Raw genomic sequence first — 67,576 nt, 5'->3', positions numbered from 1 at the left:
ACGTCCAAGCGGGAGATGGCCCCGGAGAAGACCCAGGAGGGGTCCGCTGGAGGGACTTTGTCTCCTGGCTTGACTGGGAACACCTTGGGATTCCCGCAGAAGAGCTAGAAGAAGTGGCCGGGGAGAGGGAAGTCTGGGCCTCTCTGTTTAAGCTGCTGCCCCCGCGACCCGACCTCGGATAAGCGGAAGAGGATGGATGGATGGATTGATATAGCAACTCTGAGCTATATCCTGTGTGTGAAACGTTGGTATGGAAATTAATTTTTTTCTGCAAGTAAGCCATTGTAATCCCCCAACCCCCTTCTCCGAGTTTTAGGAATGTGATGTGACGATGTGAGTCCTGCTCCCTTTTCCAATTTTGGGAGCAATTCGAACCCAATGCTGTCAGTAGTTTAACCAGGTGAGCTGTGCAAGTAGGACAAATCACACATGAAGCAAAAGGATGGTGTAAAGTGTGCAAGTGTTTTTATTAAAAACAATTTGAAATGTTCAAAGCCAAAACAGTGTCCAAAACGAAAGTGCAGTGTTAAAAGTTAATAAATAAATAATCCATAAAAACAAGTGCAATAAGTGGAGGTTAAAAATCAATACACAATCCTTTAAAACAAGGTTAATATCAACCAGCAGGAAGCTGCTCTTTTTTAAAAGCCCGGTGCCTTCTTTTAGCTGCCGGCTCCCCTGCTTCTCCCATATGGGCCTTGAGATAGGGGAGTCACTGACTATCCTCCTGCTAGGGTAACCTTCCGTCCCCTGGCTAAGTACAGCTCCTGCCGGACCCCAACAGCCAGGGTGCTCAAGCTGAAGCCTCCCTGACTCCTGCTTCCTTCCGCAGCAAGCCAACCACCTTCATGGTCACTCCAGCTCCTTGAAATCGCTCAGCTGGAGTGACCACTTCCAACTGCCTCCTCAAGTGTTGCCCACACACTCCTTCTTGGGCTCTACTCCCATTTGCCTGCATTCACCAGCATGCCTGCTCTCTCTCGCTAGCTCCTGCACCGGCTCTTTTCTCCTCCTGCCTTCCTCTTTCTCTAACCTCCATTCTCCTTCCATTTCTTCCGTCTCCCAGGAAGAAAGCAAGGACTGGAAGAAGGTTTCAGAAAGTTGTTCATCGCCTAATTATCTGGGTCTCCTTTTCTTTCATGTTTGTCTGAAATTGGAGATGATACTTACATGCAAGAACAAAGCCTGGGTTGGACAGGAGAACTGAGTTATGGGTAAATGAAATAAATCAGTAAATAAGGAGAGTCAACCTGCACCACAACGCGCCATTGGTCTATGACAGGAGAGGCTAAATCCGACTCTGGAGAGCTGCAGTGATTGCAGGTTTTTGTTCCAACCCAGATGACCAATTAGAAGCCAGTCCTCACCAATCACAGATCGTATTTCATTTTATGACTTGTTCGTGTTTTAACTCTACCATGTCAGTTCATTCTTAAATCATAGTTTTTTTCCTTTCTAATGATACATGTAATATCCAAGTGATCTGAAGCCTACCACGGAGGAGTAATTTTCAGTTCTCCACATTCTCTTCAGTTTCCTTCTGAGTACTTAATTAAACGGGTGGAAACGGAGACAAGCTAAATGTATAACTGCTGGTTCCTTTGTGATTTGCCATGTTATTGCTAATAAGAAGCAGTTAAAACAATAAATACAGCTGTTTAAGACTGAAATAAGCAATTAAGAGTTCAAAATCTTAACAAGTGAGATCAATTAAATGAAGTACAAAAATGTCACTTGAACCATATTAGCTTCTTCAGTAATGAATGAGTTTTCATGAAGCAATTGAGTTGGAAAAAAAACCTGAAGCCACTGCGGCCCTCCAGGACTAACATTGCTCAGCCCTGATTTAAAGGGTCTGAGTCTTAAATAGCATATGAATTAAATGAAGTTCATTAGTAGCAAAAACAGTGGTGGGCCGGCACCCTGACCAGGGATTTGTTCCTGCCTTGCACCCTGTGTTGGCTGGGATTGGCTCCAGCAGACCCCCCATGACCCTGTAGTTAGGATATGGAGGGTTAGATAATGGATGGATAGAAGGATAGTAGCAAAAACTAGTCACTAATTAAGAAAATGGTTAGAATGAAAACCAGTAGCCACTGCGGCCCTCCAGGACTAACATTGCTCAGAAATGATTTAAAGGGTCTGAGTCTTAAATAGCATATAAATGAAATGAAGTTCATTAGTAGCAAAAACTAGTCACTAATTAAGAAAATGGTTAGAATGAAAACCCGTAGCCACTGTGGCCCCCAAGGATCAGAGTTGGCCACCCCTGGTCTATGAAGTGTTGCAGGAAATCAAAAGACTGTCCACTTTATAGTAGTCAATCCTACTAGAAATAAATGCATGCAATAACACCGCAGTACCCATCCTATTAGGAAGCCAGAAAAAGCAAGTGTATTTGTCATGTGCATTTAAAGCACAGACTGATATGCAGGAGCGTCTGTAGATTTTGCAGGAATCAGGGTCTCAGCCCCCTCTTACTGTTGTACACTTTTAATAAATATCTAAAGAGTGGAGTTTTGCAAAACTTGTACAAGTTTATAAAATGGAGGCGCTGGTGAAGAGGGCTCCCCTTGCATTTTCATGTGAGTCATATTTGTATGTGAAATCAAAGACAGTGGGGGTTTCTCGTGCCTCGTACATGTTTGTTAAATAGACAGTTTATCACTACCTAGGGGTTATACTGTATACGATGGGTAAGGTGATCAGGGACTTGTCACTATTTATTGTGTATACAGTGGATCCTCGGTTTGTGAGCATAATTCATTCCAGAAACGTGCTTGTAATCCAAAGCACTCGTATATCAAAGCAAATTTCTCCATAAGAAATAATGGAAACTCAAATAATTCGTTTCACAACCCACAAACATTTATATAAAAATGATTAATACAAAATATAAGTCAAAAGTAAAAATTCGTAAAACAAATTAACGTGCACTTTACCTTTGAAAAGACTCGTGGCTGGTGTGAGGGAGACGAGAGGGAGGAGAGGAGGAAGAGAGTTATTGTGTAGGACGACTTTCACTCTAACTTAACGGAATCACGACTATCTGTTAGCTTACTGGAACATTTTTCTTTTTTTTTTGCGACTTTAACAAGGAAACCTATCCGATGACAGTTGCTTTTGCCTGAAGAGTCACTACATGTGGACACAAAATAATAACAATGCTTTACGCTCTGTAAGGTTTCTAAACTTTTTGGGATCCCCCCAACGTGACAACACGTGGAAGAGCGTCCCGAAGCAACCGCAGGCTCTTAGCGCAGTACAGTTTGCCATAAAAGTGAATCAGAAAAGATCGTAGACATGCTGTTATCGCCTGCCGTCAATGGGTGATGCAAGGAACATTATAAATGCAAGAGCACAGTATTACTTAGCCACTAACCTGGTCACGACCCTGCCTGATAGGAGAGCGGTATATCCTGCTACAATAAATAACCATGCTGGTCCTGTTTCAAGCAGAATAAAGCTGGTTTTGCTAAAGTACTGACACTCAGCCTCATGTCTTGGGGTGCATGGCAGGGACTCGCCCGTTTCAGCACACACACGTGGTCACCATGCTATAGTAAACAGTATACACTCATACGGATGTTGACTATATGAGTGAGGCACGCTGACTGAGAACGAGCATGGGAGACAATTACCCATAATCCCCACATGACACTTGGCAGGCATAGCATATACGTAGTTGCTCATTTATCAAGTTAAAATTTATTAATGATTTTAGCTCATCTTGCAAAACACTTGCAGACCAAGTTACTCGCAATCCAAGGTTTTACTGTATCTGGAACTGAAAAATCACAGGCTTAGTTAAACTCTTAAAGCCCCCAACACCACTGCTGATTTAAAAGATAATGCCTGACTTGTGTGATGATTCAGTAAAACTAATGGGTAAAATAAACAAGTGAAAAAATAACAGAGTATTGTTGTCAGTCCCCTCAAATAAATAACACGTTTTTTATGTATTCAGAAACATGTAGCTCTCATACATGTACTCTTTTATATCACTGACCCAAGCCTGGATAAATGGGGGGGGGTTACGTCAGGAAGGGCATCCGGTGTAAAATTTTGCCAAATCAATATGCAGACAAAAATACAAATTTCCATACCCGATCAGTAGAGGCCCGGGTTAACAACGACCGCCACCAGTACTGTTAGCCAGGGTGCTGGCGGAAATTGGGCTACTGTTGGCCAAAGAAGAAGAAGGAGAACAAGGGGGTAAAGATGTGTCCGGAGGCAGGAGGAGAGGAGGAAAGTAAAGAGGGTGGAGCTGAGGGTAGGAACTTTGAATGTTGACAGTATGGTAAGGGGAGAGAGTTAGCAGATATGATGGAGAGAAGGAAGGTTGATATATTGTGCATGCAAGAGACTAAATGGAAGGGGAGTAAGGCCAGGTGGATCGGAGGTGGATTCTATCATTGTGTGGATGGGAGGAGAAATGGGGTAGGAGTTATTTTGAAGGAACAGTATGTCAAGAGTGTCCTGGTGGTGAAAAGAGTGTCAGACAGGGTAATGATTATGAAGCTGGAAATTGGAGGTGTGATGATGAATGTTGTTAGTGCTTATGCCCCACAGGTTGGATGTGCAATGGATGAGAAAGAAGATTTTTGGAGTTAGTTGGATGAAGTGATGAACAGTGTACCCAAGGGACAGAAAGTGGTGATTGGAGCGGATTTCAATGGGCATGTTGGTGAAGGGAACAGTGGAGACGAGGAGGTGATGGGTAGGTATGGTGTCAAGGAGAGGAATGAAGAAGGTCAGATGATAGTGGATTTTGCCAAAAGGATGGACATGGCTGTGGTGAATACATATTTTAAGAAGAGGGAGGAACACAGGGTGACGTACAAGAGTGAAGGAAGATGCACACAGGTAGATTACATCCTTTGCAGAAGAGTTGATCTGAAGGAGATTGAAGATTGCAAAGTGGTGGCAGGGGAAAGTGTAGTTAAACAGCATAGGATGGTGGCCTGTAGGATGACGTTGGAGATTAAGAAGAGGAAAAGAGTGAGGGCAGAGCCAATGATCAAATGGTGGAAGTTGAAAAAGGAAGACTGCAAGGTTGAGTTTCGGGAGGAGGTGAGACAGGCAGTGGGTGGCAGTGAAGTTACCAGGCAGCTGGGAAACTACAGCAGATGTAGTAAGGGTGACAGCAAGAAGGGTGCTTGGCGTGACATCTGGAAAGAGGAAGGAGGAAAAGGAAACCTGGTGGTGGAATGAGGAAATACAGGAGAGTATACAGAGGAAGAGGATGGCAAAGAAGAAGTGGGATAGTCAGAGAGATGCAGAAAATAGACAAGAGTACATGGAGATAAGGCACAAGGTGAAGAGAGGGGTGGTGAAGGCTAAAGAAAAGGCTTATGATGAGTTGTATGAGAGGCTGGACACTAAGGAGGGAGAAAAGGACCTGTACCGATTGGCTAGACAGAGGGACCGAGCTGGGAAAGATGTGCAGCAGGTTAGGGTGATAAAGGATAAAGATGGAAACATACTCACAAGCGAGGAGAGTGTGTTGAGCAGATGGAAAGAGTACTTTGAGAGGCCGATGAATGAGGAGAATGAGAGAGAGAAGAGGTTGGATGATGTTGAGATAGTAAATCAGGAAGTGTAACGGATTAGCAAGGAGGAAGTAAGGACAGCTTTGAAGAGGATGAAAAATGGAAAAGCCGTTGGTCCAGATGACATGCCTATGGAAGCATGGAGGTGTTTAGGAGAGATGGCAGTCAAGTTTTTAACCAGATTGTTTAATGGAATCTTGGAAAGTGAGAGGATGCCTGAGGAGTGGAGAAGAAGTGTACTGGTGCCGATATTTAAGAATAAGGGGGATGTGCAGGACTGTAGTAACTACAGGGGGATAAAATTGATGAGCCACAGCACAAAGTTATGGGAAAGAGTAGTAGAAGTTCGGTTAAGAAGGGAGGTGATGATTAGTGAGCAGCGGTATGGGTTCATGCCAAGAAAGAGCACCACAGATGTAATGTTTGCTCTGAGGATGTTGATGGAGAGGTTTAGAGAAGGCCAGAAGGAGTTGCATTGCGTCTTTGTGGACCCGGAGAAAGCATATGACAGGGTGCGTGAGGAGTTGTGGTATTGTATGAGGAAGTCGGGAGTGGCAGAGAAGTACATAAGGGAAGTGTGACAGTGGTGAGGTCTGCGGTAGGAGTGACGGATGTATTCAAGTTGGAGGTGGGATTACATCAGGGATCAGCTCTGAGCCCTTTCTTATTTGCAATGGTGATGGACAGATTGACAGATGAGATTAGACAGGAGTCCCCATGGACTATGATGTTTGCTGATGACATTGTGATCTGTAGCGATAGTAGGGAGCAGGTTGAGGAGACCCTGGAGAGGTGGAGATATGCCCTAGAGAGGAGAGGAATGAAGGTCAGTAGAAACAAGACAGAATACATGTGTGTAAATGAGAGGGAAGTCAGTGGAATGGTGGGATGCAGGGAGTAGAGTTGGCGAAGGTGGATGAGTTTAAATACTTTGGATCAACAGTACAGAGTAATGGGGATTGTGGAAGAGAGGTGAAAAAGAGAGTGCAGGCAGGGTAGAATGGATGGAGAAGAGTGTCAGGAGTAATTTGTGACAGACGGATATCAGCAAGAGTAAAAGGGAAGGTCTACAGGACAGTAGTGAGACCAGCTATGTTATATGGGTTGGAGACGGTGGCACTGACCAGAAAGCAGGAGACAGAACTGGAGGTAGCAGAGTTAAAGATGCTAAGATTTGCACTGGGTGTGATGAGGATAGATAGGATTAGAAATGAGTACATTAGAGGGTCGGCTCAAGTTGGACGGTTGGGAAACAAAGTCAGAGAGGGGAGATTGTGTTGGCTTGGACATGTGCAGAGGAGAGATGCTAAGGATAGAGCTGCCAGGGAAGAGGAAAAGAGGAAGGCTTAAGAGAAGGTTTATGGATGTGGTGAGAGAGGACATGCAGGTGATGGGTGTAACAGAACATGAAGCAGAGGACAGAAAGATATGGAAGAAGATGATCCACTGTGGCAACCCCTAACGGGAGCAGCTGAAAGAAGAAGATTGGAGAAACATCACTTGATCAACAAGAAAACACAAAGACGAAAGTTAGTTTTCTAATATTTCCAAGCATATAAAGTGAAAACAGTAAAGGTCTAAGTACTGAGGACACCCTGCAGGACACCATATTTAACTTCTGAGTACAAAGACAAAGTTCTTGCAGCACATTCCTGTACATGAAATGATCAGATTTGTTAAACATGAACTAAAACACTCCAAACACTACCGAAAAGCTCAACAAACAGAATAGAGTGACCAGTGGAGTAGAAGGGTGCATTTAAATCTAACAACATAACTGCTGTTGAATTACCTTCTGGAGAACATACTGGAATATCGTTTGCAATACGTGTTAGTGCCATTTCTGTACTCTGACTATGTGAAAGTCAGACTGGAACTTCAAGTGAACTATGATATGTAAGGTTAGCCTGAAGTTGAGGTTGACTACTTTTTAAAGTAATTTGAAAACGTTTATAATTAAGTGTGTGTCTAGTTCTGATTTCCAACAACATTAGTCTTATTACTGGCATTTTTAATGCATTTGAAGTTGTGTCAGTCGGTAGTGCTCTATTGAGAATGACGTCAGACACTATAATATTTAGTTTGTGAGGTGACATGGAAATCTTGGATCTTATCAAATTTATCATTAAGGTTTTAAATATGTACTGCTAATATTTGCTGGAATTTTGTATGGGATTTTCACAGAGACTGTGGTGGGCTGGCACCCTGCCTGGGGTTTGTTTCCTGTCTTGCGTCCTGTGTTGGCTGGGATTTGTTCCAGCAGACCCCCGTGACCCTGTAGTTAGGATATAGTGGGTTGGATAATGGATGGATGGATGGATAATGAATGGATGGATTTTCACATAGAATGGACCCAAGTGAAAGAGCTTATAAATTGTGGAATCTTAAAACAAGATCTTCTCTATTTTACCAGCCACTATTCAAATGTATTATTGAGGGATGAGTGGCATTTGCCATGTTTGTTATTGGACGTGTCTACTTTTGCATCCCAAGCTTGACAAACATAGAAAGACGCACACAAAGACCAGATCCCTATCCACTTAACACTGGTTATAAGTGATGCCTACAATGCCTGGCACTCCACAGCACTCCTCATACAAACACAGTATCTTCAGTGTAAACAACAAATGAGTGTTCCTGGATAGATCTCAGACCAAAATGCTACTTTGTTTCAACAAGAATATCCTAAGTATATGAAGGCTGATACACCCTTTGGTTATATGTTACTTACTAATCAACAGTGGTTTGCTACTGCCGCACCATTCTCTGGTTAGAAACATCTGTCCTCAGCCTGCTAACTCTGTAGGAAAAGAAGAGCAGTGTCCTTCCCTTCTCCAGGTGCCCCATATTTGTCTTATATCTGGCGTGATTGAAGTAATTAAGTATAGATATTTAGTAATACCAGTACAAGAAATAGAAAATACAAATAGATAGCTAAGTCTAGATATATAAACTATATAATTTTAAAAAGCTTAAAGGAGATTAATGTCAAAAGAGGACGTTGTCCTGAGTGGCTTTTAGATCCAGCAGTTGGGCCGATGTGTGAATTGTATTTTCAGTTGTCCACATGAAAAGGTATCTTCTTTTGTCGACTCACCTCTGTCTCTGCTGTTGCTCTCTGGTCTCTCGGACAGACCCTTATTTTTGTTAAAAATTCATTGGGGTTTGCAGGCCTCATGATAGTACACTGATATGATTGGCTAGCTATCCTAAAGATGGCTGGCTCTGCCTAAAAGCTTTGATTCTTGTAATTTAGCTCTGCAATTTCTTTCTGTCTCCACGTCTTTAACTATTAAGTTGTAAATTGTGTTCATAAGAATTACCTAAGAATGCTTTGAAATGACTTAAGTTTTATTTTCTTGTTCAGCAACTTCGGACTAACCCGTACAAGAAAACCCCCACATATGATGAACTGTTCAACTCGTCTTGATGTCTAGTTATAATATACTGTACAAGGCTTTGAACTTTCTGGGGTTCTCTCCTATCTTTGGCACGCTAGACCCGAAAAACCATTATTTATAGGCCATTTTTGGACCATGTTTAGTGCAGGAAATTACGCCCTTATGATAAAGAGTAAATCAATAGGTGTCTTTAGCAAAAATGATTACAATGACTTGAAGTTGTGCATAGGGTTGCCAGATTACAAAATTAGAAATATGGGACACTCTTAAAATCTCTCTCTATTTTACTAAATAAACAGTATATACATATATACATGCCCCCTACACACCCAGACCAATACAGTGGAACCTTGGTTTGTGAGCATAATTCATTACGGAAACATGCTCGCAGTCCAAACACTTGTATATCAAAGTTAATTTCCTCATAAAAAATAATGGAAACTCAGATGATTCGTTCCACAACCCAAAACTATTCATATAAAAATGATTAATACAAAATATAAAGTAAAAATACATAAAACAAATTAACCTGCACTTTACCTTTGAAAAGAATCATGGCTGGTGTGAGTGAGTTTCTAAACTCTTGTGGGATTCCACCCAACAAGACGACACGTGGAAGAGCGTCCCAAAGCAATTGCAGTCTTCCAGCGCTGTAGCAGAGACACACACACACACACACACACACATGCACACGCACGAGCGAGACACACACACAGACACACGCGCGTGCGTGAGCGAGACACACACACAGACGTGCACATGAGAACCATCAGCTCAGTTGTGATCACATGATGCTCAGCAGACAAAGTGTATCCATACTACTCGTATTGCAAGACATCGCTCGTTTATCAAGTCATAATTTATTAAAAATTTTAGCTCGTCTTGCAAAACACTCGTAAACCAAGTTACTCGCAAACTGAGGTTCCACTGTATATTATATAAAAGTAGAGACATAAGTTAAAAACATAAAGCAAGGATTTTAATGGGTTATGAGGAAAACAAAAGTAAAATCATTTGAAAATGATTTAATACAAGCTAAAAAAAGATTCTGCAAAAGTGAAATCATTTGAAAATATTTATTTAATACAGACAACAGAGAAATATTATTATTATTTAATAAGGGCAGTTAGAAAAAAAGTGGGCAGTGGCAAGTAGTAACAATGCACTTTGTTGACGCTGTATGTTGCAATGCTGATACTGAACTGCACAGTAGTGTGGCTGGAGAGCAAAACAGTAACAGTGTCGCTGTCCTCAGCCAACCAGAGCAACTGAACAAGTGGCAAACAGGCAGCAAACGCGAGTTTCCTCATTACATTTGGGTTATTTTCATGAAGAGAATCTGAGAAAAGAAAGTATAATCTATACTAATAAAAGGCAAAGCCCTCACTGACTGACTCATCACTAATTCTCCAACTTCCCTTGTAGGTAGAAGGCTGAAATTTGGCAGGCTCATTCCTTACAGCTTACTTACAAAAGTTGGGCAGGTTTCATGTTCCATTTTATAATTTTTCCGCCACTAGCCATGATTAAATGAACGGTAAAAAAGTAAGAGCAAAGCGAGGGTGACTTATTTAGGCAGGCATATATATGACAGCAACACTCATGACAATGTCAATCATGTTACGTTATTATTAAAAGGTTTCCTTTTCTTTTTCATTACTTCTTTAACACACTACTTCTCCGCTGCGAGGCGCGGGTATTTTGCTATATATATATACTTTACATTTTTTTCCTCCTACCCCTGAACTATAGCTCAGACAAGTGCAAACACGGGACCCCTTTTCTACACCGCGGCAAACTAATATTAAGGCGATTCACACTTTCTTTTGCACGTATACGATTATGAGGTCCTCACCTCGGATTATGAAGACACGCATACGAGTGGAGGACTGACAGTGCCATCACAGCCGATTAATGGCGGGGACGTCTCACCAGTCTACACAAGACCCACGCGACTGTCCCTAAAAGGCGATCATAACGCCAGCGAACACATCTCTATACTATATAAAAGAAAAAGGCAACTTTCCTTTCTTTACACCTTTTATCCCAAACCAAAGCCTTTCTCTCTTAACACTGCAGAGGACACAAAACTAATTTTCTTTAAATGCCGGTAAGGCACATTACCAGAGGCACAAATTTGAACGTTCACATAGAAAATGTAATTTCTATACCACAGCCGTCGTGTAGCGCCTTTCAAAAGGGATCTACTACCGAGAGATGATCCATATACATTTTAGCTGCTGTTAGTTACTTACCTGTTGTGTTACACAGTCTTTAAAATGTAGTTTACCCAACCACTCCAGTAGTGCTCAATGTACCTGTACTTCTTAAAACGTTAATGTTTTACTGTTTAATAACTTATAGACTATATTTTATTATTTTTCCCTTGCACTCAGTGACCAAAGCTATACACACACATATGGACACATACAAACACACACACACACACACACACAAGTATATGTATATATATATATATATATATACACATATATACACATACATACATACATACATACACATATATATAATTTGTGTGTGTATGTATGTATATGTGTGTATATATGATGTAGATAGGTATGTATATATGTATATATATGTGTATATGTAGATATGTATATAGATATGTAGATATGAAGATATGTATGTGTATATTTATGTATATATATATGTATCTATGTATGTATGTATGTATGTATGTGTGTGTGTGTGTATATATATATATATATATCTATACTAATAAAAGGCAAAGCCCTCACTCACTCACTCACTCACTAATTCTCCAACTTCCCGTGTAGGTAGAAGGCTGAAATTTGGCAGGCTTATTCCTTACAGCTTACTTACAAAAGTTGGGCAGGTTTCATTTCGAAATTCTACGCATAAGGGTCATAACTGGAAGCTATTTTTCCCATATAATGTAATGGAGTCTTGAGTTGGAGATGGCCGTGGGGGGAGTTTCGTGTGACATCATCACGCCTCCTACGTAAGTACGTAGAGAACAAGGAAGAACTCCAAGCACAAAACGCCATTTCACAATTGAGAAGGCAGAAAAACATTATGAAGCAAATGATGCATATGCGGAAACAAAGCACGGCGTGAACCGTAAGTTTATATTAAATTAAGTTCATAGACAGGCTGCCACTAGCGTTTGTAATTTAGTGCCTGCCCATATAAGGCCGTCCATCAGCGGCAATCCAATACAAACACTGCCGGTAAATGTTCACGGGTGAAGGACTGTGCTTATGCAGAGGAAGATGAGATGGTCAGGGTGGTGTTTGGCACAAACTCATTGAAACTGCGAGAGAAACTTTTAAGTGCCGGGTCTTAGCTGACATTACACGAGATGGCACCAGTACAGCTGGGAACCTTCGATGCAAGAACACCAAGCGGCTCACGTGAACTGACGCAATGCGCAGACAAAAGCAACAGTTCCAAAGAGTGCTGAACAAAAACCGAATTACACAATTGAGAAGGCAGCAAAAAAATATGAAGCGTCTTATACATAGAATCATATTCATAAGTGCAGCTACTGCGGAAACAAAGCACACGGTGGAAAAAGTGAATGTCCTGCTAAAGGAAGACAGTGTAAAAAAACCCGTGCATGCAGTTTGTCACATCACAGATAAAAGGAAGACGAGCTGTTTATTGATGCAGTAAGGAACTAATCGATGAATGAAACCTCTTATCTTTACAACGATTGACAAACACGGAATGTAACTTGAACACATCCTACAAATACGAGCCTGATTGAAAGAAATAATGATAATCAAATCCTTGATGACAGCAACATTCAATAACACTCACAAAACAATTACTGTATATTGACAATCATGTTACGTTATTTTTAAAATGTTCCCTTTTCTTTTCATAACTTCTACTTCTCCACTGCGTACACGGGTATATATATAAATGTATATATATACCCGATCTACAATACATACTTTAGCATAGACAAGCCACACGCTGTGGCTAATTGTAGAGTCTTAAGCCTCTAACGCCGACATTGAGGTTCGATTCGAGAGGGTGTACTGACTATGTACGCGCTACCGATTCATTTTACCTTAGCATCTCCTTGGTTTGGGACGTATGAAAAATATTAGGTTAACGCAGAATCATGTTACGTTATTTTTAAAATTTTCCCTTTCTTAGCACAAGCACAGCTGAGAAGCTTCGATGCATGTACTCCATAACGCGTTAAAAATACGCATTTAATCACACTTTCAATTCCAAGCAAGCGGGAACTTTTGTCAATGCATGATTTCCTGATACATCCATTACACTGATGCACACATCACAGCTACAAAAATGTTAGAGTCGGAATAAAGCGCGTTCCTACGACTGATCATTTCGACTACCCGAAGCCTTGATAAAAGCATGGTTTTGTGCACACTGAAAAGCAAGCAAAATTAGATGCATTACAGAAAGCGGACTTTGTGGCTCTTACTGGGGATCATTGGACTTCCGTGACCGTTAGTAATTCTAAATACATCTAATTACAAAATGTTCAATGATCACACTGTTTTAGCCTAATGTACAAAATAATTTTGGCTAATGTTACTCAGAGTTTAAAGAGTAAGCTGGTCAAATTACCTTTTATGTTTCTGACTTATTTTTTAAGAAGAAAACTGCACTTTATGTTGAAATTTTGGTTATTATTATTTAAAGACAATACTATTCTGAAAATGTACTTAAAGTACTTAAACTACCACTTTATTTTTAAGTCTGCCCAATTTTAACCAGGGATGATATTTTTGTTTCTGTTTTGAATTCAAATGCAGTTTAAAGCTTTTTTTCAGAAATTAAAACAGCTTCAGTTTACAATATTCATGTCCATGTCTATTATTTGATTCTGTAAGCCCACTAAAACCGTTTTAAATTAAAAAAAAAATAAATTTGCGATTTGGGGCAAATTTACGTGTGCGATTACATACGATTAATCAAGATTAATTCTTACACAGCCTCTAATTAATTGGATTAATTTTTTAATCGAGTCCCACCTAATATATATATATGTAGATATATATGTAGATTTGTATATATATGTGTATATACAGTATATATGTAGATATGTATATGTTGTATATACAGTATGTATATATGTGTGTGTGTATATATACAGTATGTGTATATATATGTATATGTATATATATGTATGTGTGTATATGTATATATATATAACTGTATATATATATGTGTATAGATGTGTATATATATATATATATATATATATGTTTATATGTATATATATGTTTATATATGTGTCTGTGTGTGTATATATATATATATATATGCCAGCAACACTCATGACAATGACAAAACAATTACATTGTCAATCATGTTACGTTATTATTAAAATGTTTCCTTTTCTTTTTACTTCTCCGCTGCCAATCGAAGGTATTTTGCTATATATATATAATATAAATAGATAGATATGACAACAACACTCATATCAATGACAAAACAATTACATTAACAATCATCTTACGTTATTTTTAAAATGTTTGCTTTTCTTTTTCATAACTTCTTTAACACACTACTTCTCTGCTGCGAAGCGCGGGTATTCTGCTAGTATATATATATATGTAGACTCAAACCCATTATGACAGCAGCAATCCAAGCTTTGAGAAAACAGTAAAAAGGAGGCATGTCAGACGTCGTGGTACATTTTCTGATGCAGCTACCGAAAACAACTTCGTGACGCTGCCGCCAAATACACAAAACAATTACTTTGACAATCATCTTACATTATTTTTAAAATGTTTTCTTTTCTTTTTCATAACTTCTTTAACACACGACATCGCTGCGAAGAGCGGCTATTTTGCTATATATATATGACAGCGACACTCATAACAGTGACAAAACAATTACATTGACAATCATGTTACGTTATTTTCAAAATGTTTCCTTTTCTTTCTCTTTCCTTCTTTAACACACTACTTCTCTGCTGCCAAGCGTGGGTATTTTGCTATATATATATATATATAGATAGAGATATATATATATATAGATAGATATAGATAGATATATATATACATATATATAGATATGAGAACAACACTCATATCAATGACAAAACAATTACATTGACAATCATGTTACGTTATTTTCAAAATGTTTCCTTTTCTTTCTCTTTCCTTCTTTAACACACTACTTCTCCGCTGCCAAGCGCGGGTATAGATAGATAGATAGATAGATAGATATGACAACAACACTCATATCAATGACAAAACAATTACATTAACAACCATGTTACGTTATTTTTAAAATTTTTCCTTTTCTTTTCCGTACCTTCTTTAACACACTACTTCTCTGCTGCGAAGCGCGGGTATTCTGCTAGTCTTCTTATATAATACGCTACCGTGGCTGTTCGTTTGTCTGTCCAGGATTTTAAATCAGCTGTAGCTCACAAACCGTTTTAATTATTGACCTGAAATGTGGTACACATATGCTATGTGACATCTACTATCCACTTTCGGGGTGATGATTTGTATTCCTCTTTTTATTTTTATTTGATTTTATTGTTGAATCAACTCTCGGCACCGTGCAGCAGGGCGGCCGTGTGGCGCATGTGTATGGATGCCGTTCTCATTCCTTACCACCTTCGTTAATCATTCTTGAGGCAGATTGAAGACTTAAGTGCCAGCTTAAGTGAAAAATTAAAGAAAAAGTACAAAGTAATTGCAACACAAAAACTAACTTAACTTTAACGTGAAAAGATGCTGACGAAAGAAGAGAAGCAGCGGGCTGCTAGGGTGGAGAAAGTAGAGCTGCTCAGGAAGGAACAAGCGCAATAAACCTCTGAATATACAAATGCTAGGCAGATACAGAGAAAGAGTCTGAAAACTAGGAATGCTCAAGTCAAGTGTATTCACTGCATGATAACGTGCAGTATGCCGTTACTGGTTACTTACAAAGTTACAACTAAGTACCATAAGAAGGTAGTAAAAAAATATTTTTATTACGAAATTTGAAAATGAACTAAAATACAGGACATTTGGGTGTCCCTGAAAGGTCAGTACGGGACAGGGGACAAAATTATCAAATATGGGACATGTCTATAAGGGAAGTCTGGCAACCCTAGTTGTTCATGTCACATCAGCCGATCCAAGGGGTTCACCCCACTAACTGGGATACGAAGGGTCAAAGTTACTCCTATTCACAAACTTAGAAAAAATGGGGTCTGTAATATAGGCATGTGGAGTGTCACTTTACACTCTTTTGAAGTTGCTGATCACCATTATAATATTTTATTTTTTAGCAGTGGTTCTAGCCTTCTAAGATCTACTCCCAGAAGTTAAAAATGGCAAATTTCAAACATAAGGATGTGCAGTATTGTTTTAGACTGTTTCAAGGCCGGGGTACTGAATTTGATGTTATTTTTTTTAACCTTTACTAGGGATCTAGTCCTCTATGAACATCTGTCAGAGGGTGAAAAATTACAAATTTCTTTTACAATCAAGAATAGTCAGTCAGTCAGTCAGTCAGTCATTCTCCAACCCGCTATATTCTAACACAGGGTCACAAGGGTCTGCTTGGAGCCAATCCCAGCCAGCACTGGGCACAAGGCAGGAACAAATCCCAGGCAGGGAGCCAACCCACCGCACAATCAAGAATATTTAGACTTTATACATTTAAAATGAAGCATACATTTTAAATATTTCAAATATCTGACAGATCTATTCTTGTTCATTATGTACGTCTATCTCATGAAATAAGTCATTACATTTCTTATGAATACCTTCAATTAGTGTGGCTTATGCTAATTCATCCATTGTCCAACACTGGGTCACGGGGGTCTGCTGGAGCCAATCCCAGCCAACAGAGGGCACAAGGCAGGATCCAATCCTGGGCAGGGTGCCAACCCACCGCAGGACACACACGAACACACACCCAAACACCAAGCACACACTAGGGCCAATTTAGAATCGCCAATCCACCTAACCGGCATGTCTTTGGACTGTGGGAAGAAACCGGAGTGCCCGGAGGAATCCCACGCAGTCATGGGGAGAACATGAAAACGAACCAGGTCTCCTAACTGCGAGGCAGCAGCGCTACAACTGCGCCACCCTATGCTAATTCAGACTTCAATTTTACCATAAATTACTTATGTAACAATAAAGAAAGAACACATAGATGTACTTAAAACAAGAAAGGATAAAATGCGCAAAAGCATTTAAGTCATATAATTATTGGTCATAAAGAAAGAAAATGCAGATGTCGTTGGTTAAATTGCCTTCAATAGTCCTTTAAAGATCCTCACAATCCATTTAAACAACAGGCAGCATATTTTTAATTTAGTATTGGTGTAATAAAGAGGTGGCTGGAAATGGAGTTTGATGGAAGACAGAGAATGATGAAAATGATGAAATGCAGAGTATCATATAGACATTGTTAGGTACATCTAAAGCAGAATACTGTATTAATAAGGCTAGTATTTTGTTTAAGTATAAGATTCACAGAACATGGTACACTGCTGCCTTTTCCGTCCTAATGTATGGATTCTACACATTTATAGCAATCATACCTTATGGAGGCTGATGCTGAATGAGAATTAATTTCACAGTATTTATGGCTGTGTAACTTTAAATATGTTGGTTATGATAATTTTATACTGCTACTTTAAAGGGCATGCAGACTTTCAAGTTCCTAATCTAGTGAGAAGTTAAGCAAAATGACGCCTTTTATTGGCTAACTAGAAAGATTACAATATTCAGCTTTTGAGGCAGCTCAGGCCCTTTCTTCAGACAAGATGTAAAGTGACTTATCTGATACTCTGTCAGTTGTATGAATCCTTTACAAAGCACGGGTGTAAGATTGAGTTGGGTCACATTTCTACCATTTACTTGCAGGGTGTCATTAGTGTGTCACTTTATTTTTGCAGGTTTGGGTCAGAAGCAGTTCATGAAAGTGACTCCTGCCTAGGAGATTCACTACTTGACACAAAGAATCTGGCTGGGCCAAGTTTCTCAGTGCTACGTTACAAATCTTGGAGACCAAGATTGGATTGGAGAGACTCACCTCCCTTTAGACAACAGGACAGGCCTTTCGATCCAAGGGTGCACTTGGCTGCTCTACTGTTTACGGACACTGGTGTGGCTCAGTCCTTTGGTAGAAGGCTGACCAAAATTTTACTCATTATAGCACAAAAAGTCTCCTTAGCTTGTTAGAGAGTTTTAAAAATAATGAACATCCTGTCCATCTATTCTTCAATGAGCTGTCTAACCTGCTTATTAATTTCAGAAACAAAACTGTGCCTATTCTGGCAGGAATGGATGGGTGGGTAGCCACTCCATGGTGCTTTCTTTAAGAATGCCTTACAAATGAAATCAGACTTTCTTTTAATGTCTACTTCATCGAATATGTTCTTACTACAAGAATAAGACACACACTAAAATACGTAGAACACCTGGATGTGAACATTGGAAGTGCCTACAATGGCCTTAAGATACAAACTGTGAGAGCTAAGCTGATAAACAGCAATGGAAAGTCTCAATGGTCCAGTCAGACAATTATAGATTGTTGTATTATTGTAATTGTAATTATTGTATTTTAGATTATAAATGTCTTTAAAATATGCAAGTTTCAATTTGGCTATGAACATTAATACTGATGAACCTTCATCTCACTGTCACGGAGAGCACAATAGCCACAATGCTAAGAGAAGTGTTCTCATGAAGGTTAGTGTCAGAAGGTCTTCATGGGCTTATATGGGCCATCAGAGATGTCATGTAGTCTGTGCAGTTCTGAAACAGACAGAATTACATATTAGTTAGAAAGTACAGCTAATTTGACATGAGGTATAGTGTGTTTTAGTGGATGTGATTGGACCACTGGTGGCAAACTGGTGGACCAAGTATCGGACCCAATGGAGTACCACTGCACAGAGAATTGACTGATGAAGGTGTAGTTGGTACAGAATGTCAAGCCTCATTCGGGACGTGTGTGGTGGTTAGTGGGGTTGACAGTAGTAGTGAATACATGGAGAACAGTAGACAGGAAGATAAAGTAGCGGCAGTACGGAGGAGGACATCACCAGTTTAAAACCTCAGTTTCCATTTTTGTTCTGTGTTGACAATCTTGTTGACTGTTTGCTCGTTTTAAGTCATAGTCACTCATTTTTCATTTATAATTAACTTTCATTTTCCCTGTATGGACTGGGTGTTCAGCAGGGTCGTGGGGCATTTGTTGGTGAGGAAAGATTCACGGATCTTGACTTTGCTGACGATGCTGTGATCTTTGCAGAGTCAATGGAGGCTCTGATCAGGACGCTCGAGAGACTGAGTGTCTGGGCTTGCGTGTGTCCTGATTAAAAGATCCAGGCCTTTAATGACGTCTTGATCACAGCCACCAGCAGTGTGTCTGTCTGCGGAGAGAGTGTTGAGCTCGTTGACAGGTTTACTTACCTTAATGTCACTGGTGATTCTTCATCAGTAGACAGATTAGGGGGTCATGAGGCAACTAGGAAAGGGTGTGTGGCGCTCTCAATATCTATGCAAAAGGACGAAGGTCTAAGTCTTTAGAGTCCTGGTGCTTCCTGTCTTGCTATATGGTTGTGAGACATGGATGCTATCCAGTGACCTGAGATGAAGACTGGACTCCTTTGGTACCGTGTCTCTCCGGAAAATCCTTGGGTACCGTTGATTTGACTTTGTGGCGAATGAGTGGTTGCTCATGGAGTCCCGAATGAGGCACATTACCTGCATTTTGAGGGAGCGTCAGTTACGGCACTACGGCCATGTGGCGCGTTTCCCCGAGGGTGATCCAGCTCGTAAGATTCTCATTGTTGGGGACCCAAGTGGCTGGACCAGACCAAGGGGTCGCACATTTCCAGAGAGTGGGACTGGACTGCGTGTCTGCCTGGCGGGTTGCCAACTGGGATCCCAAGTTGTTTCATCGTATACCAGTGCATGCTCCCCAACTTGACTTGACTTCCCTGTATGCAGCATTTTGCAATTCCTTACATCAAACTTCCATTTCTCAAATGTTCACCCAATTCTAAAGATCTTCCAGGTCTGTTTAAACTTCTTTGGCTGCCTCTTTAATGTGTGTTATGTCCCTGTTTTGGTGTAATCTACAAATTTCTCAAGTTTAATTGTATTGAAATCGACTCTGATACCCTAATGCTGCGTTAAATCCGAGGACAGACCCCCCAAGGGAGCTCACCTTATCTGGTGCGTTCTGTTTGAAGTCTAACAAATTTAAGATACAATTTAAATGTCCAGAAAGTGCAGGCTTTACACAAATGTTCTAATACCTGAAAGAAAACAAGGCCCTTTAGCAGAGGTAAGCACCACAGCAAAAAAACGGATAAGCCCAGATATGTTCTGCAATTGCAGTTTACCTCCCAAACCAGTACATGTTGTTGGTTTGAGTTTATCTAAGAAAAGGACAAGATGGCTGCTGCTCTGCATTCTCACATTTGCAGTGTGCATTCGTCCTTGCTGCCTGACAGATCATTCTGAACACTAATTCTGTATCCACTCATTGACCATGAACTCTTGGCTGGCTCCATAGCACTGGTAGATATCTACTTGGAAATACTGGGTTTGTGTAGGTCTCTGCAGAGGAATTCACTCTGGGTTTGTGCCCCTCTAGGCTGCTCATTCACCCCAAGATAACTGTAGCGGGACTCAAACTCATTACAGAAAAGCCCTTTCAGCCAGCTAAAGAGGAACTCCTTCGGCCCTACCAGCCAATCAGACTACTACCTGTATCTACGGGGCTCTCCACCTTCCCCTCCAGTTACCTGGTGAGCGCGTATTGCACAACCTGCCTGGAATCATCTCCCAAGTTTCCAAGAAGCATCAAGGCCAAACCCAACAATTGAAAAGATGAATTTTATTCCAGATGCTTGCCCTGCGCCCAGTCTCAAAGATATTTATATGTAACTGGTACTTTTCAATTGATTGGAGGTGATTGAATGTACAGTATGTGCTATGTGGTACTGCCATCCCATTCATTTATTATTCCAGAGAAACTGTAGTGAAGAAAGTGGGGCTAAAGCATGGTCACCCGGTACAGTATTTGATCGCCAAACCCATTCTTTTAATATTTTGCACTCACTTTGTCAAGCCCAGATTCTTTTAGTTTGACCTTCACTTTCTCAGCTATTGCATCATGGGAGTTAACCCTTTCTGTGTTATTGCTGTTTTACCTGCCCAGTTGTCTGGCTTATATTCTGGAGTAGACAGGTTGCCTACCCCCGCTGCAGGACTCCCAGCCAAGTCTACTGGTCCTAGCCCAGTTTGTCAGTCCCAACTCCAAGTTCTTAAAAGTGACAAAAAAAAAAAGAGTCCAAAAGATTTGTGCCTGAGCCCAGAAATCTGAGGAGATTTGCACATCTCAGACATGACAAATACTAGCATCACATTTCAAAGAAAATGTCATTCAGCAGCTGTCATCTTTAAACAAGAAAAACAGTTCGTATGAATAGCTACAGATCAGCTGTGTCATACCTGCAAAAAATGTTTATTCTTAGCCCTCATTTTAGTCTCTTTCTTTTCAGATTTGAGTTGCTGTGCCTTGTAGCCAGAGGGCCTAACTTACCTAAATGCTTTACTTAACTGATAAAAGATGGAAGAGCTTCTTTCATTAATCAACCTTTGTTTCATAGGGGAACATGGTGGCACCTCTATGGACCTAGGTTCGATTCCTGGCCCGGTCTCGGTCTGTGTGGAGTTTGTATGTTCTAATCTACACTGAATGGGTTATCTCTGGGTACTCCAGTTTGTCCATGCATCGTACAGGCCTGGAACCTGCCATCCTAAAGTGTGTGCATAAACAAGACCTGTGATAGACTGGTATACCATCCAAAGCAGGCTCCCTCCTTGAACCCGGCTGCTGCTGACTGCTTGGAATTTTGGATTTGAAAACTGAAGGACTGACGTTAGTTAATGCGGCACAGAGCCTATGAGGGGTAAACTATGGTTTGCACATTCATAGCTGAATATTTAGATTATTTGAGAAAAATTCACACATTTCATTATTGTATCCAGCAGGGGGCTCTCCCTCCCTGGGATTGCAGTCTTTCTTGATGCAGAAACAGACTGAAGTCATACCCATCCCATGGCAAAAAGAATCGGACAAGAGAAATATGGTAGAAAAAGAGATGTACTGTATGTATATAACCTGCTTTAAAGTGTAATGCATTTAATTAATGCATAATTGTTTATACATACATATCCAGGCCAGAGAGAAGCCAATTGAACATAGAGCCGTTATTCGTTCCTCAGTGGGGATTGCTGGTGGGTTTACGAGTCCAGTCCAGCAGGATGTTCTGGCTTCACGGTGGTTCCTCCTCACTTTATATACTCCAAATTTTATGTGAATCTTGCCAGATATGGGAAATCAAGCTGTGCTCTTCTCAGACCACACAACACTTTTGCATGGCCTCTGCCTGAAAGTAATGGGTCAGGCCTTCTTCCATCAACCAACAATTCATTCACAAAGAAAACTTTTAATTAGCACACAGGGGTTCAAATGTGTGTCCGTGCAACAAAAGGGGGCCGGAGATCAGATTCACTGAAGGCCACTATTGTGAAGTTAGCCGAGTAGTATTGTCATATGTCCAACCAGCACGTCCACCACTCTACAATGCCATGATGATCAATGTAGGACAACACAAAACTGCTTTTTATTGACCAGAAAACACAAACTACCTTACCTGGTGTACTCCTTACGCCTGTTTGCACATCACTTGTTCAGGTATGCTGCCAATTAGTGAAACCTTGATGAAGAAAAACTGAGAAAAACTCTATACTTAGCCCTGTTTTGTTATTAGAATTGCAAAATTACAACTATACATTTACATTACAACTATACATATAGAGAACTATACATTTTCAACAAAGAATATATAATAGATTTTACTCTACAGAAGCAACAACACATAGGAATTGTAGGGTCACTGTGAGGTCCAAATCCACACTCTGGAGCTAATGACCTCTGACAAAATACAATACAATACAATACATTTTTGTATAGCCCAAAATCACACAGGAAGTGCCGCAATGAGCTTTAAAAAGGCCCTGCCTCTTGACAGCCCCCCAGCCTTGACTCTCTGAGAAGACAAGGAAAAACTCCCAAAAAAAACCTTGTAGGGAAAAATGGAAGAAACCTCAGGAAAGGCAGTTCAAAGAGAGACCCCTTTCCAGGTAGGCTGGGCGTGCAGTGGGTGTCAAAAGAAGGGGGTCAATACAATACAATACACAGAACAGAACAAATCCTCAATACAGTATAAAAATAAAAATTTTAGAAGTACGGAGCAGAATTTAACAGTAGATGATATCACATAATGAGATTTGGATATTTTTAGAGTCCTGGAGACCTCATCCATCAAGCTGCCTCCTCATTTGGCCATTCCACGGCTGAAACGTTGCTCGGCCAGCCAATCCGATGAAAGGACCCCTCTTTCCCATGATTCCTGTGATCCTCCATCAGGGATGACTTTACCATAGGCAGGCAAACAACTTGGCAGGTGGGCTGTGACACCAATTGCCACATTTGAGTACCGAGAACAGAAACAGAATAGGTGAGGGTTAGTATTCAAATTATAACAATCATGTTACTTATGTTTTAGTGCTAGAAGACACAAAAGAAGTGCAGTAATCAAAAAAAAATGGTGTAATGAAGGTTTGGCTGGGTATTTCCACATCTAAAATGTTGAAGCTTAGCCTCAATTTGGCACAGTTTCATGGTAAAATTATGGCCGTTAGCACAAAATGACAAAGTTCAGGCCTCAGGCAAGGGGGATTCAAAGGCTGACCTAAAGAGCTCCCATGGCACGTTCACCAGACCGCAGATTGCACGTCTGTACTCTGTATTTAAGTATTTCCGCCCATTATGTCTGCTATAAAGATACGATGTTAGCTGTTCAAGTTACAGTCTACAAGTAAAACCAAAAATTAGTGAATTTGATCATGAAATTGATTATTAAATCACCATGCTGCTCGCTATTAGATGTGTCACAGACTTTCTGGATATACCCTGTACTGCATATTCTTACTGTGCATGCCCAGCTTTTTAGAACTAAATCAAAACTAGGAGTTTACGATAAACTTTAAACTTATCAAAAGGTCAATAGAAGAGCAGTTCTATGGTTACACTTCTAGTTGTGATCCTTGCTGTCACATTTACAATGAACTATAGAGTAGTATTCTAAACAATAGTAAAGATTTACAAATGTTCATTAAACTTAAAAGAACACACTTTCTATACCCTGCATATGAAGACACAGTCTTAATTTTGCAGTATTGTTAAGATGGGTAACACAGATTTTAGATAGACTTCATAAGAGAAAATCAGTGTCAAAAGATACCATCTTCATTATGTGTGGCTTCAGGGCCTTCGAGTGAAGACTGAAGAGTAACATTCACAGAAATCTAGAAATATAAAATATATGAAATATCTTTTACTTAATAAACCTTTAAACGCGCATTGGTCTTGTGTCTTCTTGATACATTTGCAGCTATTTTAGAGATTTGCACTGTTTATTCTCTATTTCTGTGTGTCATAAAGTATACATTTTGCTAAGAAACAAGTATTGCATTATTAAAACTAGGGGGCTTTGCCCCCTGCTCGCTTCGCTCGCTACATGCTAGCCTCTTTGTGGTTCTGCCGCTCACTTACGGGGATGTGAATGTACAATTTCAACAGATTTTAATTTTCATGTGAAGTGTTACATTAGCATTTACACGACCTATAACTACACGTGATTGCATTTCGTTTCTTTCTCTCTATTACATAAAACGACTTTTTTGAATGTTTGGCTCTGAGATTTGTTAATTGTCTTTGCAATAGCTATTCTAACGGGAAACTGTTACGTTTTAATACGAATGGCATATCGAGATATGATATCATTTGTTGTGTAATGTTACCCATGGGAGATGTACTACATTACCTTCCTTAGCTACATCCTTCTTTCTACAGTAATTAGTGTGGTGGAAGACTGGATGGTGCTGACTGTTGTAGATATTCTTTGTGATATTGTAAGCTGTTGTTTTCATCTTATGCACGATCACCACCAACTGTTTCTATTGATATGCTTTTAATCGTTTTTGTTACCGATTGACATTTTTGCCGTAAATTTGTTTGACTTCATCGTTTCTCGGTGCAAGGATTTCCTGTGTACTCGTTTCTTCTGTTGATAACCCTTCGTGATGAAATTCTTCAATAAGATTTGGGCATAATACGTCTTCTTTAATTGGGAACTTAAAGTGAGGAAATTGTTAAAATGTTTAAGAGCTGAGAGCGCAAGAAGTGTGTCTGACAAAAGTACACACAAGACTGAGAGGTGAGAGGACCGTGTGGTCTTGTTTGAAAATGATTGTAAGTACGGCGTGACTCGAAAGAAGCTCCTGTGAAAAGTCACCGTCTCCTGGGATTTCATTCCAAAAAGTCTCTTCAAAAGATCACGTATTGTCGCAGGATAAAAAGTCTCATCTCCCAAATTTTTTTTTATTATAATAGAGAGATGGTAATCCATATTTACAATTACACCTCAAGAATTATAAATGTCTAGCTGATACACTGAAGCAAAAAAAAACTACATACCAGTATAAATATATAATGTAACAGTAAAAAGCTGTGGTGCAATTAATGATTAAAACCTATAAGTGCAGGTATATTTACACTTAAGCAGTGTTTAATTGCCAACACAAATTAAACTAATTGTGTTTTTTTAAGTAAGTCTTGTTTTTAGATAAGTACATTACAGAAAAAAATTAAACAATATGTCAGCTTGTGATTATGAGAAGCATTTTATTTTCTTTTATGCCACATGTATAGACTTTTTAAAAATATTTTATTTATATATATTTTAAGGAAGTTTAATTTTAATATTTTCATGGTCACTGAGCAATAAGTCTACATAACTGTTCATTTTTAATTAACAAAATGAAATTAAACAACTGTGGTCTATTATTTAATTATAAAAATACGCTTTAATATTGATAGTTTGGTTATGCAGGAGCTTAGTGTAACATTTTTTTTTAAAGGGATAAAGGAAAGGAGGGGAAAAAAAATAAAAAAAAATTGCTTGTTGGAATCAGCCAATCAAGTAAGATGAAACTGGTGATCGATATCGGCCTTTAAAACCTGATCAGAGCACTCCTAACCACATCCATCACTTGGCACAACTCTCACATACGAGTCACCAGTTAACCTAACATGAACATCTCCAGGCCAGTGGCCACACAAAGATTCTGGAACTACAACAACGACATTTATTTATGTAGCACATTTTCATACAAAAAAGTACCTCAAAGTGCTTTACATAATGAAGAAAAATAAAAGACAAAAAAAAAACAAAATTAAAATAAGACATTATTTAACATAGGAAAAGAGTAAGGTCCGATGGCCAGGGAGGACAGAAAAAACAAACCAAAAAAAAAAACAAAAAAAAAACTCCAGAGAGCTGGAGAAAAAAATAAAATCTGCAGGGGTTCCAGGCCACAAGACCACCCAGTCCCCTCTGGGCATTCTACCTAACATAAATGAAACAGTCCACTTTGGATTTAGGGTTCTCACGGAAGGACTTGATGATGATGGTCACGTAGACTTCTGGCTTTTAACCCATCACTGTTGGAACATCATGATGTTTTGAGTAGATGGTGCTGGTGCAAGCCACCACCAAAAGGACACCGGAAAAAGAAACAGAAGAGAAAGTAGGGGTCAGTACCGATTTTAGAGCCACTGTGAATAATTATTATAATGAATTGAACATACAGAGTATCAGGATTAAGTTAAAGTGAGGTTATGAGAAGGCCATGTTAAAGTAATGTGTTTTCAACAGTGTTTTAAAGTGCTCTACTGTATCAGCCTGGCAAATTCCTATTGGCAGGCTATTCCAGATTTTAGGTGCATAGCAGCAGAAGGCCGCCTTACCACTTCTTTTAAGTTTTGTTCTTGGAATTCTAAGGAGACACTCATTTGATGATCTGAGGTTACGATTTGGAATATAAGGTGTCAGACATTCTGATATATAAGATGGGGCGAGATTATTTAAGGCTTTATAAACCATAAGCAGTATTTTAAAGTCAATCCTGAATGACACAGGTAACCAGTGTACAAGTCAGCAGATAACTACAAGTCAGCAGATATATCCACTGTGCCACCCTCAAACATTAAAAAAATAATAATTAATTTAATTTAGCAGTCTTTTTATTTTCTCTTTTCAATGCCACATCATAAAACTTTCCTGAATCACCACATCTTTACAAAAATCCAGACAGGGAGCATCTGCACCAGCTTATCTCACAATCCAAACCTCTGCATTATAGAATCCCTTACTGACTTGATAGCATTTCATCTTCACACAATGAATGTGTTTTCCCCATGTAACAATCTGTCTCAAAAAGAAGCTACAGTTACATTTCCGTCACCTGCTGTTCAGAAGGTCGCCAGCATCAAATTATATCAGTTAATGTCCTATTTCCCACTCCCACTAATCCCAAAATGATTATGTACAAAACAGTACTTCAGAAAAAAAAAGTGAATTTTTTTAAACATATGCTATACTTACACAACCAAAATTACTATGGTTTAGCAAAAAGGTGATGGTGTGAACTATGGGTGGCCTCTTCCCCCAGAGATGACCAGCCACCAGACTCATCTAATGAATTCTCTCCCATCCAGAAGATGCACATGAAAACATTAATCATATAGATTCAAAAAAGAAGGGGGGTTAAAAAAAACATTGACTGCAGTTTGCAGATGTGAGGGCTGAATGTCCCAATCTACTGTTTTAGAAGCAAGGTTTTGGAATCTGAAGTTGGTCATCACAATGTACAGGTGCCGGTCACAAAATTAGAATATCATGACAAAGTTAATTTATTTCAGTAATTTATTTCACTGTGACTTGACACAAGGAATGTGACAGCTGAAACCCATGTCTTGTATACGTCTGTGTGTGGTGGTTCTTGAAGCACTGACTCCAGCTGCAGTCCACTCTTTGTGAATCTCCCCCACAGTTCTGAATGGGTTTTGTTTCACAATCCTGTCCAGGGCGCGGTTATCCCTATTGCTTGTCCACCGTTTTCTACCACATCTTGTCCTTCCCTTCGCCTCTCTATTAATGTGCTTGGACACAGAGCTCTGTGAACAGGCAGCCTCTTTAGAAATGACCTTTTGTGTCTTGCCCTCCTTGTGCAAGATGTCAATTGTCGTCTTTTGGACAACTGTCAAGTCAGCAGTCTTCCCCATGATTGTGTAGCCTACAGAACTAGACTGAGAGACCATTTAAAGGCCTTTGCAGGTGTTTTGAGTTAATTAGCTGATTAGAGTGTGGCACCAGGTGTCTTCAATATTGAACCTTTTCACAATATTTTAATTTTCCGAGATACTGAATTTGGGACTTTAATTAGTTGTCAGTTATAATCATCAAAATTAAAAAGAAATAAACATTTGAAATACATCAGTCTGTGTGTAATGAATGAATCTAATATACAAGATTCACTTTTTGAATGGAATTACTGAAATAAATCAACTTTGTCATGACATTCTAATTTTATGACCGGCACCTGTATATATTCTGCTCAGCGCTATCTCATTTAAATGGAAACCAGTTTTACTCACCAGAAGGGTCTGGTACAAAGACCAAATTCTTTCCTCTGTGGATGTTCACCTACTTAACCTTCTTCTTGGTGGTCACCACAAAACAGTAGACATCCCATTTGCTTTCCCATTTAGCTCAGAGAGCTGCCTTCTTGTTCTGTCTCCTGTGATTCTTTCTCCTCTCAGTAAGTGGTCGTCATTCTTAACAGTCAGATTTTTCCAGTTAAGACAACATTTCTCTACTGCCCTGGCAATGAGACACTAACCCTAGACAGTTGGGAAGCCTACCTGGCTGGGTCCTCCAAACTCATCCATCGCCTCTGAATTGTGCAAGACCTCCAAATCACTGTGCAATGTTCAGGTGATGACCTGAAAGAAGACTAGCCAGTATTCTCCCCTATCCCTGTGTAGCCTTGCTGTATTCTGGCCACACATTACAAACTGGATAATCATAATTTATGGTGTATTATTGTATATTAATTAAAACTCTCAGACACATACAAATGTGCAGAAAAATATTTATTCAAGAAAATACATTGTGTGTAAAATAGGTGCAGTTGTACTTTTTGATAGACCGCAGGCTTCTTACAGAGCTGTTAACTCAATGCAGAACTGAATTTGCATCCTTCACTCTTAAGTCCCAGGAAAAAGAGATTGTACATATATGTTGTCAGAAGTGTTAATTAGAAATACTATTTAAATTTTTCAAAGTGTTGCAAAACTTATGGCAGGCCCTCAACTGCCTAAGCAGCTAGACTTAAGCAGGAAGACAACACCCAGATTACCATTTTAAGATAATTTGAACCTCTTATGGGAGAACTGTGTCTCTTGTGTCAAATTTTACTATGGTGTAATGATGACAGTTGTGATTAAAGACTTACTGTTGGGAACAAGATGGGTTTCATTTTCCAAAGAGTAGGAAAAATTCCAGCAGCAAAACCCATCTGGAAAAGCAGAGCTCTTCATACCAACCTCCTGGTTCCTGAGCCAGTACACTGTGCCAATGAGGAAACTGTTGAGGAAACAGAGCCAAGGAACATTCAAGTCCAAATATGCTGGGATATCTGCCCTTAGGAATAGGACAACTGCCTGCAAAAATATAAAAGGCATCCAAGTGGCAAGAAAGCACAAGGTGATGTTCGAGAGAAGCTGCTTCCTCATAGCACTTTCCTCCCACTGAGATGTGTAAGACAAAGACCAAGGAGGTCCTTCATATACAGACAAGCTCCCAAGTGACTTCATCAAGTTGATAAATCCAGAGCGGCAGTAGAGAATGGTGCACAGCAGAAGAAACATTATAATAGTTGTCACAGATGAGCACTGGTGGCTGGTAAAGATAAGGCATTGGTACATGAACACATGAGACATGTCCTGCATTATTGGATGAAAGTCTGAAAAGACAAACACATAAAATAAGGCACTGATCCAAAGGGCTATAGTCAAAGTAATGCAAGTCATCTTCCTGGCAAAGCTTAATGGGTGTGTGTACAAAGGCAACATCAAAAAGTAGTCAATCCCAGCAAGAGCAAGGACAGGCCAGTGAAGTATTCCATATGTGTAAGACACTATCTGAATAACAAGGCAAATGTGGTACTTTGTGAATCTGAAACCCAGGAAGGTGAAGTCCTCAAAATAGTAAATGAGAGATAAACACACACAGAGCAGGATGTCAAGCAAAGCAAGAGAGATGCAAAAGTACCCCATAAAGCTTTTAACCATGTGCTGCAAATGCAGTCCAACGATGACTACATTCAGGAGGGATTTCCCAGTTAACACGAGCAGTACTGAGCTGATGTAACTAATAAGAGCCTCGGGAGTACACAGTTCCACGTCTCCGGAGCAGTTCTGCAAAGCTAAGGTTCTCATTTTCTCCAGAGGTTCTCGCTCCTCTCAGCAGTTGGTACAGATGCTCACGGGATATAGTATGCCGCTTCCCAACCCTGTGGAATTAAATGAAAAATGTATGAGCAATTCACAATCAATGTGTATTCTCTTTAAGAAAGGGTGCACTAGGGCATTCAGGCACTGAAATCGTTTGCAGAGATGATACTCATGAAACACTACATCAAGTGTGAACATCAAGTGCTAAATCTATGAAGCAGTTCATTTTCTGCTCTTTCACTACTCTCAAACAAACAGCCTAAATTGGTAAAGAAATACAAGGAGCAAGACAACAAGGCTGTATGAAAAAATATACTTCACTAATACAAACAGACTTTACATCCTAGAGGAAAATCAGCTACATTAAAATACTTTCCTGAAATTTAACAAGAAAAAAATAATTTTAATTTTTGGTAGTAAATCAATAAGTGAAGACCTTGAAGTTAAGCCAGGCTAGGTTAAGAAAAAAAAAAAAAAAAAAAAAAATAGGCGTCATTTTTGATTCAGAGTTTAACTTCAAATCACATATTTAAATAGGCTTGGGTAAAAATATTGATACACTGTAATCGATATTGAATAGAATCAGGGCATCAGTGCCAATACTCATCCCTATTATTGAGACTGCATTATTTCATTTTAAATCTTTTAATATCATTGCAAGATTCTGATAAGTTAAGAAATGCTTTCGTCTTTAGCTACCTACATTACTGCATTGCACTCCTATCAGGATTACCAGGAAAAAGATAAAAAGTCAGTGGCAATTATTCCAAAATGCAACAGCAAAAAATTCATAAAAAAAAAAGAAAGAGAGTACACCTGAGTCATGCCTCACCAATCTTAGGATCATTACACCATCTACCTGTGTACTTTATGATTCATTTTAAAATACACTTAATCGAGTATGAGGTTCTATAACAATCTAGCACTTTCTTATATTTTGGGTTGCTTGTCTCCCTACTTTCCCAATTGTAGATTTGGATCCTCCAACACTGTCTTGCTCAGTATTCTGAGAGTGAAGAATAAAAGAACTGGTGAGGCAGATTTCTGTTTCTATGGCCCAAAAGTCTGGAACACTTTAATATTAGAGATACGCCAAGTCAATGCAGTTGAAAAACTACTAAAAACCCTCCTCTTTAATCTAGCGTTCTTGATCATTTAACATATTAGTAGCATTACTAGCATTGCTTCTCTTTTCATAAAATGCAGTTCTATTTTCTGTTTTACAGCCTGGTCACAGATCACTACTTTTGTGCATTCTCTTTTTTCTTGTACTCTGTGGTGGCACAATGCACTACTGCCCCCTGGCCCAAGTGTGCTGCAGGCTCCAGAGATGCTGGGAAGATGAAGAAAGCTAAACAGAACTATCTTGTTAAAAGCCACACATTCATGGACTATAGAATGCCCAGGACTGGCCGGGTGGACTTTTTTGGCCTTGGAATCCCACAAGTTTATTTTTGCCAACATTCTGCCAGTTGGGGCCGTTAATTGCTGTGTCCTCTTGACCATAATTTGTAATTAAGTTGGACATTACGAACCTCCACTGTTGTAACTTATGTAGTTTTTACTCGCTTCTGTAACTCTGTTTATCTATAATTGTACATGAGTTACGTTCATGTGTAAAATGTGCTATATAAACTAATGTTATTATCGTGCATCCACTCATTAAAAAGTTGAGATAACTGTGCTCTGTCCTCATTTTTTTCTTCAGACAGTAAATTATCTAAAAAAACAAATAAAATGTCTGCCAGAGTATTCCTGCACAAACTGTAAGCAGTATTATTCCACTGTTACATCAGTGCAAAAAACATGTGCTATGAATACACTGACCTGACCATCCAGCTTCACGAATTCGAATGAATTATAGCATAAAGTCAAAATATTTTTCAAATCTGTTAAATCCAGCTCAGTGCCACAGGGGGCCTGACCACGTCTCAGTAGCAATGTGTGCAAGGCAGCAAGCAGTCAAGGGTAAGAATCATTGTGCTCCTAACGCTGTGATAATGAAAGTATAAATGTGGAGGTCATTCTAAAACTACTGCTTACAGATAATTCAGAATTAATCTGGAACACACAGGATTATCTACATATTTTGTATATACAAAATGTACATGCATTTGCAAAAAACAGTCTATGGAGACAGTAAATACTAGGTCACTTCTGGTTTTGTGTTTGGACAGCAATAGTGCAACATGTGACTTGTACAAAATTTGTACAGCAGCACTACATCAAAGTTCTTTCTATCTGTCCATCTAAATTAAGGTGACCATAATGGAACTATAACAATAACCATAAAGAGGATCTAATAAACAGTTAAAAAAATAAAAAAAAAAAAGTTGGCCATTGTGCTATCCACTCATAATGAAACTGAATTAATGAAGCATTTTACATATTTCCTGTCTTGGTATCAATCTTTTAAACAAGCGTGGATAACATAGTTCCTTATCAATCTGCTATTTCAATCAATTAAATTCACTTCATTCTTCTATTCTGCTTTTCACTATACGAACATATAACCATCAGCAACAAAGTACATGATCATGCAGTAATTACATGCAAAGGCCAACATTCATCCTTTTCTAACCTTCTTCTCCATTTTCTGTTGCCTGAACCTATTTCATCTTCATACCGAAACAGTAATAAAAAGAATTTTTTGAATGCAAATTCGATTCGGGAGTGAAGCAAACCTAAGAAGTTGTGCAGAATGTCTATATCCTCGTGTGTTTGAGAGAGTTAGATAGGACATCCAGAACCTAAAGAGTAGAACCTACAAGAACCAAGGGAAAAAAAAAAAACCTCACTGTTGCCCCGTGGAATGTGCGATGAAAAATTAGCAGAGGGGTGCTGGAGGACACCTGAGGAGTAGACAACCTCCAGTGTATCACAGGTGAGGAACCAAGGGTTAGACTATGTGTTTCACATTATACTAGGCTGCCAGGAGTAGTGATGATAAATGTCAGTTGAATAATGCCTTAAAATATAACACAAAATGAAGATCTATCAACATACTGTCATACAGTACAACCCCAGAAGAACAGCATTAAAAGATTTTTCAAAATCAAATTTAAATAATCAACACCAAAAGAAGGAATGCAAATAAATATTCAGTCATTTTCAATTTTTGTTCAATGAACAACATTCTAAATCAGTCCTATTGTGGATAAGTAACCGGCATGTTTCAAGTCAATGATGATAACTCCAAAATGGGGAAATGTAAGTTGAAGCATCCTTTTGTGTCATAAATAAAACACAGACACACCATGCAACTGAACACTTAAACGCCTCTTATCACTGAATAAACTGGAGAGATCAATCTGTACATGCGTACTCCTGAGCAAATGAGCAAACACCACGGAGTCTAAGGGCCTGCAGCAGCAACCAAGTAACAGGCCAGTGGCACATTTCGCAAATTTTGTAAATAAATATTTGCATAGAGAAATTCTCTTATGCATATCAAGGAAAATGGGAAAATATTTAATGTGTAATATGTTTGCTATAAGCATTTCAACAATACATAACATTATTAAGGCATGCTTAATACTTGCTTCATTTTTGTACAACAGCACAATCTCCTAGTACCACACTTGCACATAATGCAGAAATTAAACTGGAATAGTAAGCATGCTATAAAAAAATCCAGCTGCTAAAACAAATGGTCTCTTCTAGATAGTTATCACAGTTATGCTTTAATGTAGCACAAAATATCAACTTAAGTATGTGAAGTAGCACCCTGCTAGCGACAAAATGAAAAGACAGCACAAAACAAACAGCAGTTTCACAATGTGTCAGCTTTTGCAGGCTCTTTTTACACTGCATTTCATCTTTTCTTTTTAGTTCATTCCCCCCTACATCTCCACAGCTCACCATCTAGCTGGATGGAGAAAAAACAAGAAAGAACAGACACCTCTCATTATGCTGTCATCTAATAAAAAGAAAAATGACAAAATGTCACACTGTGTTTCAGCTTCCAGGCTGAATTAGAATACACTTTGTAAGTTAAAAAAAATAAATAAATAATCATATAGCCAATTTATTATGAGATGCTGACAGCAAATGTGCAACTTCAACACTGACAATCTGGTTGATTTTCTCTAAAGCAAGAAGAGTCATTATTGATTGGTTTCAAATTGAGAGAAGATGCAGTAATGAATTAAGGACAACACAGTTTAGCATGTAGTGTCTCTTAATCTCCTCACTGAAAATTCCCAGGAATTAATTGATACAAGCAGCAGATATGCTGGAGACAAATCAAAGATTAAGCTGGTATTTCTTCTTCTTATTCACATAACACATGCTATACATTAAGCCTTCCAAATTGTTTAGCAGTTAACGGTCTTCCTTCTAATTTGCTGGAACATCTGCAGAGTTTCTACATTTCTACACGGTGCATCTTGCAATTAAATATGCCCACTGCTGTTGGTTTGCCTCACATATTTATTAAGTTTAAAACACAAGCAGACAGTTAAATTTCTTCAGTCAACATACATCTACAAGCACTATGACGTGACATAAATGACCCCTGTCCATACCTTCTGAAAAGTTATAAAAACTACATACTTTTGTAATCAATTTAAATTTCAAGCAATTAATCATATTAAATATCTTTAAATATAAATTACAAATATTAAACAGTAGGAATGGCTAATATTAAGTAAAATATGGAAAGACACAACAGCTTTGTTAAAAAACTAACAGAAACAATGCCATTAACCACATTTGTTTTATGTTCCCTGACAATACTGTTGCCTTTCAATTGTCAGAAATTGTTTTTCCTCTGCCCAATGTCCCTTGTGTCAACATAATTTACACATTAATCCCAGTATTACACTAACAATGTGCTCAGAAAGTCTATGGTCATGAAAGCACGTTTCTACATAGTGCCTATCAATGAACAAGATCAGTAAAAATGCAAAGCTCGGCTTTTGCTGGGAGGGCACACGTCTCTGGCATGTGCAATGGTGGAGGATAGGACAGGGTCCTAGAGAATTAGGGTAAGGTGAAGCGCTTTATGTTTCTGCTGCAAGAGAATGAGATCCCTAGCAAGTTTTTTTGCTACCTATAAGTGTAGTTCATTACAGGATGTGATTCCTTAAAAAACAACTCCTAAGAGTTCAGTTATTGTGTGGGACCAGGTATAACACTGTACCCAAACGTCTGTCAGTCAGTCATTTTCCAGCTCGCTATATCCTAACACAGGGTCACGGGTGTCTGCTGGAGCCAATCCCAGCCAACACAGGGTGCAAGGCAGGAACAAATCCCGGGTAGAGGGTGGGCGCGCAAGCACACACCCACCCACAAACCTAGCACATACTAGTGACAATTTAGGATCACCAATGCACCTAAATTGCATGTCTTTGGACTGTGGGAGGAAACCGGAGCACCCAGAGGAAATCCACGCAGACACGGGGAAAACATGCAAACTCCACACAGGGAGGACCCGGGAAGTGAACCCAGGTCTCCTTACGGTGAGGCAGCAGTGCTACCACTGCGCCACCGTGCCGCCCCCAAATGACTAACACTACACAAATTAACAGATAACTGCAGGTTTCTTTAAGAAAAGAAAAAAAGTCAGAAGTGATGTTCATATGATGGCAACACCCGTTTCTAAATGTTTGTTATTTTGTAAAAAGATTACAAAATAACAGGAGAGAATACTAATGTCCTTATAGCAAATAATCTTTAGAAAGACAAGGGCACCGCAAGTCTTAACACTGCCTGCAGAAGAAAGACCTTCACCAAGTATAAAATCAAAATTAATGCAATGTTATACCAGCTGATTTGGTAATCTTTACACCTTTTACAGGTTTTAAAAGGCACTGAATTACAGGAAGTTTTAAATTCATCTACTTATTCTCTTGAGTAGAAGGCAGGATGTAGCCCAGGACAGGGCGCCAGTCTGGCAAAGTACATAGGCACAAGGATATTGAACAGAGAAAAAAAAAAACAGATCAAATCACTAGTCACAGGCAGCAGCAGTGAGAAGTAGAAAACTCTTAATTGGTTCCGCCCATGTGAGAAGAGATGAAAGCCTTGTGGGACAACATTACTGCCGTCTCTCCTAAGGTGAGATTTGAGCCCATGGCCCTTCAAAACAAGACAACGTAGAGCACCTGGGAGTGCACTTGCTACAAATCAGTTGCTGCACACAACTGGTTCCAAGAACTACACATACTCTTACTGTCTGTCTAGCAAAAGATTCAGAAACAAATTCTGAGGTATCTGCCTTGACAAGAGAGCTTGGATTTAGGCCGGACCTTGGTCAAACTGAAGGGACACGAGATGAAATCCTAGGCATGCATGCACAAACAAGAAAAAAAAATCCATTTAGACTCAACAACAGTAAACTCAGGGGAATAGCAGTTTTTCTTCTGTGAAAGCTCCAGAGTAAATAATTGCTCTGTTTAATTTCCTCAGCACAAAGTGTTACCTGCACCTGGTGTGATACTTATCCTCAGCAGATAAGCGCTCTCAACAAACAGCCCACACAAGCAACCAAATCTCTTCAAAAAGTGCTCTACTCATTAAAATAAGAGGAATGGAAGGCAAAGATTTAAAGTACCATTAGCACAGAAACTACCTATAAATGCTTCAGCCGAGTCACTTCATTACACTTGACATCTGTGAAGGCTTACAGGTAAACTGTTGAGAAACAAGATCCAAAAAACAGGCTAAAAGTAGTCATCTGATGCAACCCCTTCTAAAGCGCTGTTTGGTGTCAGCAGAACAGCAACAATGTGCTGATCTGGCTTTATGCATCTCCAGTCTAGACAGAACAATAGCCCAGTGACGACTTCTGAACTGGCTCACCAGGCAAAAGAAGTGACTGAAAAAAGGTGTTCCTCTGTGTGTGAATTATCTAAAAGTCTAAATGCCCATGGAAACTAGGCACATGTATACACTTGGACAATTTGAACATGGGGTACAAACAAGGGTGATGAAAACAAACTCATCGCTGTAAATTAAGCTCTGCAATATAGTTTTTATTTTATTTTACAGAGCAGCAATCCAGAACATGTGGCTAGGATTCTTGATATGTTAACAAAAGGCTACTACTTACACAAGTTTTTTAATGTACATTTAGGAAGCATTAAACTAAAAAGGCTGGGCTTCTTTTGCTTTTTTTAGTGGTTTGCCTCATACAAACATACCTTTTTTGTATTCTGACATATCTGAACAGTAACTCCGCCTAAATGTTTCAGAAATTGTGTTTATTTGAATTTAAAATACATATAACACAACATACTATATCTAGTTATTGTACAACCACTGTCATATTAAGCAAAATGTCATAAAAGAAAAATGCAGCAACACCAGTTACTGTTTGAAAGTTACAATGTTCACATTTTATATATTTTATATAATCATATATAAGTCAATAGAAAAAGTTCCCACTTGTCAAAACAGAATGACAGATCTATAACTCAAATTTTGATTGAACCTATCTAAAATAGGAATTAGCAAAAGATAGTATTCACTAATATTGTGACTATTTAGCATAAAGTACAATTTTTTTAGGATCACCTACAAGATTAATAATGGTACAAGTAGCTGTGTCTAGTTGAATGCATTTTTGGAAAATATTTGCAATTTAAAATATATATCTAAACTGTTTTTTTTTTTTTTTAATTTTTGTTCCATCCATCCCCTTCCTGAATCCACTACATCCAATATCAGGGAATATGGGTATGGGCACATGTGTTGGACAGGTGTTACTTCCAAGGCTGGCTCTTACAATGCACTCAAGCCTGCAGAACTGCTTACAGATCCATGAAACCCAAGACGTAGACTAAGCAGGTTTAGTAACTGGATTTCTGAAGGTTCCAACATTAACTTGATTACCATACTTGCATAGCCAAAAAACCTAGATAACCAATAGATAGATAGATAGATAGATACATACCTTTTTAATCCCAAGGGGAAATTCACAATGTTACATACTGACATCTATAAGGAGTTTTACTCCATTGCCTTAAAAAACTTTCATAGCTTATTTTGTATGTCATGTTATAAGATGGAATCAGTTAAGTACAACAACCGCCACAAAATAATTTACATACATGCTTCCATTCTCGAATCCACTCAATCCAATTTAGTATTATGGGAAGCCACACTGGCGGCAGTAGGGAAGAGGTGGGAAACACTGGACAAGCTACCACTTCATTATACTGGCCACAAACAGAGGGCAGCTTGAAGTGATTAGTAAATTTGACCTAGATGTCTTTGCAAATTTGGGCATAAAACTCACACACGCCTTGGGAGAACATGCAGCTTCTACACAAGCAGGATTCAAACCCACGATGCCAGACCAGTGCGGTAGAAGCATTACTCACTTTGCGACAGCACCACCTACAAAATAACTTGCTTTTAATAATGTTTGACTAGATTAATTAATACGTTGTCACACGGTGTCAAAAGCAGACATTTCTAATCAACTTGGTTAAAAAAAAAACGTTTTTTTGCATGTATAATTCTCACTGTACAATGTAGATTATTAAATTATATTGTGTTCTTATGTATAAAGGTGTTCACTGTGAAAGTCATTGACGTTTCTTAATGTTTTCAGGGTTGCACAGAATGTGGATTTTCCTAACATGTTTAAATAATATATCAATCAGACCTTAACAACAAAATATAGACATTTCACTGGAATATTTACTGGAAAGAAAATGTACCTTAGATTACTTGCTAAAACAAAACAGTAGGACCAGATGTTTCTGCATTTTTTTGGTGAATAAAAGAGCATTTGAAAATTTAGAAAAGTCATTAAGACAAATTTGCCCAATTCATCGGAGTAATTCCAATGTATGCACACAACACCTTACTTACAGTACAGTACTTCAGTATTGTCTAGTGACTTGGCCAAAGCAGCAGCGATTCAAGATTTTCTTAAGTAAAAATAGGAAGGAAATGGGCTCACTGAAGCAAGAGCCACTCACCCTTATCACCTATACCTCTGATCTATGACCCTGTTTTACAGCCTTAGTGTTTCTCAATTAATTATTCAAGACTGCTTTTGTAACAAAGTTTTTGTAGCACCATATTTATTTCTAAATGCTATAAACAGTTTAATTGATTTATTCATTATTATTGTTTATTAATAATACAATACTTTTCTAAGCCCATGAGCGTGACACAGACTTCTGTTTAAGCTACATTTACTGTGTCTTGAATTAGTTCTTGAGACAAGCTCATTTCTTCCATCACTCCAGTTGAAAAAACATTCTTGAATACAACAAACTAGTAACCACGGACTGCACAGTTTTACCTATAGGTTTTGCTATTCATACAATACCAACAAACTTCTTTTAATTTGAATCAATGTTTTACATAAAAACTTTCTATGGTGCACATTACAAGGTATTTTTTTTAGAAAATACACAAGGATACAAATTAACGTAATAATGTCTCGGAAAAGAACTGAACCAAAATAAATCAGATGTGCAACAGTTATTCAAACTGCAACTTCATAAGTTAGGATTTTAATAATAAAAATAATTAGAATTGTCCACAGCACAAAATACAATTTCATTTTTGTACTGTACTGGTTATTACATTTACCTAGCAAGGTTTTTGGAAACACTTAAGGAGTGTAGGCTTTAAAAAGTACAGTAATCTAAGTCGATCATTAACTGAATCATTTACTTGGAAATACTTTCCCCAGTTTACAAGGATATTCTACTGTTCAAAACTGGTTGCCACCTTGGCATCAAGAAAGGGGTATTTGTGCCTTTTAATAATCCTTAAAGCTCCTTGCATCCTATAACTACTCACACCAAACTACTCTCGAGGAGATAGAACAAAAAAGGGAAAATTCAATAATACTTGAAGACCTAAACTCCAGAAATACACCTGGGCATACCTTGGTATATTTGTCTGTAAAGTAGTGATATTTCAATATACTGGTGGGTGTTTGTCTCCTCTACCATTTATAAAATTCTCATGGCTAGACTATCAAAGTACAACATAGTATGACGACGTATGGACTGGAACTCTGCTGTTTGCAGATGATGATTTCCTCTTAGCTTCAAACTGGTTTCAAAGCACACTAAAACAATTTGGAGCCAAGTGTGATGCAGATGGAATAAGAATCAGTACCTCGCAATTAGAGATCATGGTCTCATTAGACTGCAATCTTGATGTCACTTCTTGAGAAGTTTGCATCTCTAAATAAGGTGACTCCGTCCGAGTGTTCACGATCTTTCACACATGCAAGTAGATCACACAATAGTTTGGGGGCCAGTGGCTAGACGCTCACTTAAATTAACCCTTAAATGTTTTAGTACATGAGCATCTGAAATTATAACATATGCTCTGTTATGTATACTTTGAGAACTACAGGTGCACATGCTTTATTCTTCAGTGCTGACTGCTTAAGAATACCTGGAACTAGGTAGTAATAGGCCTTAAGAGGATGCAGATTACAAGAAAAGGTTTAGGGAGTCACAGGTCAATAACAAATAGGGTTGTCAGAACAAACATCACTATCTGGATATAATTCAAAGCTCTCTATTATAATAAAAAATCCTGAGACGAGATAAGATTTTTTAGCCTGGGACGAGACGTCACTTTTATGTCCCGCGAGACGACACTTTGTGCCAAGAGATTTAACCATGCCCGGGGCCAGAAAATAAAAGACAAAAAGAGTAGATGACAAAGTAGAATGTCATAAAGAATTCAAAAACGTTGGCGCGATACACATGCAGAGCAGGTTAGAGATAATAAAAGTACTAAAATTCGAAAGTCTCAAAAAAAATGATAGTAAAGATTGCATTAACGCAAACAGAAATTATTACTTGGTGAAATAACAGAACAGCGAAAAGAGATTGAATATATTGTTCAGATTTAAACTAAGTCGGAGACTTGTAGATTGTCTAATTCGTGTTGCCATCAGGGAAAAGTAGTGTTTCTTCCCAATGAAGAGCTGCATCCATGAGAATTAAAAGATTTGTTGTTTGGTGAAAGTGAAATCCACATACGTGAACGGCAGAGACGCAAAGTGGCTGGCAGGGTTGGCGAGCGACTGAGCGAGTAGGGGGCAAAGTCCACTAGTCTATATAAAAAAAAATCTTATTCAAAGTCAAATGCCGACATTTAACTGTAAAAGAATGATCCCAACTTCAGCTTTGTGTAACTCCAAACAAGATATGCTGCAGTGCCTTCGTATTTTGCTTTTGTTTTACACATCACTTCCACCATTAGCATTTTTAACAGTTTTTAATGGTTAGCTTGGCCAGATTTTCCTACCACACTGCTGTGCTTCTTGGTTAAAGTTGGTACTAACAACACACTCTAAAGCCTTCTCCCACAGCCTGTTTTGCTCCTTGATCTTCCTCTGTTTTACTCTTGGACATGAGAACCAGGATTTGTTATTGTAAAATCGTTTAGAAATCACTTGTAATAAACAAATGCTAGTTTCACTTTTCATTAAGAATAATGACACAACTGATTTTTTCTTATTTCCCCATTACTATTATAATGTCTTTAAAAATCACCCTTTTAGACTGCATTTTCAGTGTCAGGAAAGCATACTTAGCTACTTTAACCAAATGTGTCATTTCTAAAGGCAAAAGGAAAAATGATGGTTACATGTGTTATATTTTCCTGAATCTGTAAAGGTAATAAAGCATGCCATTTTGTTTAATCTAGGCTGATATTTTTTGACTACTGACACCCCACTCTGCAAACTCATCAAAACAGGCTGCTCCTTACACTTGATTTACCTTCCATAAGCTTTTAGGTTTAAAAAAAAAAAGAAAGAAGAAAAAACAATAATAAGCTTCACTGCAAACCTTTTTATTTAGTAGAAGGATTTTAACATTCCTGTTATCAAAACTGTATTGCAAAACAAAAAATATAATAAGGAGGGAATACTTAAAGATCATTACAAAGCAACATTTAGTTCTTTCACTTACTCCTTTTGTGAAACACGAACAAAATTACAGTGCCACGAATTGCAAAGAAATATGGATGGGCACGTACCTCACACCCCATAGAAAGGCCTACAGTAGAGTGGATGACTGGAGGAGGGCGCAGGGTATAGGGGACTAAAGTAACTTGTGGAATTGGCATATTTAATTTTTTTAAATTAAAAAATTTTCAGGAGTTTGAAATATGCATTAGAGGCATGAAATTGTCTCAGTTCCACTTTTCTCTTTGACCGTGTCATTCTCCATGCGTAGTGCTCAACACAATGCACACTAAATACAAATGTACATGTAGTAGAACTTTTAACCTAAACATGAATATAAACGATTTACTTATTTTAAATATGAGTATTCAAACCCTAATTTTTTTTATAATTTGGCAACGCTAGCATGCAAATTCACATAATGAAGAGAATTACTTAATATCCATCTACAAATCAGAAACTATTTTGAACAGTTATAATCATTTTATAATGGAATGTATTGCATTTTATTTAGGCTATTGACACTAAGGCAAGCTAGCTGCATGGTTGAGTGTTGGCTATGGCTAAATTCTAAACCTGCTTCCCAAGCATAAGGCTGGTAGAGACAGCTTTTATACCCAAAATCTTCTAACCATCTGGTTAAGCACATATGTTACATGGAAAGTGCTTCACTTTCCAAATCAATTTTTGGTACAGCACTGTTTTTAAACATTTGCCCAGATTTTTAATACAATGCAATAATGTAGTTTTTGAAAAACAAAACTTGTGGATGCATTCGGTTTTAGCTGCACAATTGTTTAGTAATTTAACTTCTATGCTGTATAAACACTGCTTACACTGGCCTGATTAAGGACGACTGTTTGTGGCTTGTTGATTTCTGGGAGTAACTAGACTTGTATGTAGAGTATCTGCATATCAAATTTAATATAACCTATCCAAAATAGAGACGCCAACATTGATATAAATACATGTACATGCAAAAAAGAAGTAGTTATCACTGCATTTCTTCCTTTTTCTCAAACTACACCTATTTTACTTCTTTGTCCTATCTTTGCACAATGTCTTGTCTTATTTGTGTTTTAATTTTTAAAATTTTTATTCTATTTTTAATTTATTATTTGCACATCATGTTGTTACACTGTAGACCCTGAGCTTCGCAATTTCGTCTATCTGTATACTTGTATATGGTTGAGATGACAATAAAGTTCACTTTGACTTTTAACTATCATTTAACAGGAAATAAAATTACAACGTAGGAACAACCATGCTGAAGTATTACATACATTTGTAACACAGTTCCCATTTTTTTCAGATAACTGCTGATCAAACCAACTTTCAGTGTCTAGTCATGTGTGGTAATGTGCACGAGTGCTGTAAACATGTACTGTCTGATAATGGTCTTGAAATCGGACTTCAGGCAAAATGAGGGATAAAATAAGATGTGACCTTACCTTTCTTGCCACTTAAATCATAATGCTTGATACTAAGAATATTAATCTGAATAAAAAACAGTTCTAAAAAAAGTGACCATAATTATTGTTTTAGATAGATAGATAGATAGAACTTCATCTTTTTAAGTTTCTATGATAATGCAGCTCATTTATTTAATGTACTCAATTTCAGTTCTGGGTAATGTGAAACAAAAGTGCATTTAAGGTAGGATTTTTGCATTAGTTCAATATCAATCAGCATTTACCCATGTTCATATACATTTTAACTATTTAGCTAATTACCTTATTTTCAGAAAACAGATATAGACAAATTACTTAATAAAAATCAGTTTACTGCATTATTTAAATAATCATATGGGAATTTTCTAAACACAGATTTTCCATTTTATGTACACAGTGTTTCAAAATCTACCCTGGCACCACTGAAAACAAAAAAAAGGAACAAACTCGGGATTGAATTATCACACTCTTTATTAACAGACTATTTTAGAATTGTCAATGACCGTGCAAAAATCTTGTAACATGTAGAAGATAACTGGAGTAAGTGGAGGAAACTCACTTGAACACACAGAGAATATGTAAACTCCAAGCAGACAGTCAGCCATTGGGTGTGGGGACCAGGAAACAAAGGTAGCTTTCAGTATTGAATACTGTATGTCCACTCTTTCCTAGGTTTAAGAATACTTCACTTAGTAAGCTAAACATAACTGATTAAACAACTGCATATATAACGCAAATATTATACAATATACAATTGTAACAAGCAGATACTTGTTTTGACATAACATTTGAACACTTCTCATTTAATCAACTGCATTGCTCTTGCACTGTATTCTATGGGCTATCTATGGTCACAGTGGGACAATTACAGAAGCGCCATACAGAATCAAATACAATGTTGTATATTGTGTTTAGAAGAATCACTTAGGAATGCTTTGAAATCACTTTTTTTGGTCTGCCACCTCCTGACTCACCAGTATGAGTAAAACCCCCACACATAATATACTGTACGACTCATTTTAATATCTAATTATGCAAGATTTTTTGGTTTTGATTTTGATATACAGCGGTGGGCTGGCGCCCTGCCCAGGGTTTGTTTCCTGCCTTGCGCCCTGTCTTGGCTGGGATTGGCTCCAGCAGACTCCCATGACCCTGTAGTTAGGATATCAAAATCCATCCATTATCCAAGCCGCAATATCCTATGTTAAAGTCCGGAGGGAAATTGTCTTTTCGCATGACCTTTTTTTGGAGGTTATTAAAGCACAGAGTCAGCCATTGTATGGTGCTCTTGAAGCAATTTTCAGGTTATTGAGGGCCTTGCTCCAGGGCCCAACAGGACAGGATCCTGTCTGGCAGTAACAAGATATGAACCAGCAATCTAGAGCATATCCTTTTCGGTGTCTCCCCCCGCCACAATCTATTTTTGGCCTCCTGGACCCAAAAAAAACCCTCATTTGTCAGCCATTTTGGACCATATTTTGTACAGGAAATTACACCCTTATGATAAAGAATAAACCAATAGGTGTCTTCAGCAAAAACGATTAGAATGACTTGAAGCTGTGCACGTCACATCCAAGAGACTCCAGGAGTTCATCCCCTAATGGAATATAAGGGGTCAAAGTTATACTTTTTCATAAATCTTCAAAAATATCAGGATCAGTAATATTGGCATGTGGAGTGTCATTTTATACTATTTTGAGGTAGCTGATCTCGAACATGGTCATCTTTTTGATATTCAAGTCTCTACTGGTGGTCCTAGCCCCTCTACAAGCCAGTCCCAAAAGGTAAAAAATTACAAATTTCAAACATAAGCATATGGGCTTTAATTTTAGAATATTTCAAGGTCAATAATTACAAACACAATGTAATTTTTGATCGTTTACTAGGAATCTATACTTCTTTTAGGCCTCAATAAAATAAAAACGAGAAACATTAGAAATTTCTATTAAAATCAAGAATATTACACTTTAAAATGTGTGCTTCATGTAAAATGTTTAATATTTCAAATATCCGATGCAACTATTCTTTTTTTATTATGTTCCTCCACCTCATTAAGTAAATCATAACATTTTTATGAACACCTCAAATTAGGGCAGCTTACACTAATTCAGACTTTTTTTCTTTTTATACATTGAGTTGGTATACTGACGTTTAATGTGAATGTGAGGTCCAGTTGCTGTTGAAAATAATTTCACATTTTTAGATTGCACAGAGGATTCTAAATAGGTCTGTAAAAAGGATCAATAAACCATCAGTTAAATCAAGGCATGGAAACAACTTGGAACAAAAAGTACTTATGCTGTAACATTCATGTAACATTCTTAAACCTTTATAAACCAAAACAGGATCACCGATTGGCCAGAGCTAGCCCTACAGCATTGGGCAACCTGGCAGGAATCAGCCTTTAATGTGGTATGCCAACCTATCACAAGGTCCACTTACACACACAACGAACATTCACACAAAAGTCACCGTTTCACAGAATACAAAACTTTAGAGATATGAGGAAAATCAGTGTACCCTAAAGAAAACTGCTGCAGATTTCAGACATAAGGAGAACATGCAAACACCACAAAGGAAAAATGACCAGGTGTGAAACTAGAAGCCAAAGCAAACTGTCATTTTGAACTGGCATGGACTAATCAGCTTACTAAATCCATTTCAGGAGTATCAATATTCTACCAAGGTACTACAAGTAGAGACAAATCCAATATGGTAAATCATAACAAATTGGATGAATAAAATTATCCAACCATCTTCTAAACACACTTAATCCAAAGCATAGTCGGTGTGATATACTGAAACCTCTTAATCAGAAAGTTTCGGGCACATGGAAGGGACAAAACCTCAACAGCCCATCGCTGGGTAATATTAAAATCACATACTTTAAAAATCAACAGACATGAAGGTTATCTTAATATAAACGACTGAGTAGTAATATGCAGTTCCGTCGTTTTTCTCAAAATGTACTGCTGCAATAGGTGTTTAGTTAATAACATTTCTGAATTACAGTATCATGCGTTTAAAGTTCTGGGAGTTGTAAAGCAAATAAATCGCATAAACTAAACAGATTTGAGAGCTGGGTTTTTAATCTGGCAGGGAAGCGGATAAAGCACAGCACACTAGTGGAAAACATATTCTGCAACAATGAGACCACCCCATCTGGAGGGGAAGTACAATTTTAAATTTTCGTTATGTACGAGCCAAACACAACCCGGAAGTCTGAACAGTATTAACGACAGAAAATTATTTATCTCCATTGCCATCACTGATCAAAGTTCATCTGCTGGGACTTTGTGATTGTGAAGTAGCATATGGTGAACTGAACAGGTGAACAAACCCGGGAAGAAGAGCAGAGAGACTGAGACTCAGAGGAAGAAGGTGGCATCGACAACACCGCGTTATCGGATTGTAACGTGCGACTGGGTGCTAATTTGAAACCACCAGCTTTGCTTCTGGCTAAATGTTTTCGGAGACCATGAACTCACGAACTACAAATTCATTCAACCAAACTTCCACAAACTGCCAAATGATAGTAGATAAGAGATGAATATTTCCCCGACGCCTACCTTGCGTGGAGCACATCAGCCGCCAGGCAAACGATATTCTTCTGAATACTTAGCTCTCCATCCTCCCGCTGTCGGCTGCAGAGACCAAAAGGATTCAAACATGGACACGTAGATGTGTACAAAGTCGAAGAAAAGGGCACAACAACTTGGAGTGGCTGTCTTGCGGCGCTCGACTGGTCTGACCTGTTCTACCGATTTCGTAAAACACGTAAAGCTGTCGAAACTCCTGTTTTCAGCTCAGCTAAGGCGGGGGCGCAAGAGAGGGGTGGGAACCTGTGGGACAGAAGCCTACGAATTGAAGTGAAAATCCAAAGCAGCGAAAATCAAAACAAATGTGTATTTCTTTAAGTGATGATATTCAGGAGTTAAGCGATTGTTTAAAGAAACAATGTACAAAAAGCCCGCAGGCAAGGGATGTGAAGACAGGTGCACACAAGCAGGCGTCACCCGGCTGCAGTCTGTTGAGACGTCAGCTGGTGAATTAAAAGGTTCGGGAAACAATTTAAGGTTAGATCTGTGCGTGTTTAACTTAAAAAAAAAAGCCCTTAACGAGTGAGAGATGCACGATGTGATTGGTAACAATAAGTAGCAACTTGCATACCGTATCTATTGATCGTTAGGTTTAATATCGCGTTATTCATTCGGTATGAAGTTGATGCAGTGCGCAGTCATTTATAGATGCGTGAAGAACGGGGAACTTGATTCCAGTCCTGAAAATTTGATACAGTGTATAATTCAGAAAGTAAGACATATCCATATAAAGTAAGGAAGAAAATTACTCGTTAGAAAATTGAAGAAAAAAAAAAGCGTTTGGAATGCAGTCAAGCAATAACCTGACGTCCATGTGGCTTAGACGAGACTTCAGATATTCGTTGAAGCCATTCTGTCAATCAAGTCTGTGAATTCAACTAAGTTCGTTGTTAGCCTGTACTTGAATGTAGAGGTGCATTGCAGACAGAGTTTTTCATGTCTGCTAAATATACTTAATGGTACTTTTTTCCCAGAAAGTGGACGTCTGCCTTACAAAAGTGCTCTTTGATGTGAAGATTCATGTCCGCGTATACTGTATTTATGAATGAGACCACCATGTACAAGCATGTTTACATGAGCATGTTATTTGAAAGCTGTCACATCAATAAGCTAAAACGACTGGTAAAATGAGTAAGTTCTTAAATGTAATAATAATAAATTTTATTTATATTGCACTTCATATTTTAGAAATTTCAAAGTGCTACAGAGTAAAAAATAATAAAACAAGAAAATCTATGTATACTTTAACAAAATATTTTTCTAAAAAGATGAGTTTTTAGATTCCGTTAAAAACATCAGTCGACTGTGGGGCTCTCAGGTAGTCAGGGAGGGCGTATCACAGTCTCGGCACCACCGAAGAAAAGGCCATATCACCCATACTGCGAAGCTTGCTTCTAGGGACTTGGAGAGTGTTAGTGGGCACAGAGCGGAGAGTGCGTGAGGAGGTATGATGGGTAAGGAGTTCCTGTAAGTAAAGGGGGGCATGTCCATAGATGCACTGATGGGTGAGGAGAACGACTTTGAACTCAATTCTGAGTGGAACAGGAAGCCAGTGAAGGGTTTTCAGGATTGGGGTGATATGGTCATGCTTTCGCACCCTCATCAGGATCCTGGCAGAGCAATTTTGAATATACTGGAGTCTCTGAATACTCTTGCCAGGAATACCGATGAATGTAATGTAAATGTAATGGCTTTAATGGCGTTTAAACAATGACTTATTTACCATAATCCTAGGACAATAAGATAAAAGGGTTTGCTTATTTACATATGTAAATTTGTCCTTCTTCTCCCGGCTGCTCCCGTTAGGGGTCGCCACAGCGGATCGTCTTCCATATCTTTCTGTCCTCTGCATCTTGTTCTGTTACACCCATCACCTGCACGTCCTCTCTCACCACATCCATAAACCTTCGCTTAGGCCTTCCTCTTTTCCTCTTCCCTGGCAGCTCTATCCTTAGCATCCTTCTCCCAATATACTCAGCATCTCTCCTCTGCACATGTCCAAACCAACGCAATCTCGCCTCTCTGACTTTGTCTCCAAATCATCCAACTTAAGCTGACCCTCTAATGTACTCATTTCTAATTCTGTTCATCCTCGTCACGCCTAATGCAAATCTTAGCATTTTTAACTCTGCCACTTCCAGCTCTGTCTCCTGCTTTCTGGTCCACAGGGCGAAATTTGTTTTTTAATTGAAGCTCTGAGTATTGAAGCAGGGTGGTAGCTCTGAGGCCTGGCATCTTCACTGGCAATTGGAAGGTTGCCGGTTCAAATCCCGTAAACACCAGAAGTGACTCAACTTTGTTGGGCCCTTGAGCAAGGCCCTTAACCTGCTCCCATTCCAGCCACCATAAAAAACCTCACTTTGCTCCATTCCATCTGTACTGGTGTGGTGCTGAGATGTCACCCGTTGCATGGCTGCACTTGGGTCCTAATTTGGGATCCTGAGGTGTTTTGTAATGTGGCTGGTGCGCCAACACACTGTATCACCGCATGCTCCTAACCTCTCTCTCTCTTTAAATAAATACATAGATAGATAAACAGAACTTTATTTCAGTGGCATAGCTATAGAGTTTTTGTCACCAGGGGTGGTCTTTGCCACCCCCCCACCCCACTTACATATACTGTACATATTATACAAAAAATGAAAATGACAGTTTTAATTATTAATTGCAATTAAGGTATTTAATATAATGCCCCTTCATTCTTTTTTAATACTTCTTTCCTCACCTTTTTCTTTTTTCTAAAAGCAGCACTACTTTCTTTTCTCTTCATCTTGAGATTGAGAAAATAATAAAATATTAATAATGAGATTGAAGGGTTCATCCCTTTTGGTTGGAATAAGTCAAAAGAGAGAGTCTTCATTTAGAGTAAGTCAGCGGAATGGTCAAGATTTGTATTTATAAAGTATAAATTTGCAACATATGTACGTATATTGTAACAGTTTTTTTTTTTATTAATTTTATTACAATCCATACATAGCAATCAAGTTTTTACAAAAAAAAGAATTATGTTAAGAACAGATCGATCCCCACTCCTGATATTGTAACAGTTTTTAAACATTAAAAATGGTGTCATTTCGACATGGATAACACATGTTAGCTTGCCAAAATTGCCAAAAAAAGTCTAGTACTAAAATTTAATGAAAAGTGCTTTATTTCTCCCGGGAGGGAAATTAGGCTTTTTACAGAAGCACTTTAAGTAAATAAATACATAAATACTGTAGATAGATAAACACACACAGTATGGCCTGAACATACACCAGAATGACAAAAAAAGAAAGTTAACTTCTGACTTGACAGTCACAGTCACAGTGAAGCATTATAAAGGTTTGTTGTCATTGGTATAAAGAAGCCCCAGTAGCATTTCTTGATACACCCTTCAGAATAATTTGTTGGCTGAATGTACTCCTTGTTTGTGTGTCAGAGAGAAGATGTGTACCATTGTTCATAATGGCACTCAGTTTTGTTTGAATTCTCTCTTTAGCTATGACCTTCAAGTGGGTCAAGAGTGCATCCCCTAATTGTGCCTGCCCTTTTAAACCACTTGTTGATTTTTTTAGTTGCTCGTGAAGTGATGTCACCAGCCTAGCACACCACAGTGTAGAAAATTGCATTAGCATATCAGAGTTGTAGATATGAAGCATATCACTTCAGATATTAAAGGAACACAATGTCCTAAGGAAAAAGAGCCTACTGTGCTCTTTGTCATATTGTTTCTCTCTCTGTGTTATGAGAATAGTACAACCTGTTAATGGATGTACACCCCAAAGTACTTATGTGAATGCATCACCAATACATCCACTTCCTGAACAGTGGTAACTGGACATGGAGGCTCTTTGGTGCATTGAAAGTCAATAACTATTTTCTTGGTTTTGCTGACAGTTCTCTTTGCACCAAGAAACAAAGTTCTCTACCTGACTCCTATACTCTGCATCATCTCCCTTGTCAATACATCCCATACATGCAGAATCAGCTGAGAATTTCTGCAAGTGACATGATCAGATGTTATATTTGTAGTCTGAGGTGTACATAGTGAAGAGAAAAGGACTGTTCCTTCTGGTGCTCTGGTGTTGCTCACATTCGAAACAGAAACACAGTCCTCGAGTCTCACAAACTGCTGTCTGCCTGACAGAGAGTCCATTATCCAGGACACCATAGGTTCATCTACCTGCAAATCTCTGAGCTTATCCCTTAGCAAAGATGGCTGGCTGGGATTTAAGGTGCTGGAGAAATCAAAAAGCATAATCCAAACAGTGCCGCCAGCTTTGTCCAGGTTAGAATAAGCTTTGTGAAGCAAACAGATCATTGTATCCTCCACTTTAGTCTTTGGCCAATATAAAAACTGCCGTGGTCCAAAAGTGAACTCAAATAGTCCAGGACCAGTCTCTCAAAAGTTTTCATGACATGATCCACTGGTAAGTGCCACTGGTCTGTAGTCATTAGGTGAACATGTGCCTGCCTTCTTTAGAACAGGAACAATGTAATATGTTTTCCACAGCAGAGGCACTTTCTGGAGCCTTAGGAACAGACTGAACAGTCGACAGAGGGCACCACAAAGTTGGTTGTCACTGACCTTAAGAACGTGAGGAATGACTCCATCGGGTACCATAACTTTTGCTGTGTGTAGCTGCCTCAGTTATGTCCTTACTTGGTCTTCAGTTATGGTCAGCCCATTACGGATGGTTGGAGGTAAACTTGCCACTGGCCATTCCAGTTGACATGGTAGGAGTTATTGATGTGTAGTTGGGATGTTGTGAGGAGGTTGATCATTTAAAGAGGGTGACATTAGGAGGGGAAATCTACTAAAAGTTGGTTCAGTGTGTTATTTTTGTCCACAACCCCTTTAGGCACTTGAGCCCTGGATTGCATGAGTCCAGTAATTATGCCCAGTCCATTCCAGACACCTTTCATGTCATGGCAAATAATGTGGCTGAATTCCATCAGTACAAAAAATTAATGTCAGAATAACAAATTGCAGTTTTAATTGCAATGAGCTTCGTTTAATACCACTCCTCATTCACACAGATGACTAGTCATGCGCCTGTCTTTTCTCTACACCACACTTGGTATCTGTCTTCAACTAAGATGGAATTTGTCCAACCCTATAAATTGAAAAGAGATTGAAATCCAAGTAATCAATTTTGACCTCATGTTTTTATTTGATTCATGGACTGTCCATTTGGTCTAATATAATCATACATACCCGATCCCTTCCTCTTGGGGCAGGCTTTTCCTCCTTGGATAAAGACACCTGTTTTTGCTCCTTCCTCTCGTTGTCACTCATCAACCTGTCCACTGTTATTTTACTGGAAAAATGCAACGATGGTTGCTACCACACTGGCCTGTTTTAGCGACTCTAGCCTATTCATGTCAAGACTTTGGTTTCCAGATGTTTATGTTGATTTATTGTTGTTTTCACTCATCTATTGTTGTCAGTTATTAGTATTACAGCTGTAAACCTCTATCATGTGGCCTGAACAGGAGCAGGAAAGTCACCACCATGCTGCTGTTGCAACTGTGGTGGGGTAAAGCAACCACAAGTATCACTGGAAAGTTTTGTGGTGGCCTTCTCCAGTCAGCTTGGGGACCTGAATGGGCAGAGTCAGCTGCCCTAAGTGGGTGTTTTTTCTCTGCTGCACTAGGAATGAGGAAAATGTTTGCGCCAGCACCCCCTCTCAACTCGAAGCAGTATTACATACCTTTTGATGAGTCTGGAGAGTGGTCCATAGACATACAGTACATGTGTGGCACTAGTGTATAACTCTGATCAACAGAATAAGCTGATAAGACCAGTTTTCTTATTTTTTAGACCTTTATCTGGTGTTTTTATTATCATTTTTTATTTTTTTTAATCTTCTACATTTTTGCCTATAGTTTAATTGTTCTTCCTAACCATAGCAACTAGACGGTCACACACTGTATGGATTATACATATTGCAAGCATTCTTTTTTTAATATAGAAAAACTAACATTATTTTTATTAAATGATAGCACTGATAAGTTTTACTCTTTATGAGTACATTTTACAGCATTTGTTCACAGCCTTCTGCATAATTTCAGTCATATCATCACTGGAGCAAGTTAGTGATAAGTCGATAATAGTCTGTGCATGCTGTGCCTTTAAAGAGTGCGTGTTGACTTTTCACATTCACAAGAGTTGACTGGCACTCTTGAGAAGCTTGAATATGATTGAGTAATACAAAAATAACATTTCTGAACTTTTTGAAACTGAGGCAGTATATCCAGCCAATAAGCTTTTGTACTAGAATCATGTTGTTGAAAATCAACAAAATTATAGTGGGCCCAAACAAATTAATGTTGCCTGTTTATATTAGTATTTTAAATGAAAATAAATACATTACATTATTAAAATTAAGTTGCATAGTTTGTACATTTCATTTTTAGTACACTACAGTATCTAAAGACCCTGCACATTTTGGTTTTATTACAAGAAGAGCTATCACTTGTTTTTCAAGCATTTTAACATTTGACCCTTTCGATTTCATTTTTAACTCTGTCAGAACCATCACAGAAATTGAAAATTGCTCAATAATAGGGTTGTTGAGTTTGTGATGTGCATGTGTATACAGAATCACTGATTTTTCATTATGTATAAGCTGAAACCAATCTAAGTTAGCTAGTGTTATGCCTAGAACTAGAGAGGGCAAACAGAATGAATGCAAATGACCAGGGGTATAACATAGTAACATGTATAATACTTTGCATGGATTCAAGCATGAAAGTATGCATATGCCAAAAAAACACAGGGAAATTCATACTGGAAAAATCTAATTTCTAAAAGCTAGTGTTCACACATTTTTTACACAATTTTCCCATCCTCAATCACAATCATCTTGTAAATGTGCATACGTGACTGCACCTCAAATTCTACCCTGTTGCAGTCCTGAAACTAAAATGTGGACTATGCTAGTCAACTCTGTATACAGTATATATAATGATCAGAGTTACCAGTAATATGAGAAAATGATGACACAAGCGAAAAGCAAAACTTTGAAGACGATAAGGTAGATGTTCTTATCTCTGAAGTAGAGGAATGCAAATAAACTTTAATTGGTCTAAGCACCAAAAAGCACAAATATGTTGAAAGGAAACATATTACTGCTGCTGTGAATGCAGTGAGCTCTACCAGATGCACCATCTCTGAAATTAAAACAAAAAATGGTAGCAGCAAAGAATCAGATTGATTGTCACTGACAGAATGTGAGTGCAACCGGAGGGGAAAAAAAGTACATCTATGCTCTCTGATTTTGATTTGTGAATGACATCTGTAACTGGAAATGTGTATTATGCTGCATTATGCCAGAGTAGTGAGACTCAGGAGATATAGATATGACAGATGCAGAGGAATCGGGTAAAACATGTACTGTATGCCTTTGAGTGAAATAACCACACAAGTGCAATATACTGTATGTACAGTTGTGTGTTGCTGGGTAAGGAGTGGGGTCATCTGTCTCTACATCAATAAGGTCAGGGAGTGGAAGATTATTATGCTGTGCCACGTCATATAGCACAGTGTATGCAATCATGATGCTGCAGACCTTCATTGGCTTGTAGAGTAGCCTCCCACCTGACACATCCAGACACTACTACCTGCATGTGACCAGTCCTGTAATGCATGTGGACGCTGAAGTTGAAAACAACGGGAAGTAAACTCCAATTTCTAATAAAAAGCAATTTCTTTATTTTTTTATTCTTGGTGAGTTAAATAGACTGAGAGACTGCTATACCCGCCCCCCACCCCAGCTCATTTCAGTTCCACTGACTGGTTAGAACAGACAGCCTGCTTAAAAGAAAAAGTTCCTCTATTTTTATTACCTAGCTTGTTTATTAGCCAAAGAGAAAAAAAAAAAACATGGCAGTTCATTTTGAGGTCATACCTAGATTGCTGTAAGTTACCATTACATCCTGATTTATTACATACAGGAGTATACCAAAATAAAGAGTTATCAGGGACTCACATTCCTAAGGAATACACCTTTCTCAGTACACACACAAGACCAATTTAAGCAGTTTCTTATAGTTCATTACATTAGTTATAAAGAGATTTCATTATTATAGCTTTAATATTTTCATTAGATTATATTTGTTTGGTTAGATTAATAATTCTTATTTATTAATTCATAAGTTACATGTTTTCTTATATTTTAAAGCAAGAATTCAGAAAACTATCACATTGATTTATAATATCACAGGGTGTTAGTATTAAAGAGGTCAGCATTTTCTCATAAAAGAATGTAAGTTAATCACATAATTCTGTGTACAAGCTTAATTCTTTTTCTACCTAAATGAACAAATTCATATTGAAGTAATAAATCATATAGCTCTCTGCAGCATGATTAATACAAAATACATTCATTGGTATGATTATAATCATTACAGTTAATAATGTTTTTTCTCCTTTCTCATGCACTCCACAGTTGAGAGTTCAAGAGTATACTTGGCATTGTTCTGTTGCCCCTCTGCCCTCTGGAGGTCGGTAAAGGTGTATCAGCATCTGAGCAGTTAGCCATTATCAGTTGACACATTTACTGACATGATTGCTGTTACAATGGATAGTATAAGCCATATAAAAAACTGAGGGTTCAGCCAGTTACTTTACCAACAAGCTAACCATCATATACAGCACCATCATCAAGTTGTCTGCCAGCGCTACTTTGCCTCAACACAAATTAATTATTGGTTGATTAAGGCTACCAAGCCATGATGTTTGTCAGTCTCATCTTGTCATCATAGATGACATCTGCATTAATGGAAGATAACTGCTTGAGGTTAAGAAAAACAGCTTCATGCTATCTGGGTGCTCTTATTGCAATTTGATTGCAGTCAGTTACCCCAATTATTTTAAGAAAATCAGAAAGTGCTGTAAATTAGATTTTTTTAATTTACCTGTACACCCACACCTTACAGTAACTGAATGTAGTGCGGGCATGATGGAGCTGAAGCTTGGTTGAGATGTTCCTGATCTGTCATCCAGTTCTCTCTGGTAGGTGTCTGTTGCCAGAAAGCCAACTGTTTAAAACCTATGTATGAACAGGTAGATCCTAATTTCTGGCAACCTGTCTTTCTAATGCCAGGCCCAATCCAGCACAAAGTTTCAAAAGAATTGGTCTTGAAAGCCTAAATCAGCTTATAAGCTATGATCGAAAGATCCAGCTGGTCCCTGAAAGGTATTTTCCTTCATGTTTGGCCATTTGTATTCTGCTCAAGTAACGGCAAACAAGCTATGTTATGTCAAACCATTAGGCTATTAATAGTCTTGATATTTATAGCTTTCTGTTCACAGGGAGTGCATAACACTTGTGATTAATTGACAACAAGGGATTGCATTGGTTACTAATCCAGAGAAGTGACAACGGGAAGTCGATATAACCTGAGGAAAACCCAATGAAAGTTCTTTAGTGCAAATAAATGTAATTGGCCCTCTTGAAAGGCAACTAAAATAGCAGCGACATCATATTAATTGCTTTTGTGGTTTAATATATTTGTCACATCTATGGACATTATAATAATGGCTTGGTGATATGAATTATTGTGCACATAAGTCATCATTTTGTTGGTTTGACTGCATTTCCCAGTTTTTTCTAGGGCTTAATCACTTCCCACCTTCTCTGAAATGTTGCATACGGATGGGCCAGAGTTGTCATAAATATATGCAACTTCTCCCATCATGCTTTCTTTTATAAATCTGGCAATTTGTGTGGAAACTGCTGTATGCACATTTTGGGCATCTTTTTTTTGCATACACAAGTTTTATAAATCTGACCCCAAGAGGAGAAATGTTACTCAAGCCAGAAAGTCATAACCAAGAAGCAAACCTATCTTTCGTCTAATTAAGGATCATAGACAAAGAATCAAAGTAAGAAACTGAAGCCAAAAGCCATCAATCAGCATATCTAAATAGTATTACTATACACACCCAAAGGCATTTTGACACATTTATCATGCCAATCCTCATAGCTCTGTTGTAATTACCGTCGTGTCTTGATAACAGTGGAACAAAAATGCCAGTGCCCTGAGAAAAACAAAATGGCAATGAAAACTTTTTACATTTTTATATATTTATATATATTTTATATATATAAATAACTTTTTTAAATAACTAAACACAAAGTCCAGTTTACAAATAACACCAGAATATGAATCAGTGCCACGTAAACCCATAATGAGACTTCAAAATTGAAAAGGAAGCTAAAGGCAGACTCTTAAAAACATTTTGAAAAACAGAAATCATGACATACCACCACCTTATAGGCACGCCTGACAGATTTGCAGGAGAAACAAGTGAAAATTTATTCAAGTAATCAAGGGATATGGACCAGATCCGCCCTGTGGTATACCATGCCAAAGAACCAAAGTGTCAATAGGAGATCTCCTACAACAAGCATCCACAATGCACTGCACCTCAAATTCCTTAGAACCCATCACAGTCACAGAAGCTGGAGAGGAGACTTTACTTCAATAGGAACTGAAGTGAACAGGCTTTAGATGAGAAACATGAAATGTATGGTGTATCTTAAGATGAGATGATAAGGTCAACTTGTCAAGGAATCAGTTAAGATCCAATAAATCATGATGTGAACTTGTGGGACAGAACATTTGAGGGGGCTATCTTGCATTTTGAGTCACACCTTAAACTCACCCCTTCTTCAGGTTCTCCTGAACCTGTTGCCACCCTGACCTAAGTCTTGTGAGGTACTCAGCCACACTAGTGATCAAAGAAGAGGTGAACAATTGCCCAACACAGGATGTTTTAATCCATATGGAAATTCCAAGGAGACATTTTAATGACAGAATGATAAAGCAAATTACATACAAGTTCTTCTATTGGTAATAAATGTTTTCAATTGGACTCTTTAGTGTTACCTTTGCAGGGAAGATTTTGTTCAGATCCTGCTGAACCATTTTAGTCAATCCAATAGATTCAGGATGATAACCAGGAATTAGACGTTTTATTTAAAAAAAAAAAGCCACCAACTGAGGTCCATTTGAGATGAAAGTTGGAAAGATTGTGCAATTTCTGTCGTAAAAACATCAGCCAGCTCTGTCAATGTGGACAGCTTAGTCAGTGGTACAAAATGTGCTGCCATAGAAAAAACCATAACAAGAAGAGCAGTATAACCATGGATGAATGGCATATCTGTTATAAAATCTATTGGCAATAGCATTCCATGGACAATTAGGAGACAGAACAGGCTTAAGAAGACCTACTGAAAATTCATGTGAGGACTTAGCTCTATTACTTTTGTCACCTGCTAAAACAAATCATGAATGTCAGAATATGTTTTTTTCACAATGTGTAAAGGGATGGACATTTTGTTGCTTTTACTTCATACATCCTGAAGGTCACATAGAGGCTGGACCTGAAACAGATCTGACCCCTGGTTTCAGAATATCAGAATCTTCTGCATTTTGCCTCTCAGACATAGAAAGATGTGGAATATGCTTTGATTTACATGATCTATAGAGATTACTCCCACCTTGACAAAGCCAGCACCACAGTCAAGATAATGTTCTGTAATTTTTCCAGTGCTTTTAACCTATTCTGCTTCATTGAGACTGAGAACCAAGCTCGAGGCTTGGCATCTATCCTCAGGCGCTGACGCGAGTGGCAGCCTTTCCAGCAGCTCTGTGTATGACTTTATCTTTAAAGTCTTTATCTTTCTACCTTTTTCTCTATTTTTCTTTATTTCACTGTTAATTCCTACCACTTTCTTTTACGTGGACTCATTCCCTGGACACTTTTTACTACTTGGAGATTAATTTTTACACACTGAAACTCGTCTATTCAAGTAGTCAACATCAAGCGCTCAGAACAAATACGCATGCTGGTGTGGTTCCCTATTTACCTGACGAGGTAAGACGGCAGTATCGGGGCAGCAGAGGCGGTGCTAAGATAGAAGCCAAGCGTCTAGCAAGAAAGTGCCGCTACAAACCTTCGGTGCCTTCTATGATCCTGGGAAATATGAACTCACTACCAAATAAGATCGACGAACTGGCTGCACTGGTGAAAAATGTCAGGACCTACAGAGAATGCAGTTTGTTGTGTTTTAGTGAACCGTGGTTTTTTGTATCAGTATGCTGCTGCTGGATTATGTGAATTTCCCGTTGGGATTAATAAACTATCTATCTATCTATCTATCTTGAAGCTCCTATGATCTCCTGGATCATGGAGTAGCTGTCCAATGAACAGCAATTTGTGAGGCTTCGGTGCTGTGTGTCAGAAATGATGGTGTATAATACTGGTACACCTCAAGGAAATGTTCTGTCTCTTCCTGTTTACACTCCACACAAAAGGATTTCCAGCACTTGCCATCCTCAGAAGTTTTCAGATGACTCCTCCATCATAGGCTGCTTTAATAAAGGAGACGATTTGGAGTACAGGAAGGTTGTGGAGGACTTCCTCTTGTGGTGCAGGAATAAGCACATACAACTCAACATCATCAAGACAAAATAACTAGTGGACCTCTTGCATGTCAAAGAGCTTCAGAGACCAGGCACCATCCAGGAAGAAGACAAGTGGTGCGGAGCTACAAGTACCTGGGAGATCATATAAAAACAGCAAACTGGACTTGTCTGACAACACAGTGGCACTGTACAAGAAGGGCCAGATCAGACCATACTTTGTAAAGAGTCTTTTGATGTCTTGTGATGTTTGCAGCAAGTAGCTGGAAGTGTTATAAAAGTCAGTAGTAGCCAGTGTATTGCTCTATGCTGCAGTCTCCTGGGGAAGCAACTTCAGTTCAAAAGATGCACAATGCCTGAACAAACTTATCAGGAAAGCCTGCTCCATCACAAGGCACCCATGCAGTTGTTGTAGAAAAGAGGATGATGTCAAAGTTGGAAGTCTTCAAAAATCCCCTTTATTCCCTCTTGGAAGCACTCTCTTGGAGCACTTTTAGTCACAGGCTTATCCTACCACAGTATGCTAACAAGTGCCTCTGGGGGTCTTTTCTGCCCACTGCTATCAATGCTTCCTCCTGATGCCCCTAAATACTGTAAATGCAGAAACTTTTTAAGATGATTTTGCAGTTTTAAGTTCATTTTGCACATTCTACACAATATACATTTATTGTTTATTGATTGAATGAGTGTATTATATGTTCTGTAAGTTTGTGTCCTTGTTTTTATGTTTCAGCTGCTGTACACATCTATATTTCCCTGTGGGATTAATTAAGTGTATCTAATGTAATCTTATTTCCAAAATATGATAATTTCTGGGAAAGGATGGGTACCAGCCTAACACTAGCTGCATCAACATTGACAGATAACTGCAGAAATAGATCAGAATGCTTTAAGACAGGACCAAAGGTGAGCTCAGTTTTTAACATTTCATATGCTTTTGAGAGTCACCACATTCCAATTCAATTTCTTGTGTTTCTTTTTAGTTAAGGAAGTAATAAGAAGAATTAGAATTAGAATAAAAATTAGAATGAAATTCTTAATAAAATATCTATAGTACTTAGTAGTATTAGGGTCTTGTACCGTGTTAGCCATTATGAATGTAGTGAGAATTATAGCAAAATGACACCTTTTATAGGTTAACTAAAAAGATTACAATATACAAGCTTCTGAGGCAACTCAGGCCCCTTCTTCAGGCAAAATGTAATCACAAACACACACACACACACACACACACACACGTCATTCTGTAAATCCTTGGTTGGGACAGCCCTTAATATGCTGGCCTCAGTCTCACTTCCAACAACCACCATGTAAACAAAAGGCATTTAGTGAACAAGGCTGCATTTTAGAACACATTCTGTAAAGCCATGTTTAAATCTTGCCTGCACAACCCTAACCCTGTGTTGCCTCGAAAGCTTCCATATTGTAATCTTTTTAGTTCGCCAATAAAAGGTGTAATTTTTGTTTGACTTTGCATTGCATCCATAATGGCTAACATGGTACAACACCCCACTACTAGTTTCCCCAACCAAATGGGATTTAGAAAGGTGGCACATTTCCATATGCTTGGCCTCCTACTGCCTGAATGGATGTAATAGGACACCTTATACTAAGTGGGCCTGGTAGGGATTTCTGCAACATCTGGAGGTTGCCAATGTGAGTAAACTTGGACCAGAATGAGTTCTAAGAGGATCAAAGTGATTTCCAGTGAGAGTTGGAGTTTTAGATTATTTTATAGATTACCTTGAACATGTAATTTTGTAACCCATAAACATAACCTGATCCTTGAGAAACTCACATTTCTCTAATTTAACAAAGAGACATTGAAAAAATTCCTTAACGTGTTAAATACGTATACATACTGTAATTCTTTAGAAAATATTAGAATGTCATCAATATATACTCAAACAGTATGCCCCAACACATCATGTAAAATAAAGTATGGTTACAAACAACTGAGATGTAATTGGAGCATTACCTAACCCATGGGGCATTACAAAATAATCATAATGTCAAAAGTAGAGTTAAATGCTGTTTTCTACTCATCCTATTCTCAGATACAGATAAGATATTATGTGATATGTGGATCTAAGTTTGTAAATGCTTGCTATTTTATAACTTGACTCAGTAGAAATGAAATAAGGGGAAAAGGGGAACTGTTCTTGACTGCAATTTTGTTAAATTCCCAGTAATTAATGCAAAGATGTAAACCTCATGTTTCTTCTCTACCAAATAATGTGTCCCATATTAGATTATTGGATGCTCTAATGAGACCATTTGCTAAGTTCTCTGTGATATAAGATTCCATTGCCTTAATCTCTGATTCAGTGATAAATCTTTCCTTTAGGCAAAGTTGCTTCTGTTAATATGTCAAAAGGGCAGTTATATTTCCTATTAGGTGGTAATTCAAGTGCCATATTATTAAATACGTCAGTATATTCAGTGTATTCCTGTGACATTGTACTGGCAGCGTTCATTACATCTCCACACATAATGGATGGACTAATGGTTTAAATACAGTTACCGTAACAGAACTCCAAGCCACTATATTTCTTTTGGGCCTGCCAGTTTACAGAATTTGACCTTTTAACTAGGGTGTGCTGATAATGAATTGAGGTATTGTGAAACTGAATGACAAAAAAACATTTGGATTTCTTCTTGTAATATGCTAGTGGTTTGTTTAATGGTTGGTGCAATGGATTGTAGACTGCTCAGGTGAAAGTACTCACTCCAATTGTGTAATCTCCAGGACCATTGTCTGTAGCCACTGCCATCGTGTCTTCACAACAGTGCCACAAAATGGTGGCACCACAGGGTAAAGAAAACTGAGTGAAACCAATACAAAAAAACCTTTTTTAAGAACTGAACAAGGAGTTCAGATTACAAATAAATGCCACAATATGTATCTGTGCTACAAAATAAACCCATAATGGGAATTTAAAATGAAAAAGTGAACTAAAGGCGACAGTTTAAAAAAATGAATCATGACATCTAGGAAACATGGTAGGTAGCAGTCCCTTGTGAAATGTAAATAGCTGACCAGATGCACGTACTAACAAGACTGAATCATATCAATTTTAAACAAACCTTTTTTATTGTGTTTCTTTTGTTCTTTGTGGCCTATTTCTGCTTGTACATAAATGTACCTCCTGAATGGAAATATCTGCCAAGTGCTTCCTTCAACTTCTCAGCATAGACTGGTTTGGACTGGTAGGGTGGAATCTTGTCTTTTTATCAGTAAAGATTTGCATTGCTTTTGAGTGCAGAAGCAATACGTTTTATCTCTTTACATTTGGAGAGGGTTGGTGCTGTGATTAGTGTTGTTCACAACTACAAGAGTTTGATGCTTCATTTACATTCTGTTTGGACACGCAGGAGAAGGTGTGAGGTAAACAATTCAGAGGAAACAATCCTACTTGCGTTCTCTGAGCCATTTTGCACCCGTACGTTCACCACACAGTTATTAGGAGGTGACGAGGTGAGAGAGAAAGTTAGCCAATTTGAGACAGGGCTGGGGAATGAGGAGTCCATGATGAGCAATCTAGCCAGGGCATTGGGAAACAACCTACATTTTAGGAAAGATGCCCAGAGGTCTTTTATGACTATAAAAATTCAGGACTTTGGTTTTATGTGTTATCTGAATAATGGTGCCATTTTTGCAGCACAGCATTCCCGTTTTCAAACAGTGATGAGGCCAGTTCATAAGACCATAGGTGCTAAATATGAATGCACAAAATAATCAGTGTAGCTAGGCTGCAGCTTAGATTTGTAACATGAAATCAATTCTAAGATAGGCAGGAAAACAACTGAGTGCAGTCACGTGAGAAGTTTAACTTGTCATCTCAGGAATTTGAGCCACTGTGTTTTGTGCTAGGCATATTTTTGGCGTGTCTTTTGAGAGATACAGTATGTATTCTAGCGAGTAGCAAATAAAGGCTTGTATTTCTGTGGAAGGAATATGACACCGTATATGCATATGGTTACTTACAGCAAACCATCCATCCATTATCCAACCCACTATATCCTAACTACAGGGTCACGGGGGTCTGCTGGAGCCTATCCCAGCCAACACAGGGCGCAAGGCAGGAAACAAACCTCAGGCAGGGCGCCACAGGGCCTTACAGCAAACCAATTTTTAAAAATAATTAGCCATGAACTTACAGATTAGGAAACGCATATGTGGACCTTTCATTGAGTATTTTCAACATTTTTTGACATGTGGTCATGATATTGTTGAGTTGGTCCTGACGTTTCCACTTCTGTTTGCTATTACTGTCATTGCTTTAAACAGAATAAAGAGTGACCAACTAATGGATACATTTAGTTCTGTGTTTTCTTGTAATAGTTTTACTCATTATTAGAAAGGTAAGAAATCTAAGTTCCTGCAAGTCCAGGCTATAGTAGCTCCAGGCCGTGTAATTATCTGATAAGCTTATACATGTGGGTGCATGCTTTTGAAGAAAGGCATCTCGCAATACTTGTCTGTGGCTAATGTGTCAATTTAAAAGTGCAAAACAAATGAAATCACACTGAGGGGGCTGCAGTCTCAGGGTCATGTTAGTAATTATTTTACTGAATGTGGCCTATAGGGATGCTTATGAGTAGTCAGTCCCTCAACACTGAATGACATAACAGAGGCATAATTTATGACAAAAGGTTACTTATTAAATAAAACAAATAAACAAAAGAGCAAATAACAATTTAAGACAAATACAATGACAATAAAATAATCAAGACCCGTGTATCTCTGCTCCTATTCCAAATGTAAATACTATGCTCCCATGAGTTGCCTGGTTCACTTTTCCACACATTTGAGCACAAGCAAACACTCTTTCCTACCTTCCCCACATTCCATACTGGCTTGTCTTCCTTCCTGCCAGGCAGGACTTTGCCAGCACTCCATGTGAATGAAGACCACAACATACTTTAAGTCTGACTACATATGAAGCTTTGATCCATCCATCCATCCTCTTCTGCTTATCCGAGGTTAGTTCACGGGGGCAGCAGCTTGAGCAGAGATGCCCAGACTTCCCTCTCCCCGGCCACTTCTTCCAGCTCTTCCGGGAGAATCCCGAGGCGTTCCCAGGCCAGCCGGGAGACATAGTCCCTCCAGCATGTCCTGGGTCTTCCCCGGAGCCTCCTCCTGGTTGGACGTGCCCGGAACACCTCACCAGGGAGGCGTCCAGGAGGCATCCTGATCAGATGCCCGAGCCACCTCATCTGACTCCTCTCGATGCGGAGGAGCAGCGGCTCTACTCTGAGTCCCTCTGGGATGACTGAGCTTCTCACCCTATCTTTAAGGGAAAGCCCAGACACCCTGCGGAGGAAACTCATTTCAGCCGCTTGTATTTGTGATCTCGTTCTTTCGGTCACTACCCATAGCTCATGACCATAGGTGAGGGTAGGAACTGGTAAATTGAGAGCTTTGCCTTACGGCTCAGCACCTTTTTCACCACGACAGACCGATGCAGAGCCCGCATCACTGCGGATGCCACACCGATCCGCCTGTCAATCTCATGATCCATTCTTCCCTCACTCGTGAACAAGACCCAGAGATACTTAAACTCTTCCACTTGGGGCAGGATCTCTCCTCCAACCCTGAGAGGGCACTCCACCCTTATCCGGCTGAGGACCATGGTCTTGGATTTGGAGGTGCTGATTCTCATCCCAGCTGCTTCACACTCAGCTGTGAACCGATCCAGAGAGAGCTGAAGATCACGGCCTGATGAAGCAAACAGGACAACATCATCTGCAAAAAGCAGTGACCCAATCCTGAGTCCACCAAACCGGACCCTTTCAACACCCTGGCTGCGCCTAGAAATTCTGTCCATAAAAGTTATGAACAGAATCGGTGACAAAGGGCAGCCCTGGCGGAGTCCAACTCTCACTGGAAATCACTTTGATCCTCTTAGAACTAATTCTGGTCCAAGTTTACTCACATTGGCAACCTCCAGATGTTGCAGAAATCCCTACCAGGCCCACTTAGTATAAGGTGTCCTATTACATCCATTCAGGCAGTAGGAGGCCAAGCATATGAAAATGTGCCACCTTTCTAAATCCCGTTTGGTTGGGGAAACTAGTAGTGGGGTGTTGTACCATGTTAGCCATTATGGATGCAATGCAAAGTCAAACAAAAATTACACCTTTTATTGGTGAACTGGACAGATTACAATATGCAACCTTTTTGAGGCAGCTCAGCTCAGGTCCCTTCTTCAGGGAAGTTGTAGGGGACTTGAAAACAATTTATTTTGCCCCATTGCACTTCCAACAGCCAATTATCTCATTGAATCATCATTACTGAGATACCTTCCATTATTTAGCAGGATTAGTTAAACTGGTATCACATCCAGGATTCCCTCGTGACATATTATAAACCTGTCTCAGACAATGACTAGTACTTCAGTGTATAAATAGCAAACGACACAGCATTATGACACATGTTTCATGCTGCCATATTAAGTTTGTGTAAATAAATAAACATAACTGCAGCTAGAACAATCAAGAATAACAGTGCATGCCTCTTTGAGCAAACATGGCAAACTTTGTTAGCAGGAGTGGCTGTTTTCCAGAAGGGGGTGACATGAGTGATTTCAGTAGTGCTGGCCTGAAATGGCTTTATGTGTGTCACTAGTAACCTGAATCTGTACTCAGCCCTGCTTTTATATGTGCCTGGACATGAATAATGACTAGCCGCACAGCTAAATGCAGTCTGATCTGATCTTTTTTCATTTATTGCATTTTAGTTTATTGTCAATATCCTTTGTCTGTTGTGACTGATGGCCAGGGCCCTTGACTGGCTGAGATGCCCCTTTAATGGAAGGTCTGGGAGAGAGATCCTATCCAGAACATTACCTCCCCTGGAGCACTGGAGGGCAGCCCCACATCCAAGGGTGTGCAAAGGTACCACGGGTTTGGGGCATGGAAGCTCAACCCTGCTAGGGCCTGTGGCCACCACCAAGAGATGCCTGGAGAGCTGTTGAGCCCTTATGGGCAGCTCTTCTGTCATACCTGGAAGTGCTGCAAAGAAGTGGAACAACAAGCACCTGGAGCACTCCCAGGTGTATTATAAAAGGAGCTGGCAGCCACTACTCCAGCAGCCAGAGTCAGGAGGAGGTAGACATAGCTTGCCCGGACAATTGGAGGAAAGATAAAGAGAGAAAGAAGAGATTTGGATTGTGCTGTGGACTCTGCTGTACTGGTGGGAAACGGCAAAAGTGTTTCCCGTGAAGGATAAAGAAAGAAAAATAAAAATTGTACCTTGAACATGTATCCCATGTCTGTCTGTGTCGGGTTTGTGTCCTGGTGCTCCCCCTGGTAGTTCACACTGTATATATAAAAATTCAACTATTTAAAATTCAAAAAATCATATGCATAAAACGTAAAATGCATGCTTTGTTGCTAAAAAATTGTTAAATAGTTAGTAAGGCTTCATGGGATTACCTTTTTGAATATGCTATATGCACATTCTCTTCCAGATTCCACGTCAGCCAGCGGTCACATTTCTGGCGCTGATATCAAAACAGACTAGCTATGGCATTTTTCGCCCGATCGCTTCAAATGTGCCCGGACTTGTGGTAAACAATGTAAATTGCATTGTGCCAAACGTCAGGACCTAAAAAGGAGAAGGGCTTAAAAAAAAACTGTTTCAAGCTACATTCAAAATTACAAGTTAAGATCCAGACATATTAAAAACTCATGTCTGCTATGAACTTACATGGAACAAATATGTGATTACATAAGGCTTCTTTAAAAAAACACAATTTCAATAATTAGTCATTAAACTTTATTTAGGGACAGGTGAATATGCATGTAAGCT

The 67,576-nt window shown here is 38.7% G+C and overlaps 1 protein-coding gene across 2 annotated transcripts; it reads right to left on the bottom strand.

Annotated features, from left to right (window-relative positions):
• Nucleotides 1–29,008: 29,008 nt before the first annotated feature.
• gpr160 (G protein-coupled receptor 160) lies at nucleotides 29,009–47,681 on the bottom strand. 2 transcript variants are annotated; one of them, XM_039761167.1, is made up of 3 exons: nucleotides 47,311–47,681; nucleotides 44,301–44,409; nucleotides 29,009–29,895 (listed from the first exon to the last, which is right to left on the bottom strand). In XM_039761167.1, the coding sequence occupies exons 2-3, from the start codon at nucleotides 44,344–44,346 to the stop codon at nucleotides 29,348–29,350; spliced, it is 594 nt and encodes a 197-aa protein (XP_039617101.1). In that variant the 5' UTR covers nucleotides 44,347–44,409; nucleotides 47,311–47,681; the 3' UTR covers nucleotides 29,009–29,347. The 2 variants fall into 2 exon arrangements, with proteins under 2 accessions (XP_039617101.1, XP_039617113.1); XM_039761179.1 differs by lacking the exon at nucleotides 44,301–44,409.
• Between the last annotated feature and the right edge of the window lie 19,895 nt (nucleotides 47,682–67,576).

The sequence above is a fragment of the Polypterus senegalus genome, chromosome 1, assembly GCF_016835505.1.
Source record: "Polypterus senegalus isolate Bchr_013 chromosome 1, ASM1683550v1, whole genome shotgun sequence".
Classification (NCBI taxonomy): domain Eukaryota; kingdom Metazoa; phylum Chordata; class Cladistia; order Polypteriformes; family Polypteridae; genus Polypterus; species Polypterus senegalus.
The sequence above is the reverse complement of the archived record's forward strand: the minus strand, read 5'-3'. Positions and strand labels throughout refer to the sequence as shown.

Coding starts and splice junctions, on each gene's coding strand:
- gpr160 (XM_039761167.1), bottom strand. CDS start 44,346: ATGGCTGACTGTCTGCTTGGAGTTTACATATTCTCTGTGTGTTCAA. Junction 29,896..44,300: donor CATATTCTCTGTGTGTTCAA/GTGAGTTTCCTC, acceptor TTGTCTTTTCAG/ACTTTCATCCAATAATGCAG.